Raw genomic sequence first — 66,253 nt, 5'->3', positions numbered from 1 at the left:
GTGTGTGTGTGTGTGTGTGTGTGTGTGTGTGTGTGTGTGTGTGTGTGTGTGTGTGTTTGTGTGTGTGTGTGTGTGTGTGTGTGTGTGTGTGTGTGTGTGTGTGTGTGGGGGGAGAGTGAAGGAGGGACGGGGTTAGAAGAGAGAGAACGAACCAGACAATACCCAAGTCAACAATAAAGAAATTGTGGGAGGATTCATTAATGAAACCCAAAATGTAAAGATAACAGCATCCAAACCAGGAAAAAATGCATTTTAAAAACTGAGAACCTGCCTATAACTTGCACAAGACCGAAAAAAACAGTAACCGAAAGATTCACCATTAAAACTCAACCTCACTTTGGAAGGCTTCAAACCCATATAGAAATAATCAAGAACAAGAACCATAAAAATGGTGGTTGTGAAGGCCATAGTGCCAAGAATCATGAAGAATGAGATGAGCCAGTGTTCACCTTTGACGATAATAAATGACTGATAGCAACAATGCTTTCAAAGCGAAAGGTGTAAGGCGAGTTGAAGCTTTTCGGTACCTGAACTATTGTAATTAAAATAAATCAAAAATAGTTTAAGAAGATAATGATTATTATTCAAACATAATAATTGATCACAAATCGTAATATACTCAATTAGTTGCACAATCAACACCTCCCACCCCACAACGAAAAACAAAAAACACACACACAAGAAATATCATCCTTTGCACCAACACATGCTGGTGCAAATGCGCATACATAGGATTGTTATTTACAGATGTGCAACGGATAGAGCATCAGTTAATAACTTGTCAACACTAGAACTTACCTGAAGTTCAGAGATCAAGTGTAAATCATCATTTGCACCAACAAAAACAAGCACAAAGACAACCTCATGCTCACACAGAGCATTGGTATGAGCAAACGTTCAAACCATAGAGCATCAGTTAATAACTTGTCAACAATTGAACTTACCTGAAGTTCAGAGATCAAGTGTAAACCATCATCTGCCCTAACAAACCATCACAAATACGCTCACAAAGAGGACTGTTATAAACAAATGTGCAAAAGGACGGAGCATAAGTTAATAACTTGTCAACAACTGAACTTACCTACAGTTCAAAGATCAAGTGTAAACTATCATCCGCACCAACACATACAGCAATCATGCTCACACAGAAGAATGTTGTGAACAGATAGATATACAGCAGAACCTTCAGAACATGAAAATACAACAGAACATTATCACTTTTCTATCCAAAATAGTTATATAAAAAATAATAACAAAATGGTCAACATATGTGGGCTCAAAGCATTAAAGTTCTAAAACTTAAGAGGGTTAGTTTCATTTGCGAACTAAAGATTGAAAAAGTTACAACATAAACAATCCGTTAGCCCGCATCTTCACAGATTTATTTAATAAGCATTAAGCTTATCATAGTATCAATGTTTCCTTGCAACTGTAACTTCTCAATATACCATGAATTCTAAATGTTGGGCTATTTAATCTTAATTGTGGGGAGAATCCCACAAGTCAGGGGTAGGCAGCAATTTTAAAGACTTTTGGTAGTGCTAGAATCGAGATTAATAGACGGAAAAGGTTTCGAAACAAGTTTGAGAGTGCAAACCAGAGTATTCCACTAGAACAATGAGACAGGTCACAATTAAGTGCTACAATAATCAGATATGTAGAAGAAGAACAAAAACCCTAAACAAACCCTAAAAATATAAAAATATTTCAATTATGGACTCAGGGATCCAGGCTCTCATTATCAAATACAACACCACCAAACTTGAGCTAATTTGATGATACAAAATGTCACAACTATTGTTTCACTTCTTCAGATGCATACCTTCAGGTTAATGACAGCTACTCTATTTCCTGGTGCTGAGTTCTTATTTTCCATAGCCCAAGTCATTGACTTTAGACAAGGAAGTACAACCTACAGAAAAACCCAGATCAATGCCATGATCTTGCACTCAGAAAAAAAGGATAAACAAGAACAGAAACAAAGCAAAGAACTCTTTTCCATACCACGTTCTCAGGAGTACCATCATTCCAATGAAGAGATACAGGGGCCATTCTTGGAAAATTCAAGTCAGAAACAGTTTGAGCAGGTGCACCAGCATCATTCAGATTAAATCACTTCATTACTTCATCTTGGCGTGGCCACAACAAAGAGGTCATATCGGACGTTGATGCGGAGTTCTTCCTGTCATCATAGCCAGTCACAGTAACCTGGGAGCTACGAGTCGCAACTTTAGCTACATTTTTCTTAACAACAGAAACCTTCTTCCCACCACCTCTAATAGCAGTCATTGCTGCAATAAAAGTTTCGGTAGTGGTTGCTCCATCCTCTGCGTATTTGATGGCTTCTCAACATAGGTTGTTGTACCATAAAGTTAGGGAGTCTTGGGCATGTAATTCACCAAGGCATGACTAAGCTACTTCACAAATTTCGTTGAAACCCACTTGTCTTGACCCTTTAACTATATCCTAAGCATTCCTTCTTTTCAAACCCTCTCTGCCACATAAAAATTCCTGACCACTGGTTGCCCATCAGGTTTAGAACAACTAGATTGACCAACTTTGGGGCTAAAACCCGAACGTCTGGTGTATTCATCATAGAAAGTCTTGGCAGCCTCTTCAGAATTAAATTCCACACCCACCTATGGATCGGAAATCCCATCCTCATCGTGAGACTCGGAATTTTCAGCATTATTCACTTCTCCACCTTCACTCAGTTCAAAAGGGGAGACGGGATTTGAACTCTGGCTTCTGATGGTATTCACTAATATCAAAACAACAAAAAATAATGCAGAAACCAAATATGTGGAATAACTCAAAGAAGACGAGCATGTTAGAGAGTGCTCATTTCTTTTACTTGTATGTATGCATTGTCTGGATGCTGTGCAAAGCTAGGGACAAATAATAAAATAAAACACACTGCAGTTTATCTACAGTACAGATGCACTTCCATTAGTCATCAAGAATACAAAATGAGAATGAAATGCGAAGAGCAACAAAGGATGCCCCTGATGGCTTTGTGAAACTTATGTGAAGATGACCATAAAGATAAGAGAAGCGTGCATATGCAAAAATAACCCAAACAAGATGGGCAGAAAGAACTTCTACATGAGGTCATTAGTAATTACAGCTTACAACAGAGAAGTTCGGATTTTAAAAACTTAACCTTTTCTCACTTTCTAATTGCAACAACTGTGACATTGTTTCTTTATCTAACTTGAATCCTGCTATGTCTACCTCCTTGCATACATCCCTACACTTTGCCAGCCTCCCAGAAACCATGTACATTTTAATCAAGTCCCGGTAGACATCATATGTCGGAGAGAAACCTGCTTCCTTAAGCTTGGAAATATATCTTACAGCCCTTGGAAGATCATTCAGAGCAACAAAAAGCTTTATTGCCACACGATAAGCTGGAAAATCAAAGGGACAGTTTGAAGCCTCCATTTCCCAAACCACAGCCAAGGCCTCCCTGTATTTCTTCTCTGAATAGCGGCTATGAATCAGAGTTGTGTACATAACAACACTTGGATCATGCCCAGATTGTCTAAACCAGTCATAAACACTCTCCACAACTTCAAATTTTCCAAGCCTAATGCACACTTTCATAATAGCAGTACAATCCTGCTGGGTTAAATTCAGGTCTTCTCTTTTCCCAAGCTCGTCCAGTAAGGTCCCTATAAGCCTGTGCTTATCCGGGTTCTTCCCAAGCTCCAGTATTAGCTTGGCATATACGCTCGTATTCAACTTTCTTCCACTATTCTTAGCTATGAATATAAGCTTCCAAGCAAGATGCAAGCTTCCCCCTTTGATGAACCCTCTTGCCATTGCCTCAATCACACCACGACTTGCCAAACTTGTGAATTTGTCCAAATTGAATGGCAGTTTAAGCTCATGGTATCTTGCCAGGACCTCAACAGCGGAAGCCAAAAGCCGGTCATCCGGGAAGAGGTGAGGCTGTTTCTGAGCCCAAGAGAAGGTCTGCAGAGCTCTGTCAGGGAGACCCATGTGACCCAATTCCCTAATTGTCATGGAGAGAGACCCTTTTCTAAGAAAGGGAACCCACTTGTTGAGAATTAGTCCCACATCTTCAACTACCCCAAGGCTTCTAATTTCCCTTGCTAAACCAACAAGCGCATTGGGATTCTTGTAGACTTGGTCACAAATGGGTGCCATCTTGACATGTTTCTTCGGCCTAGGAAGTCCCAAAGGTCGAAGCTTGTAAGGAAGTGGGAGGGGGAGAGGCCTTTGTCTATCCAACTTTCCAGGCTTTTGGGGTATCCTCCCTTGGAAAAGTGATGAAATAGCTTCAATCTCATCTGCCTCCCAAGCAATATCTTCGCCATCTTCTTCTGCTTCTGCTTCCTTAAATTCCGTTTGAGATGATGGTTCTGTGGTGTTCCTCAACAAGTGATTGATTCCAAAATCCGGAGGAAGTTTGGTGCGCTGCGGGTAGCGAAGGTTGCTGGGAAGTCTTCTCCTTGTACTAGAATTAGAACGCGCCATCAGAGACACCCTACCATTTCCATTCCCATTTCCTGCAAAACTTTCTTGGAACAAAATGGGATTTATACCCAAGAATGCGCAATCCATTTTCTTCAACCTGAGTACTTGATTACCGACCGAAAGAGAAGACGAGAGAGAGAGAGAGAGAGAGAGACAGAGACAGAGACAGAGACAGAGACAGAAGACGCTTGGAGAGATGAGAGATGAGAGATGAGGAAGAAGAGAGTGCGGCTAAGGGGTTGAGTTTTTCTGTGTTGCAGTGGCAGCCACTGGCTGTAAACAGTCACTTTTTAAGGGGGCACATATGTCTTTTCCATATATTTCCAAATTAAGTAAAGGAAAAAACCTGAACAGCAACAGGAGATGAGGCAGAGAATTTCGAGGAAGACGAGGAGTACGATGAGATGATCCGTATAATAGAATCTCAAGTTTTAAGAACCGGTGCGAGTGAGGAGGGAAGAGGGGATCGACAGTTAGTAAAAACCAACTTCCCACATCTAGTTGCGTGTGTTGCGTGTATATTTTTGGGTAAATTCAGAAGTTACTAATGCCCACTTTTAATGGAAATAAATTCTGAGATTAATTGTGATGTGAGATGTGAATGACGTGTCGTTTACACTATCGCTTGTATTTACTTCCTCAGGCAAAGTTCTGGATTCGAGTCCTAGCATACGTGTTGTGTGTGTAAATTTAATATGCTATCGCCCCTTTCAATAGAAAAGGTAAATTTTTTATGCTATTAATATACTTTGATTTTAAAATGGCCAAACAACACTAACTTTATTTTTATTTTTAATTCCACACACCCTATTTGAACAGATTTTACCCCTTTTTTTTTCACACTCAGTAGCCATAGAAAATAACAGCTAAAAGGATAGAGTAAAAAAAAATTATCATCATCTCGTTGATCAAATCTTATAGCCTCAGCCAAAATATTATGAGGGTACTCTCAATTTAGAGAGAGGTTTAGTTGGAATTCTATATTGAATTTAAGCGGAAAAGATATGGGCTTGGTTTTTTTCACGAGTGCTTTGTCTTCTGGCCTAACCCGCTGCAGCACTGTCTATTTATTTTTGTTCTGACCTTGCAGTGCAGCATAATTTTATCCACTGAGAATTTTTTTTTCCAAAACTGCATGTAAATGAATATTGTAGATAATGCCCGAGTACCTGAACAATTAAATGACATTAGCGATGTTAGAACTCACGAGCACCTGAAAAATCATATACTCCAACTACCATAGTGTGGCAAAACAAACAATTCATATCTTATGCTACAACGCAAGGGGAAAAAAAGACTAGTGAAGCTGGGAGCTCCATGAGAGAGAACTTGCCACACCAGCTTACAGCTATCAGAATTAACTCTACCAATTCCTATTGAATAAAATCTTGTATCTCGCACAAACATGTCAAATAGTGTTACTCTAATTCTGGCGTGTCGTAGATTTTTTGACCGCATACACCTATCAAATCTCTTTGATGCTTTGGATTTGGTACATGTACAAATATGTTGACAACAATCTTACACAAAGGGAAGGGCGGGCTATGCAAAGATGTATGTAGCAACTGCGAGCATCCTGAACTTTCTATGTGATCACCTTTCCCCATGGAAACCAGATGTAACGTGCACCCGGCGGTACAGTATAGGAAGTAAAAAACATCCGAGGCCCTTACTTCCGTAGCTTTTTTGAGACGGACTCTGATTGAATCTCAGCCTGCCAAATTTAAAACTTTTCCATGATTAAACAGTAAAAGAACCTAATTTAAAACTCAACATAAACATAGAGAAAGATGAACATGATATCCATGAATTTCCTACTTAAATTTTGCAAAACAACCACTCAAGGTTTTTTGGTTCTTTTTGATCAAGTACATTCATTTAAAAGAAAGAGGCAGGAGCCCAAGTATATGCGAGGTATACATCTACAAGTGTATTAAATCTATAAACTCTATCAACCTATCGCTTCTACCCACATTCCTGTTTTGTTCCCCCCAAAAAGGCGACTGCAAGTGTAGTTCTATGGCTGCACAACTTTGTACATTCCTTGTATAACAAAAAGAAAAAGAAAAAGAAAAAGAAAAAAAAAATACCAATCAGACAATCTGTCATCAAAGACAAGTACGTCTGTTTCTCTCCCACAAAGGAAGCCACAACAATCCAAGTTGCTCAACAAGACACAGATAAGGGCGTGGTTCCCAAATAACAACACCTAACAATGTTTAGGAGAGCTATATCACCAGGTGACTGAAGCCATGGTAATTGAGCTCTTCAATGGGATTAAAAAAAGATAAGAATTTCTGATTTCCCAAATTATGGGCCCAAGATACAAGATACATATCGATATCCAACTGTGTATTTCAAACATGGATATGCAATCCATTCAACTGGTATAGTCCACAGCTGTAAGGGAGACCCAGGTTTTCTTCTCAAAACAGAAAAAAATTAGATTAAAAAGTTAAAACTGTTTGTAACTTTTAGTTCTTATTTTAATGGATCATTCTATATATGTCTTCTCATATCACTCACATCTATCATATCTGCTCAGTATCCTCTCATTTCTCCTTCTCTATCCTTACCTCAAAGCAAATTCGAATACCAAAAACAAAAAATGTCAACAGAAAGGTCCTAAGCAACTTCTTTGCCAATGCCCTTAAGTGATACCACGCCTCTACTAATTATGATATCTTTGACTAACTAGTAACCCTATCTTCCACAAGCAGAATTCCTTCAGCTCTTGTTGGTCAAGATCCCAATCTCCTGTCTTACACACCCACCAAATTATTGAACACCTCTTTGATTCCATATGGTAAAATCCATCTAAAGCACCTTTTTTATTTTGGGGTTGATAAATGATTATGCAGCAAAATCTAGCACCCTCTCACAAGATCTCTACCACAGCCACTGATATAAGCCAAGGGTTCTGAAGATGAAACGGAGCTCTTCTTCTACACATACCCTTCTATCCCAAATGAGTGGCCAGTGGTCCAGTGCACAGAAACTGAAAAGCTAAAATACTAAAGAATACAGCTGAAATATGTCATCTTCTTTCTAAAAGGAAACAGAAATCCCCTTTCCTTTTTCCCATTCCCAATGACAAGTCCATTAATTCCATATTATCCACAAAAATGAAAATCACCTTCCACACCCTGGCACATGTCCTTAGTAGTATTTTATCCTACCAACAAGCTTTTCCTTTCCTTATCATCATCAGGGCCATACAACCCATCTAAATCTAACTTGTACCTCAAGTGAAAAAGGCAGAAGGATAGAATAGAAACCCTATTACCTCCCTTAGTTATGACTATTGCATCCCAATCCAAACTTTTTAGACAAGAAGGCATTTTTACAGTCATTAACTATAAAAACATTTTAGGGATATTCATATTCCCTTTTGTTTAATTTATTTTCTTTATTCTATAAAATTTTATGTTTCCTAGAAATGAGGATGAAATTATCAGCCCTGCAGATAGTATCAGGCTTTCAATTTACAGATATTTCAGGGGATATATTGATATCGTTTTAGGTATCGGGGAAAATTGACAAAAAATACAGATATTTGACTTTAAAACATGGAATTTTGAAGTAAAACTTTCATAGACGTTAAGGACATTATTAATAAAATTCAAAATATACTAAGTATAAAATATGCATATGATGAATTGTATGTGTATATAATGCGTGTTCATGAAAAGCCTGAAAATAAAACTTCGATTAGAATGATAAAATAAAATCCATTGACACAATAGATACATAACCCAAACAAAATAAATTCAATCAGACTTAACAAAACAAAGACAAACATGCAGCCTAACCCATTGATACATAACCCAACCCAACTCATTAATACATAACCAAACATTAGACAATCAGACTTAATGATAAAGGTGCCGAATGAGAGATAGAAAATGAGGTGAAAAAGAAAATTAAACAAACCAGAACCAGAGCAGTGTGTGAGAGAGAGAGAGAGAGAGAGAGAGAGACAGACAGACAGACAGACAGAGACAGACAGACAGACAGAGCCGAAAATGACTGAGAAGAGAAGTAGAGCTTGGTTTTTGGCATTGATTCAGTGACTGGGACCTTTGATTACTTTCAAAACTGAAGACAAAGTTCTAGGTTATTTGTCCGGTATCGGGAAATATTGAGGAAATCAGGGATATATCGCCGATAAGGGGGAAGAAATAGGATTATCCCCTTGTATCTGTATTGAAACCTAGAAAAAGGGATAATATCTGCCAATATATCGGGATATCAGCCGATTATTTCATCCCGTGCTAGATGAATCATGATTCATGACAACATAAAACTTCTGGTTCATCGAAATGTCATTCCCAAAATTCCACACTAGCAATGTGATTTGGAATTTTGGAGACCACCTGCCAGATGTTTATCAACTAAAAGGAATCACCCATAGAATTATTTATATGGTTGAATAGGTTTTCTCTTCAACTTTGGGCCAAAGGTGATTCGTGCATTCTTATGTTCTCTCCATTGTACATCCTAAATGTTTGGAAACAAGCTTTCAAGATAATTGCAAACAAATTTGTTTTTATATACTAGTAGTCATTTACCAAGGGAACATAACATTTCAGAACAATTTTTAAATCGATAAAACAGCATCGATGTAGTTGATAAACCAAAAACAAGACAATATCAAATAGTGAATTGGCTGAAAATGCTTACAGCACTTGAAAGCTGCTCGCGGATATAGGCCATTGATCTTAGCATGGCACCTAATGTATCCCTAGAAACTTGAAACTTGACCTCTGACTCCCCTGAAGTTGTCTCTGCGTCTTGAAGCTGAAAGAATAGGGTGAAAATGGCTTATCTTAAACGATCAAACAATAATAAGTAAACAAAACAGCAGAACATTCAGAACATTATCACTTTTCTAGAAGTGGCCTCTATAAAATTTTCATTCAATATCCAATATAGTTATAATAAAAATAATAACAATAATAGTCCACACATGTGGGCTTAAGGCTTTAAGTTCTAAGACATATATTAAGGGGGCTAGTTTCATTTGAGAACTAAAGATTTAATAAGTTACAACATAAACAATCTGTTAGCCCGCATCTTAACAGATTTATTTTATAAGCATTAAGCTTGTCATAGTATCAAAGTTTCCTTGTAACTGTAACCTCTCAATATATATTGAATTCTAAATGTTGGGCTATTTAATCTTAATTATGGGGAGAGTCCCACATGTGAGGGTGAGGGTTGGAATCAAACAGTTGTTGTTCCACATACCACTAGCTTAAGCCTTTAGGAACGATGGTCGGCAGCAAGTTTAAAGAATTTTGGTAGTGCTATAATCAGGATTAATAGAAGGAAAAGGTTTCGAAACAAGTACACTTCAAGGGTAAAAGGTGCAACATGTAACAAATCTTGTTGCAGTTCCAATTTCATCCTCAGGTAGAAATCTGTGGTTCTTGTATCTAAAAATTGCCTCTTGTTATAATCTAGTTTATGTTTCACTCATCTAACACCAATTTTTTTTTTTTTTTTTACAACCAATAAAATACATAATGAATTCATGTATCCCTCCAATATTGGGGATTACAATCCAAGTCGACGCAGTTGACAAAAGATGCAACCTTCAAATGCAAGAAACAGAGCCTCAAGAACACAACAAATATAAAAGCAGAATTCGTACTATGAGAAAACAGAAGTGCCCGGCCAAAGTAAGAAACAAAAACTTCCCAATCCACATTTAAAAGAAAGGAAGAAATGAAACCTAGAAGAAACCTAGGCCAAAGTCTAGCCTTATCCCAGAAGCAGTCCACAACTACGCAACCTTCCCTTACAATTTAGGATGTTTCCTTCCACAAAAAGTCACTAGCACGCTCCACCAAATCTTTTCCTTTTCCCCTTCACCAAAAGCATAATAACTCCCTACAAATAAAGGATTGAATGAAGTGGGAAGTACCCAACTTGAGCTAGAAACACGAAACAGATTATACCATGGTCTTAAAGGCAATGAATAATGAAGAGAGAGATGATGGAATCATTGTGAATCTCCTTTGCACATAGAGCACCAGTTAGGTTATGAACGAGATTTGGACTTCCAAGGGCATTGTCATGAGTATCCATTAAAAGGAAGATCTAGATAGCAAAACTTATTGAACAAAGTCTAGAGTATTTTGACTAATTAAACCATCATTCCACTTGCAGAAGACCCAGTTAGGAATGCGTTAAGTATATTCAACTAACAGCACAAGGGTGATTCCAAGTGAAAAACCCATGGCTCTACCCACAAGGTGGCCAAGGGAATTGAGAATGAACACAAACAACATGAGGATCCCGAAAAATGGTTCATCAAACAGTCAGGGCAAGTTTAAGAGATAATGGTTTGAAATTTTGACTCCCATACCTTCAGATTTATAACAGCGACCTTATTAGCTGGTGTTGAGAGCTGATCACTGATGTAGGCCATGGACCTTAACATTGGCTCCAGTGATACCCTTGAGAGCTGAAACTTAACCTCTGATTCAGTTGATATAGTCCTGCTATAATCTTGCAGCTGCAGTGGATATAAACAAAGTTTTAAAAAAAAAATGGAAGGGAAAAAAAAAGGCTCTTTGCTCGATTGTAAACTAAGTTTGAGAGTGCAAACCAGAGCATCCCACTAGCACAAGGCTACAGGTCACAATTAAGTTATACAATAATCAGATATCTAGAAAGAAAGAAAAAACTAAACAAACTCAAAACATATAAAAATATTTCATTTTCAGACTCAGGGATCCAGGCTATCATTATCAAATACACCACCACCAATTTGAGCTACTTGGATGATACAAAATGTCACAACATTGTTTCACTTCTTCATATGTGTACCTTCAGGTTAATGACAGCTACTCGATTTCCTGGTGCTGAATTCTTATTTTCCATGACCCAAGTCATTGACTTTAGACACGGAAGTACCACCTACAGAAAAACCCAGTAAATGCCACGACCTCGCACTCAGAAAAAAAAAGAAAAAAAAAAAAGAAGAAGATATAGAAGAACAGAAACAAAGCAAAGAATTCTATTCCATACCATGTTCTCAGGAGTACCATCATCCCGATGAAGAGATACAGGGGCCATTCGTGGCAAATTCAAGTCAGAAACGGTTTGAGCAGGTGCACCAGCATCATTCAGATTAAATCGCTTCATTACTTCATCTTGGCGTGGCCACAACAAAGGGGTCATATCGGACATTGATGTCGAGTTTTTCCTGTCATCGTAGCCAGTCACACTAACCTGAGAGTTAGGAGGCGCAACTTTAGCTACATTTTTCTTAACAACGGAAACCTTCTTCCCACCATCTCTAAGAGCAGTCATTGCTGCAATAAAAGTTTCTGTAGTGGTTGCCCCATCCTCTGCATATTTGATGGCTTCTCGACATAGGTTGTTGTACCGTAAAGTTAGGGAGTCTTGGCCATGTAACTCACCACTACGTTCATCTAGGGTAGTTCCACTCTTTGCATTTCTTGTCCATCGTTTCAAAATATAGTGAGAAGGCAATGTAAGCACATTTGTTACAGTAAAGACTGTCAGAACATGTCTACAGAGAATTCCTGAATACTCAAACATTTGACAACTACAATTAGCTCTCATCTCAGGATAGTTAAATGTAACGATGTACGCCTTGTGGTCATCTTCGAATTTTGCAACTCTGAATGTGCTAATAGCTCCGTCACCTTCAATCCTATTTGCTGTGTACACAAAAGTCTCAACTAGCTCTTCTTGAAATTTTGCAAAAATTTTTCTTGTATAAAGATTGGCTGCCTGTTTCTCCATGGGTGATGGTGTTCTCAATACTGGCGTTGTGCAAATTGTATCAAAATCTGCTTCTATTTCCCTTTCAAACGAGTTCTCTAAAGCTCTTTCATACTGCCTAAAGAACATTGGTAATGTGGTCTGTTGATTCACATAGCCATCAAAAAAACCATCATGCCCTTGATTAGGTTTAGGAGATATGGCAGCAGAAAAGGAATCCCGGAAATACACAGGCACCCATTGAGCACGAGCACTATATAATGATTGAAGCCAATCATTTCTCCTGAGGTCATACTTATCAAGGATAGAATCCCACGACAATTCAAACTCCTCGATAGTTTCAGTCAAATTAATACAATTATAAAGTTCCACCTCAAAATAGGGATGTGCTTGACATACATGCGCCAACCTTTCCTGGCCTTCTCTTAAGACATGTGACTTGCTAATGCAGTGGCGGACTTCTGGAAACACCTGAGAAACTGCTGTCTGTATGGCTCTATCTTGATCAGTCATAAACGAGACAGGATGGCAGTCATTCATTGCTGTAAGGAATGTCTTGAACAACCAAATAAAAGATGCTTCTGACTCGTCTAGAAGTAATGCACAACCAAACAAAACTGTCTGACCATGATGGTTAACTCCTGTAAATGGAGCAAATGGCACTCTATACTGATTTACTCGGTACGTGGTATCCAGCGTAACAGCATCACCAAAATGACAGTAAGCTGCTCTTGACCTTGCATCTGCCCAGAAAACGTTTGCCATGTGATTATCTTCATCAAGTTGTATAGCATAAAAGAAACCAGGGTTCTCAGCCTGCATTTTCTTGAAATACTCCAGCAAATTTTGAGCATCCTTCCCTAGTGTACTCCTTCGACTACAAGGCCTAAGTTGATTCATTGTTATAGCATTCTTGACTGGCCGATTTGATTCTGTAGATAAAGTATTCCTAACTACACGGCTTTTCTCTACAGGGGTACGGTTTCCATCCACGGAAACATACATAACACCACTGGGAACAATCCCTACTCCTTGATAAGTTTCAGCCACGTTCTTTGCAGCACCAGCAAAATGCCGGCGAGGCCGAAGGTAATGCACCTTACCAGGACTCACCAAAGCATGACTATGCTCCTTCACAAATTTAGTTGAAACCCACTTGTCTTGACCCTTTAACTCTATCCTAAGCATTGCATCACAACTATCAGCATGCCTTCTTTTCAAACCCTCTCTGCCACATACAAACTCCCGAGCAATGGTTGTCCCATCAGGTTTAGAACGACTAGATTGACCAACTTTAGAGCTAAAACCCAAGCGTCTGGCGTATTCATCATAGAAAGTCTTGGCAGCCTCTTCAGAATTAAATTCCATACCCACGTATGGCTCGGAAATCCCATCTTCATCGTGAGCCTCGGAATTTTCAGCATTATTCACTTCTCCACCTTCACTCCTTTCAGCATCACCATCATCTGCCATTCCACGATGCCCCATTCCTTCCACATCAATAACTTCAACATCCATACTAAACCCACTGTGTGATGCTAAAGAATAGAATACTTTTCTTTTGAGCTAATCAAATAACAGTGCACCATAACACTGAGAAAATGTATCAATCTGCAAACAATCCCAACCATAAAAACTAGTTCATAGTTGAGCCATAAGAAAAAAGAAATATACTCATATTATATCTGGGTAACTTTAATTACAGAATGTAACTTTTTCCATGAATTGCAGTCTAAAGAATGTAAATTTTGCAAAACCAAAATCGTCAAAGCAGCTGTGAATATATCAGAATTTCGGGCTGTCAATATGGATAGGAGGGTTGAAGTCTGTTATTTCCCCTATATTGTGGGTTTTGGCCAATATCGGTGAATATCGAAGAAATCCTAATATTGACCGGAACTATCCACGATAGTGTCGTCCAGAACGCAAAATTGACATGAAAAAGATGAAGGAGAAGAAACCCTTAACGTTTTTGGCGTTTTGGAATTCTAATTAACCAAACTGCAATCCAAAATATCAAAATTAAGCCCTAATTTCCCCAAATATTAACAGCAACTAATCGCAAGGAATCAAACCCAATCACTGAGGATACAAAGAACAAAAAGTCTCTGTCACCACTTACACTTCATTCAGCCCCTTTGTAGCTCTTTTTCAGCCCCGTGAAGCATTTGACACCACTTTCAATTCCTCCATCATTTTGTCGACAACCATTTCAGAGCACCACCCCCATTTAAATTAGAGGCCTTCAACTTTGAATTGGCACCCCAATAGAGCACAGCCCAGCACAGCAAAGAAATTCTTCTTCACCAGCAAACAATTTCTTGCACTTCAAGTCGACCTACAATCTGTGAGCCTCCTCCTTCTTTCTCTCCGTCTCCCTCTCTCTCCCTCACTATCTGTCTTCCTCTCTATCGCTCCCTCAGTCTCTGTTTCACTCTCTCCCCCTCTCCGTCTAACTCTCTCCCCTCTATGTTAGTGTTCGAACCTCTTCTTCGCCCACCACCCCCCGTTCGAATATGACTTCTAATTTCTATTCCTTTTTTTGTTCTCTTTTTTTAAGTTCCTACTGTTAATAACTTTTTTTAGCCTGTTATTGTTTGTTATAACAAGTTACATTGGTTAAGAGTTAAGACGTTGGGTAGTACCGTTACTTTTCTCATTAATTTTTTATGTGATGGTTAGTCACATGTTGTTATTAATCATGTCATGTTATAATACGTGTATTATAATATGTTATTCGCACATATTATAATACGTAAATTAGAAACACCACGTTGCGATATTAAGAATTCTCTGTTTGGAAGATTATATATGTTTATATCTATGTTGAGATTTGAGCAAAATGTTTTCAAACTTCGAGTTGAGCAGTAACATGTCCTACATGCATGCAAACTCTGACACCTTGACCCACATGCCAAGGTGTTGGAGTCTGCGTGCACGTAGGACATGTTATTGATGTATTTGTGTCCCGCACAAGTGTATGACAAGTTTATCCCCGGCTCTACTTGTGAGAATGGATTTCACAAAAGTGTGCGACCAACATTTTCCCCGGGTACAAGTGTGGTGTGGTTTTCAAGCATGTTTCTCAATTTAAAGAATGATAGCTATGTTGAACTCATGTTGATTCTATGGTTTTAGCTATGATGATTGATGACATGATTTTAGGATTCGGTGCCTATATTTAGCTTGTACGTTCAAGAATGTTTACCTTCAAAAGTAAATTATTGATTTAGCTATATTTTGTGACTTTGCTCGTCGTTCTCACTTTCGTTTTTAAAAGATTTTCGTTTGGACCTTAAACTCGATCGTTGTTGGAAAGCATTTTAAAGAGAAACGGCTTCCAACAAAAGGTTTTCCAAAACTTTCTTTTTGCTTCACTCACTAAATTTGACTCATTTTTCTCAGGGCTCTTTAGTTTTTAGTTTTTCCCAAACAGTAGATCTTGAGGTCAACTCAAACTATGTCGATTCATTCACTTCCACTCATTCTCAATTTACTCTTGCTATCATAGGATTTCATTCTTTTATGTTTCTAAACTTCCTATTAAGTTTTGTAACTAAATAGACTATGCAATGATAAGCTCATGTTTATGGTGACTTCTAATTTGTTTAAAAGGTTTGGCAGCCCTATGAGATTGTTGTTGGATTGTTCACATGTTGAAGATTTGAGATTATTCTTGTTGTTTTCTTATAGGTGGAAAATTTTGGGATAGTGTCAATTACATGTATTGATGGGAAAACTGGTTCAGTTGGATAGGGGTCCTGACTCGAGCCTGGCTAGACCTGCCCCGTGTTATCTAGTTATCCTCGAATGACCTGCACACTTCGAGCAGCTAAACCGTCAGAAGAGAGGAGGCTGGTGTGATACCAGTCTAACCATCTCCGATGATTAAGTTAATGGCTAGTTTGAAATGGAGAATGGATGTAGAGTTTCTAGGTAAGAATAGTTATTTATTTTGTCTCAATGCAGGTGAAGAGTATTTATAGAGGGAGAATGAGAGATCATCTCCTTAAATTTAGCCAGAAATGAGATCTTCAGCCTTTCCCAATGGTGGACTGGAGAGTGGTTATGGGCACAAGTCACTATACTGATTATCGGGGATCGCGTCGCAAGGCGACACCTGGTTTGGATGTGATGTGCATTAAATGATCCATTTCAGTCACAATGCTGGTATTAGGTGCGTGAAGTGACATGGTTTGACATGGATCTGGTTGTACTAGCGCTTCTGGCTTTCTGGTCGCATGACATCATAACGGACCCGGGGTAATCAATCTGGTTGGGTCGATACATGAGCACCCGAACTTTGGGCCACGCGACGCCTCCTGATAAACTAGGCTGGAAGGCCTACTAGCAGTACCTGGGATGACCAACCTAGTCGGGTCGAGTCGGTATACGAATGACCTAGCCTCTCTTGGGCACGTAATGCTTTATGATAGGCTCAGCTATATGACCTATTAACAGTAGCCCCCCTAACTCTCAACTCAATGAGCCGATCTTGGGTGGAGAGTTGTTTGAATTTCATTTTTTAGAAGAGCCGAGCCTTTTTAGATAAAGCTGACTATACTGAAGGGTCGGTAGGGTAGCCCCCCAAGTCCCAGCCGAGGAGGGCTCGTTTGGAAAAGATTTGTTGTGCCAAGTTTTGAATTTTGCGGTAGTTGAGTAGGTATGGCGTGGCAGTGACTAGTTGGCTGAGCATGTATCGTGTTAAATGCTCTCGACGTCAGCGACATGCGAGAGGTTGCATCGATGCAGGCTCTGTCGCTTCCAGTGAAGAGCACTGTCATGTTGCCACGTGTGGCCATCCAAGCGTGGGTAGCTAATGCATGGACGGTGAGGATGCCTAGTAGCTAGCATATAAATAAGAAGGCAGTCTTTTGTTTTGCCCTTTTTTGTCATTCTTCCCGTTTTGAAGCTTTGGTCGTGAGAGTTGCTCCGAATGATTTCTTGGTGCGTCTTCGTTGCAGAGGTAAACAAGCTTCGTGGTGTTTGTCGTGGTGTCGTTCTGGGTAAGGTCATCTGTCCTTGTTTTCATTTTCAGAAGCTTTTGTTTCTAGAAAATCAATCGATTTCTAGTTTGGTTCTCTTAATTTAAGTTTTGTTTATCTTGTTTTGTTGCTTGGTGTGCGTTTTGATTCTTAAATCCTGCCTTTTCCTTCTTTGATTGTGTTTAAAGAGTCTTGGTCAGTCTAGGCATGTCTAGTCGGTCAGATATGTCTGACTCGCAAGATATGACGAGCAATGGATCGGCCTTCAGAGACAATGCAGACGATTTAGACGTGGTGAATGAGATGTATAACGTAGCCAAGCAAATGGGCTAGGAAGGGGTGGGAGATTTGAGTACCGAGGGGCAAGAAGAGAGGTGGGAGGTGAGGATGTGGCCAATGTCGATCACGTTGAAGGGCTGGGAGATTTGAAGCCAGAGATGAGGTCACGGTCGCAATGGCGGGGTCGGGTGGCGTGGGAGAATTGAACTTAGGTACGAAGTTGGCTGGGAGAGAGGGAGAGTGGTCAGTTGATGAAGCTAGAGCGCAATGACGCAGCAAAAGCTAGAGTTTTGAGGGAGGAATATGCCATTCTGAGCAATGTTAGGTTTACTTCGTTGTTGGGTGATGAGAAGCCGAGCATGCCCCCCTTGGGTGGGTAAGCTTATGTGCGAACATGTTTAAGTAAGGAGTTCAGTTGCCTCTGACTCTCTTTCTTCAAGGATGGATTAGTCGACTTGATGTAGCCCCTCACCAAATGAATCCAAATGTATATAGGACCATGGTGAGTGTCCATGCATTGTGAAGGGTAGGTGCATGACTCAGAGTCGACCATAAACCAAATGTTGCACTTTATTTTGCTGAAGAAGAGCCCATACCAGGTTGGCTTATGCTACCTTAAAAGTGATGTTGGGAAGATGATTGAAAGTAACCCTTTATCCCAGAAGATATGTAAGCCGCACTGTTTCTACGCGTTGGGTGAATGGGAATTCGTTGAAGGAGTGGAGCCGACACTACCTAGGATACAGAGGCGCTTTAGGATGCTAGGTCCGGTTGTTATGTAGGGTCTTTATATATGTTTTCCCTCATTTACCAGTTCAGTTATCTTGCGTGTGAAGGGTTGTGTTGTTATTGTTTTGTTATTGTTTTTTTTTTTTCACAATGTTTTTCATTGAGCCTGAAGCCTTTTGCTACTTTTGTAGTTGAATTGGAGCGGGTGGAGCTCTTAGCAGCCGAGCATGAGGAAGTCGACCAGGTGCTTTCCCTAACTAATACCGAGAGAGCGACAGACGTGCTGCTTGCTAGAGAAAGTTTGATATGCTAAGCAGTTGAGTCGTGTATGTTGTATGATGAGTTCTACAAGCAATAAGGCCCAGTTGGAGTGATCCTGGTATGCAAGCTCGCTGATGAAGCTTGTCGGCTAGTGGCTCGCAGCTAGGTTGGGTGGGCGTGTCGCCTCATATGTCGGTAGCTTAGAGTCTGACCACCAGTGTAGCAATGACGCTCGCTTGGAAAGCCTAAAAAAGGCTAGCTGATGAACAATGGCTCGAGATAGGGGTGATGTCGCCAACCTCCTCATCGGCTTCGCTCGCGCCGGCCATGGTTCTCTCCTTATGTACGTTTTCTACCAGGCACTGATTGCGCTCTCGCCAGGCCCTCTTTTCCTCCAATATGATTCTGGCGTTGGCTGTAAGATCCCACATCAACCAACGGAGAGGGGGTGATGTGCCTTATATGTGCACACCCGCATCCATCTAGCACGAGGCCTTTTGGGAGCTCACTGGCTTCGGAGTTGTAGGAACTCCGAAGTTAAGCGAGTTGGGGGCTAGAGCAATCCCAGGATGGGTGACCCACTGGGAAGTTGCTCGTGAGCTCCCAGAAACAAAACCGTGAGGGCAGAGAGGGGGGCCCAAAGCGGACAATATCGTGCTACGGTGGAGTTGATCCCGGGATGTGACAATTTGGTATTAGAGCCACTTTGCTGTGTGGTGCGAGTGTGCCGACGAGGACGTCGGGCCCTTAAGGGGGGTGGATTGTAAGATCCCACATCAACCAACGGAGAGGGGGTGATGTGCCTTATATGTGCACACCCGCATTCATCTAGCACGAGGCCTTTTGGGAGCTCACTGGTTTCGGAGTCGTAGGAACTCCGAAGTTAAGCGAGTTGGGGGCTAGAGCAATCCCAGGATGGGTGACCCACTGGGAAGTTGCTTGTGAGCTCCCAGAAACAAAACCGTGAGGGCAGAGACGAGGGCCCAAAGCGGACAATATCGTGCTACGGTAGAGTTGATCCCGGGATGTGACATTGGCCATTCCCTGCCCTGGTGTTTTGGCCGGTGTTGGCTCAGACGAGACCTCCCTGGTTATCTTCCAAATCCTATCAGATTATCTAACTTTAATTGGTTTGACACCAACCCATGAAAGTGAACTATCCCAACATTGATAATCTTCAATCTACCCCCAAGTCATAATACTACCCTATATAACCAATCTTTAAATATGAAATCAAACTTCTCATATGTGATTGCCCAAAAGCCTCTTCCATGGTCCAAATAAATCATTTGTCCCAAATCCCTTTTCAGTTTGAATAAATTTGGAAACTCCTTTCACTTAATAAATTTTCAAAACCATGCTTTCAAACTTGTATCATTACTACTATGCAATGTTTTTTTTTTCTTTTAAAAATGGCATCACTTATCAACCCATCATCACTATCCACTTTAAAGAACCTTTCCCCACTCAAGCAATGCATGATTATGCTTAATAAATTTCCAAAACCATGCCCTATATGACAAAACATTAACTTTATTAGTTGTTTGCAATGTGTTTGATTTAAAGATGCTATAATGTTAAAGTTCTGCCAAGATCATGGTCAACAAACAATGCCTTACATGGCAAAAACCTCCTAATAAGCTTCACACCTTCGACATCTTACAATTGCAATATATTCTTTCTAAATTTCAAAATAGAAGATCTATAATCTATTACAACATATCAACCCAAGCAGAACATGTTGAGTAATACATCCGTGAACTCATCAGGTAACCCACACTAAATAAAGAAACTAAATAAATATAACAAAACAATAAACTAATAAAATGAAATCAACTAAATGCAAATACCTCATGTTAGTAATGTTATGAAAGTCGAAGTTGAAGTTCAAAACATATATTGGGGAGAACCCACAGAAGTTGTTATCTTTGTAAAATAAAACACCACAAAACCCCATAAATACAACTCGCTCAATCCAATGTCCAAATATTGTTCGTTCACTCGGTCGATTGTATTGTATGCACCAGATATTAGTTAGGGTGAGGCATGGTTTATTGATTTAAATTCAAATTCTCTTTTGAACTCATTCTTCGTCGACAAGTTCTAGACATCTATGTTTCTCATGATCAACCTATCTTTCAGGCACAAGAGACTAGGATGATTCAAACATTGTAGATATATACTGCAAATAAAATAATTTTCATTCATAAAAAAAAATGCATCAAAATTAACTAACTAGAAAAAGCGACTTACTGACCTCATGTCTTCAACAAGACATATACATTATGATTAATTTCTAATAGGTTTCTACCTTTAATTTTGTCAGTTTCTTGTGCAAAAGTTTGATTCATACAATTCTTCCATCGAACTACACAAAAATGTCATACAAATACGTGATTCTGATTTTAAACGAGTGATAGGGCTTTCATTGAAGGATCAGATTAGAAGATGGCTGTAACCATTTTTGGAGATCCATGATGAAAATGCAAATAAGGGTATAGTTAAGGGACTATTGCTACAATGAAGCCTATTATGTAATTTTTAAATTAATTAATTATTTGTCAGACTACGTGTCACAATACGAATGAGTCCATGTGTCATATTTATTGCAATGTCATAGGTTAACAGTCTTATTAACGGCTATGTAGGCATGAAATTGTAGTAAGACGAAAGTTTGGAAACAAAATTGAAAAAAAACTAAAAATTTCTTTAGGACCTTTACTCCGTTGGCAAGTCCAACTTTAAATTCGGCATAAAAAAAGGTTCAACTTTATTTTCATAAAAAAAATAAACCTAATTTGATAATGGTTGAACTTTAAATAATAAAATAACTTGAGTTATGCACCGACACACCCTTGAAATATTTGCTGTCGTAAAAAATATTTCTCTAAATAACAAAATTAAACATATTGTTTGGGCCCAAATTCGGCACGCCCAAATCCAAAAGACAGGCCCATGATAAAATTGTCTGCCCGGCCCAAAGACTTGAGAAAAACAAAAATAGGATACAGACAGATTGGGCTTCACACCAAAAATATTGAAAACAAAGCCTCAGCCCAAAGAAAGCCCAAATATGGAAACTTTCGAAAAGGACTTCAAAGATCAGCCCATAATTTTTGTTAGGTTCAAACCCAAGGGATCAAAGACACACCCACGTGATTGCCTCAACTTTAAAAAAGTCAGCAATTCCAACTAAAGTTTAAAATGTGAGAGGGACGTCTCTGAAACACTGCCAATTGAAGATCAAAAACCCATCTGTGTTCGAGATTTTGCTCCAAATCAATACACCATCTCCCAAGGAATTCACGGATCACGCTTTCTAAATTAGAACGGGAAACAGGGAACCATTCAGAAAATACAAAAGAAAAAGAGCCAAACCGCCATAAAAAAGCCCACACAAACGGTGGCGTTGGTTGAATTAGAAAGCTGCCACCCAGGAAACCAGGGAAGGGACTGCTTTAGGAGGTGACTGCTCAGAACCTATTTGCCTTGATTGATAAGAAACCCTTCTTACTTTACATTATAAGAGATCTTTTTGCCGCCCATTATTTAGGATTAAAAATTACCTCCTTAGGAGGGTCTCTTATAAAAACGAAAGAAGGCAAAGAAACAAAGGACACTCAATTCATCAATCAATCAAAAAAACAAACAAGAAAACAATCAAAAGCTCACTTGGATCCCAAGAGAAAAACAGCTTCAGATCAGAATTCCAAAGTTCAGACTTAGAAAATAAGTCTTCTGAAAACGAGATCCCTCTCGTTACAAATTTGGTTCAGCAAAAGCCAAGACAAACATAGTTTGAGTTTTCGCAAATATGAAAACCTCAACAAATTTTACAGCACAGTTCCAGCTTGCCAAATCCTCGAGAATAGCCACTTCTGTCCCTTCAAACTGAAGAAGCTGCAGTTCTGCCCGCTCAAAAGTCTCCCAAGGCTTGAAGTGGATTGAAGCTCTGCCAAAATTGAACTTTGGTATCGATTTACAGCTGAAGTCAAGCAGCTAAAGTTGTTGACAGCACAGTCTAGCACAGACATACCCAGTCCAGCCCGGATCAGAAGCTTCTACCCAGGCAGAAATGGGATTCCAGCCATCTTTTTATCTTTCTAGAGTTGATTTCTCCCTTCTTAATTTTGTAAAAGGCAGTTCTGCTTGAAACAGTCTACTTTATTATTATCTATTCTGGCCAGAACGACCATTTGATACTGAGATAAATTATGAAAGTCCTCACCAGTCTGAGGCAAGAAAAGAACTTACTTGGGAGATATTCCTCACCCAAATTCACAATCATTTGTTTTAGAAGTCAGTAACTTGAGGCGCAAGTTATCCACTCTAAAAATAAGTCTGCTAGAATTTACATTGCTAGCAGTGGCACGCTCACACACCAAAGAAAGCTGACTTGTCGACCAACAAGTGGTCTCCAAGCCAGTGGGGAACTTCGCCCTTCCACCTCAGGAGTAAACACGAAAACGGGTGAACACATATAATATTAAATTGTACATACACTCTTGGATATTATATTACTGTAATTTATGAAATCCAGGAATTCTGTGAGGACATAAAAATAAAAATAAAAATGGAAGTGTCAGTTTAAAAAAAACACACTTGTGTCAGAAATTTTCATTCATGCTTTACAAATTTCCTTGAAGGGGTCCAAAATTGAAAGAGTGCTGCTAAATGAACTCTAAAATTAACTGAGTACACTCTATAATCTAAATACACCATAATATTTAAATTAAAATGTAAAATTAACTAAGTACACCCTATCTAACTATCAAAAATACCCCTTGTACACCCTAATACACTCTATCACACAACACCAAACGCACAAAGAAATTCGAATGCAGATAAAATTTCATTCACTTGATGATGGTTCTTAACATCCTGGGTAATGCTTATCTTTGCATAAAGATCCAAAATTGCACTTCCCACAAAGACATTCGAATGCAAACCTTTCTTTGTTGCACATGCATAAAGTTGTTGCTTGCCTATGTTTAGGTCTCCAAGTGCAGTTGATGAGTGAACAGTGACAAATGTGAATTTTTTGGGTCTGATATTCGAAACAAGCATTCTTGAAAAGAGATAAATAGCTTCTTCATGATGGTGCTGCTAAGCAAAGCTGCCTATTATTGTTGTTCTGGATACCACACTTAGGCGTTTCGTCAAACAATTGGCGTGCATGGAAGAATTCATATGAAGTACCAAGTTGAAGGGTATGCGCATGAGCTTTCTGGGTTTCACGATCTAACAAATGTAAATTTTAATTTTCTTTCAACCTAAACCAAAAAAACCAAAATTAATACCTCTTTTGATGACTCCCTCGACATGTCTGAACCATCCATAAAACTTGTTTGCATTAATGAATTAATAAATAACAATGAAACAAATTGTTGGAGTTAATATTAAGGTTTTTGGAAGTTTGATTTTTTGCTTATGTTTGATTATGGTTGAATATGGTGAGTAGGGTGGGTGTACTCATTAAAATTATATTTGTTTCATAATTCAATATATCCTTTTTGGTCATTTTATATTAGGACAAATTAATAATTTAATAAATAGTTTGGTAGTATGGTGTACTTAGTTAATTTTAGAATTCGTTTAGCAGCAGTCAAATTGATATCTTATTTAAAAAAGAAACGTAACCAAAAAGTTCATTAAAAATATTAAAAAAACAGAATTTTGACGGTATAGGACTACCGTTAGAATAACCAAAAACCCAAAGTACAATCAAACCCCAGAAACCCCGAACGGCAGCAGAGTTTGAGAGTTTAGCAAGCAAAATCCAGACAAAGGAACAATGAAAAAGAATATCTCTCTGATTCTGATGGGTGTTGGAGGCGTTGGGCGTCAGCTCCTTCAACACATTGTCTCCTGTCGATCTCTTCACGCTAAACAGGTACATCCATTTCCTCCCACTCATTCTTTGAATTGCTTTTGTTCTTGGGCTTTGGCTATTTCAATTGGTTTTATTTTCTCATAGTTTGTGTGAAGTTGGTGTCTTATTGATTTGGATAATCTTCATTTGGGTCACAGGGAATTCACTTGAGAGTTGTGGGAGTATCTGATAGTAAATCCTTAGTTGTTGCATCGGATGCATTTACTATGGAGTTGGGTGATACATTTTTAATGGAAGTTTGCCGGGTCAAGTCGGATGGTGCTTCTTTGTCCACAATTAGTGGTTATGGTAAGGCTTTCAGATGAATGATAGCATTTTATTTCTTTGGAATTGTGCTTCTTATGCTTATTTTCTGTTTTACAAAGATGAATCCAAGGTATTCACAAATTCAGAATCAACCAAAAAGATTATAGATGTTGCTGCATTCTTGGGAAAATCAACAGGTTAGCGGCATGCATGAGCTTTCACATTTTATTTTATTTTTCAGCAGATTGTTACTAGCACTTTCCTAAAACTGCATGATCATGCCTTTAGCCTCAGTTGTTTGACCTTTTTCTTTATTATTTCCTTTGCAAAGGCTTGGCTCTTGTAGATTGCTCTGCCAGTTCTGAGACTATTCCCGTGCTAACCCAAGCAGTTGATTTGGATTGTTGCATTGTCATGGCAAATAAGAAACCTCTGACTTCGACAATGGTAGTAAACTTTTTCAGGAATTTTAATGTTCTATAGTTTGCAGCAATTACTTACCAGCTTTACCTCAAAAGAAATCTATAGAAAGGTTCATTCTAACTATTGTGTGAGGTAAAAGGACTTCCTTCTGCTGTTTTGTCATTCATTTTACTTGCCTACCATTAATTTCTAGTTGCTTGTTTTCCCCACTGCCCCAGTGACGCATTAAGTATTTCTCACCTACAGGAGGATTATGACAAATTAATTTCATACCCAAGGCGTATTCGCCACGAGTCAACTGTGAGTTCATTTCTTCTTAATGTAGTTATTGATATGCTTATAGTGTAATGTTTATCAAGATGTGGAAAGTATTGTGTATAAAGATGAAATGCTTATAGTGTAATGTTTATATATGGCTTTTTGTTGTTGAAACTTAATCCCCGAACCTAGTATTTGGTGTTACTCCTGTTTGGAAGAATTTCAACCTCAGAATTTTTGTTTTACTCATGACATAACCATAATTTCTCTCATGGAGATCATTGCACTGAATTGAGTCAATTTTGAATTCTCAGAAAAAGAACAACATAAAATAATTTTTTTTTGTTACTTGAGAGGAATGTGTGTGTGCGCCTCTGTGTGTGTGTTTAATTAACATGAGGAAAACTCAAGGTGCTTAGATCGCTGTAGCCCAAAAGAACACCAGATTACACAAATTAGCGCTAGAATCAGACTACAGTTACAAAACTGAAAAGGAGTTTATAAGGAGTGGGATGTTGTACTTGCAAACTATCTTAAGCCCCATATTTTTTTCCTCTCTCATAATTTTTATTTTCATTTTTGTTATCATCCTTGCATCCTCAATAATTGCTGCATATGTCCAGGATTATAGATATATATGTAATTCATATGCCATGCTCTGATAGAATTCATAGTTTGTGAGTCTGTATTTTGGATGTGTTTGGGAGAGAGTGAATGAGAGAAACGTTGCTCTCTCAAAAACAGAAGAAGAAATTGGAAGAGTGAAGGCTGCTGCTCATTCATTACCAGCTGCCAAGAATATAACCGTTGAGGAGAGAGAAGAGAGATTCTTCTCTAACTGCCTCAATACAAGATTTAATCCTAGCCCTTGAAATTATCATCCTATAAGATGATTACACTTGTCTCAATCTAATACCTCTCTTAAAGAGCCACTTGGACTCTAATCCAATGGTCCTTATTACAAGCAGCAGAAAAACGAAAAAAAATTTAAAAAAAAACTAAACACAGAAACATTTAAATGAGATGGGATTAGGCGGCAAACTCAGCTCAAAGGGTTACACATCAACACTCCCTTCTAACCCTTTGACTGATTTAACTCCAAGCAGATCTCTGGGATACACAAAACGATCCTTGGATAAAGCCTTGGTTAGGATATCTGCAATTTGATCTTCAGATTTGCAGTAGATTAGCTCAATCTCCTTTGCTTGGATAGCTTCTCGGATGAAATGAAATTTCCTGCTTATGTGCCTGGATTTCTGATGAAAGACAGGATTCTTTGCCATTGCTATGGCAGAGGTGTTGTCACACAGAATTGGTGTGCCTTCCACTTGCTCCTCTCCAAAATCCTCAAGTATAAACCTTAGCCATTTAGCTTGTGATGTTGCTTCAGCAGCACTCACATATTCTGCTTCAGCTGTAGACAGAGCTACTGTATTCTGTTTGATTGAGGCCCATGAAAACATGCCAGATCCCTAAGATTATGGTGGAGGATGTTGGGTGCTCTCGGAGTGGAGTGGGTGATTCCTAAAGGGTGTTTTGAGCTCCTTAGTATCAATCTGAGGATTTCAGGGAAGGGGAAGAGAGCTGGAATCCTTCGTGATTGTCTAGTTCATGCTATTTTCTGGAATATCTGGATGGAACGAAATCAATGAATTTTTCAGGGTCATATAGGAGTTAGGGTTGAGGAATTATGGGACAGAATTAAATTTTGGGCATCCCTTTGGGCTTCGGTTTCGGGGCAGTTCAAGGATTATCACTACTCTACCATCATGAGAGACATGATGGCAGCCTTAAGATGATTTTACTGAAGTTTTTTTGTGTTTTTTCGTGTTTTTTATACAGTTTGTTTTTCATTCTTAGTAGGTCAGACTCTTTTTTTGGTCTTCTTGTTTGATCGAGGATTTTTCCTCTTGATTATCAATACAATGTTTCTATTCAAAAAAAAAAAAAAAAAAACATGCCAGATCCCAGAGTAAACACATATCCTGAGGTACTTCTTCTGTCATCCTCACTGCCTGCCCAGTCACTATCACAGTAGCCTATTAAGGTAGCTGCCTTGCCCTTTTTAAACTCAACTCCATAATCCAGTGTGCCTTGAACATATCTCAACACCCTTTGGGCTGTTCCTATGTGTTTCTTAGTGGGATTGGGCATGAATCTGGCAAGCAAACTAGAGGCAAACATTATGTCTGGTCTAGTAGCTGTCAGATATAGCAGACTGCCTACAATCTGCCTATATTCACTCTCATCTGCCATTTCACTTCCATCTTCTTTGCACAGCCTTTCATTTGCAACCAAGGGGGTTGCCACAGACTTACAGCCTTTTAAACCAAACTTCTCAATCACTTTCATTGCATACTTCTTCTGATGAAGAAATATGTATTTCTCAGTCTGTACAACTCCCATGCCAAGAAAATGATAGAGCAGCCCGAGATCAGTCATCTCATAATGCCTCATCATGTCATTTTTGAATTCTTCAAGCATTTTTACACAACTTCCAGTATAGACAATGTCATCCACATAAAGAGAGACAATGAGAATACCTGAGCCTTCATCAGTTTTAATGTAAAGTGTAGCTTCACTTGGACTTTTCTGAAATCCTGCCTTGTTGAAGTAGGAATCTATCTCATCATACCATGCCCTTGGGGCTTGTTTTAATCCATACAAGGCCTTGTTCAGCTTATACACTTTGATTTCTTCATTCTTTTTCACAAAACCCTGTGGCTGCTCCACATATACTTCTTCTTTTAGAACTCCATTCAGAAATGCAGACTTGACATCCAGTTGGTATAAATGCCATTCCTTCTGTGCAGCCAGGGCTATCAAAGTCCTAATGGTATCTAACCTTGCCACTGGGGCAAAAGTCTCATTGTAATCGATTCCAGGTTTTTGTGAGTAGCCTTTAGCTACTAATCGAGCCTTATTCTTCTGTACAGTGCCATCTAGATTAAGCTTGGTCTTATAGACCCATTTGACACCAATGACTGGTTTGTTAAAGGGTCTTTCCACAAGCTGCCAAGTGTTATTCTTCTCAATCATTTCTAACTCAGCTTCCATTGCCTTTCTCCAAGACTCATCTAGATCAGCTTCTTCAAAATTCTCAGGCTCCATAATGCACATATTACACTGAGCCATAATGTCATTAATGCTCTTCCATTTCTTTGGTGTATGATCAATAGCTTGAGAACTTCCTTCAATGCTTTCATCCTGCAGAGTAGTATCTACATCTGCTTGTGTTTGTGTATCCAAGCTTTGACTTGGTTCTTCTAGTGTTATGACTTCTTCATGTATTTGCAATGGTGCATCCAAGTCTGGATTTAGAGCATAGTCTTGATTTCCAGTAGGCACAAGCACTGTCATTTCTCCTTCTCTAGCATTCTCCCATTTCCATAAGCCTTTCTCATCAAATTTCACATCCCTTGACAGAATAATCTTCCTATTGCTTGGATCAAACAGTCTATATCCCTTTTCACAAAGACCATAGCCTACAAAAATACACTTGTGACTGTTTTCTTCAAGCTTATGCCTTAATGCAGAAGGAATAAGCACATGACAAGGGGATCCAAATATCTTTAAATGCGCAACCCCTGGTTTTCTGCCAGTATAGGCCTCAAATGGTGTTACCTTATTGAGAGCCTTGGTAGGACATCTATTCAGCAAATAGACTGCAGTATTTACAGCCTCTGCCCAAAACTCATAAGGGATACCTTTCTCATGCAGCATTGACTTAGCCATTTCAACCACTGTTCTATTCTTCCTCTCAGCTACTCCATTCTGCTGAGGGGAGTAAGCCACTGTTAATTGCCTTTGAATGCCAGATTCTTCACAGAAACTGTTAAACTCTCCTGACAAGAATTCTCCACCCCTGTCACTTCTCAAACTCTTTATCTTGAACCCACTTTGCAGCTCAGTCATAGCTTTGAATTTCATGAAACACTCCAATGCACTTGATTTGTTTCTAATGAAATACACCCAAGACATCCTAGTGTGATCATCTGTAAACAGGAGAAAATACCTGTTTCCAGAGAGAGATTCTGTTTTCATTGGTCCACAGATGTCTGTGTGAACCAATTCCAAAGGATTTGAAGCTCTCCAAGTGGATTCCAAAGGGAAAGAATCCCTATGTTGCTTTCCTTGCATACATCCATCACACACCACTGACATTTGCTCCAAGTGAGGTAATCCATGAACCATCCCTTGATTCTCAAGCAGCTTCATACTTCTTTCATTTAAATGCCCAAATCTCTTATGCCATGTCTGCAAGCAATGTGTGACACTTGCTTTTAGAACCAACTCACTGGCAGGCATCATTGTCAATGGAAAGCATCTGTTGTTTGTCATTTGCACCTTCACAATCAGATTCTCTACTGACTGATCATCATAGATTCTCACCATACTCTCTCCAAACACAAGATGGTAGCCATGTTCCATCATTTGCCCAACACTGAGCAAATTTTCTTCAAGACCAGGTACAAGCATTACTTCATGAATGTGCTTCTTACCAAACTTGGTTTTTATCACCAAAGTTCCTTTTCCAGTAACTGAAACCACTTCTCCAGTCCCCATCTTCACCTTAGAAGTCAAATCCCTTTGAACATTTACTAAAAGTCCCTCATCTAATGTCATGTGATTACTACACCCACTGTCTATGTACCAAGAGTGATTGACCTGTACATCTGTTGCAGCATTACAGACATAGAATAGAGTACCAGTTTCTTCCATCTCATTTGCATAATTCACCCTATGTGCATTCCTATTTCCATTGCAATCTCGGACCATATGTCCAAATTTTCCACATCCATGACATTTAGGCTTGCCTTCATACCAGCATTTGCCATAATGTAACTTGTCACAATGCTTACAAGCTGCTATGTTTCCATCATTAGGCTTCCAATGTTTTTGAAAACTTTGATTTCCAGGAGCACTTTTCTGAAAACTTTGATTTTCAGAAAAACTCTCATTCTTAGGCTTCTTTTCTTCAACATTCAGACTAGCAAAAGCCCTTTCTGAAGAGTTCTCAGTGTGCCTATCCAATCTGAGCTCAAAACTTTTCAAGGAGGCAACCACTTCTTGAACTTCCAGAGTTTCAAGATCCTTAGAGTGCTCTATCACAGAGCATATAGGGTCATATGACTTAGGCAGGCTAAACAATAATTTCTGCACAGTTCTCTCCCTAGATAACTCCTCACCATAACTCTTCATTTGATTCAACATATCAAACAATCTAACCAGATAAACAGATAAAGATTCACTATCCTTCATGCGAGTATATTCAAATTCCCTACGCAACCCTTGCAATTTGACATTTCGTACCTGTTTGTCTCCTCTGAATTCCAGTTTCAGAATATCCCAAGCTCCCTTCGAGGTCTCCTCATTCACAATCCTTGGAAATAGCTGATCTGAAACTGCACTTTGGATCAATCCAAGTGCACGAGCATCCTTCATCAGAATCTGAGCCACCATGGACTTCTCAGTATCTGCAACCTCTTCTTTTTCCCTCTTCGTGTCTGAGTTATTTAACCCATTTTCGACCAGATCCCACAGACCATGCGATTTCAGAATAGTCTTCATTCGAATACTCCAGAATTCGTAGTTTTCTCCATTGAAAACTGGTGTTCGAAGCTCAGCTGCTCCAGATCCTGCCATATGAGACACCTGGATGCAAGAACTCACTCCTTCGATCTCCAAATCAGCTCAACGATAGCTCAGAACGAGCTCGATTTTCTGTTCACAGATCACGCCCAGCTCAAAACAAACGAACCTCGCTCTGAGGCCATGATAGAATTCATAGTTTGTGAGTCTGTATTTTGGATGTGTTTGGGAGAGAGTGAATGAGAGAAACGTTGCTCTCTCAAAAACAGAAGAAGAAATTGGAAGAGTGAAGGCTGCTGCTCATTCATTACCAGCTGCCAAGAATATAACCGTTGAGGAGAGAGAAGAGAGATTCTTCTCTAACTGCCTCAATACAAGATTTAATCCTAGCCCTTGAAATTATCATCCTATAAGATGATTACACTTGTCTCAATCTAATACCTCTCTTAAAGAGCCACTTGGACTCTAATCCAATGGTCCTTATTACAAGCAGCAGAAAAACGAAAAAAAATTTAAAAAAAAACTAAACACAGAAACATTTAAATGAGATGGGATTAGGCGGCAAACTCAGCTCAAAGGGTTACACATCAACATGCTCAAGTGGAATAGAATTCTAAATAATTGGTATTATAGTGTTGTTGGTTGAATCTACTGTTACTTGCTTTCAATCTTTCTTCCATAATATGTGCTAGCCCATTACATACATTCTTTAAATAGTTTCTGCAATTTCCACTGAATGATTTTTGTTTTGGTAGGTTGGTGCTGGCCTTCCTGTCATAGCATCCTTAAATCGCATACTTTCTTCTGGAGATCCTGTCCACCGCATTATTGGGAGTTTGAGCGGTATCAGAATTTTTAAGGCATCCAATCACTAGTAGTGTTTGTTTATGTTTTCCTGTGGCTTTCTAGCATTTTCACTGCAATCCACCTGCATGTTCCCAAGTTTGGTAGTGATATATATTTCTTCTTATCTATGTGTAATAGGGACATTGGGTTATGTAATGAGCGAGGTTGAAGATGGAAAGCCACTAAGCCAAGTTGTTCAATCTGCTAAAAACCTGGGTTACACTGAACCAGGTTTTGCATAATTTCAGCTTTGAAATAAAACACATCTTGATTATTAAGCTTATATTAGTTATTTTATTTTATTTTAATTTTTTCTTCCATTGGTTATAACTTATAAGTAGCACCAAGAAGTTAGGCCTTGAACTTCATGAGTGTCTGTCAGTGTCGTTACTTTTGACTTTATTTTGTAATTTCAGATCCACGTGATGACCTTAGTGGGATGGATGTCGCAAGAAAGGTCTGGATATGGTTTGCTCTTTTGTGTTTAAATTCGTTAAGCATTTAATTCTATTGTAAACTTAAACAACTAAACTAAAACATAAAAGAAAACTTGAACCATCAGATAGTGTTAAAATATGTTGTTTACTTAAAATATTTCATCCGAGGAGAGTAATTAATTTAATATTGAAGTTCATGCAATACCTCATATATTTCTAATATAATTTTAAACAGGCTTTGATACTTGCAAGGCTTCTTGGTCGGCGGATTAATTTGGATGACATTAAGGTTGGTACTATATGCCATTTATCAAATGTTTAAATTTGTAGATATATATGATTTATCACAGTCGTTGATACATACATATTGACCATATACTTGCTTAACTACAACCTTTCTAAGATTAAGTTTTTTTAATTTTTAATTTTATGGCTATTTTGTTGTTTAGATTGAGAGTTTGTATCCTGAAGAAATGGCACCTAGTGTAATGTCTATTGAAGACTTTCTGGGAACTGGGATATTATCGCTCGATAAAGATATCCAAGAGAGAGTCTCTAAGGCTTCTTTGAATGGGAATGTGCTACGTTATGTCTGTGTGATTGACGCCTCAAGGTACTCTTTCTATATTTCTGTTCAAAATTCGATATGCTAAACCAAGCACCCTCTCAAGCATGTATGCATGTGTTTGCATTATGTTTTTATGTTGTTTGTCAGTGTGCATGTATTCATATGTGCAAATTCAATTCTTACATATGATATAAGTATTCAGTTTTCCATAAATCTAGGATCTGAAATCAAGGTATTCTTCTTAACTGAATGTTTTCATCATTGAAAGTCTGATGTTTCTGTTTAAGTTTATTATGCACAAGGATTCACTTAATGGTTAGTTTGGATAAAATAGGAATATGTAAGTGAAGGTTGAAGCGATAGATTGGATTTGCTAATTGAGCATCTATTTTGTATTTCTTTAGATCACATAGAAATATAAATTTATATGGTAACGGGCTAGTAAAATCTACTTGATAACTCTATCAACTAATTCACTACCAGTCTACCTCCAATGGCTGAATATAGTTATACTTGTCTTTCCAAGTTGATTGCAGTCTTGTTCTGTTATCTTTTTCCCTTTGTATTAAGTTGAACATTTTCATTAGAGCAAGTATAAAGTTGTCCAGAGCCCCCGATCAACCAAAACCTCCATGATAACACAATCTGCATAGTTTTTGCCTGATGAAGTTTCTTTCTAGTAATGCACAGTATTAGTGTATACTCAATATCTACATATACAATGAACCCCAGTTCTTTCAGGAGATAACAAGAACGTGCTACATCAAAGAGACTTGGCTTTTGCTTTTGATTGAGTAACATGTTCTTTTCTACTTCTCTGCATCTCAAAATATTTGATGGCATGTTGACACAAAAGTTCTAGGTAGAAGTTTTATTATAGTTGCAAGAGCCCAGTGTGCAATCAATATGTGCCTCAATTCTAGGATAACTACAAATTGGAATAACTAACATGCTACTCGGGCCCCTAAAAAGATACTTGAATATTCTAGTAAGTATCATCATGCCGGTTCTTGATATTCCAATCTATTTTGCCCTTGGAGTTTTACTGACTGATCGCAGTGTTTAGTGGGTTAGAGTCAGGTGAACCAGCTTTTCTAACACGCATAAGTAGTTAATGCTCACAATTCTTCCCAAGGGTGAGTGTCTTGGCTGAGATCCTTGATTTGAGGACGCAGTTTTAAAGTTGCATATGTGCAAAATTCTCTGAGAATATTTCCTGTAGGTAAATGTGGTGCCGAGAATAAATTTAGGAAGGATCTGATGTCTTATACCTTGTCTTTGGAAAGTTATGGTGTATGATGGTCATTGCCATCTATCTGCTGCGTTTACACTGAGTGCCACTTGATATTTCCTTTTCTTTTATTAGTCTTTCTTTTATCTGTGTTTCTTTATTTTTAAATGTCAATTCTTTTATTTAATTTTTCAGATGTCTTCTTATTTTATCTATTTTAAATTGAATTTATTTTTCTTCAGTTACCCCAAAGCATGATAAATGTTGTTGGCATTTTTGCTTTGAGTATGTAGAAGTTCTATATGGACTGTCAATGCGGAAGTTAGATACTTTTACCATTTACCTTTTCACTGATTATCATCTTCATCGTCACTATATTGGAGATTTTAAAAATGAGGTTACAAAAAGACCTGAACTATCTTTAGTTTTAATACTGCTTAGTGAAAACTAATGCTTTCATATCTAATATTAGGAACTAAAGCAAGTTAGAGAAAGATAGGCGGATTCCTTAGATATTCAATTTCTCATTTCTCTTGATTTCTTGATTATTTTTCTTTCTAGCATTAGAAGACAAATGGTGATGGTTACCCTCATACAATCTTGGAGTAATAATCAAATATGTTGTGAGTGACAAAAGTAGCTTAAATCAGTAAAAAAAGTAGTACTTAAGAAAAAGTTTCGTTTTGCGTATCTTCTCTGGTCAGGCTAGTGATCACTGCTGGACTTCATTACCCCAAACGTGTTGAGTGTGAGTGCATGCGTGGGTGTGGTTGTGTGTGCTCATTTTTATTAATCAGTTAACACAAAAACAGGTGACAACAGTATGAGTATGCTGGTATTCGATTATATTCTTATTCTTGACTTCCAAATTAGGTTGGTAAGTTGTGTTAAAATATGAAGGGGCTTGTTGAGGAGGGTTTGCTTAGTTTACAATCAACCCATAGTAGTATTCCATGGAAAAATGAGAGGCTCCAGCGTGAACCCAATTTTTTTTCAGGGCAGTGCTAGACTTGGGGTCAGTTCAATCTGTGTGTAATGTTTGTATAAAAAAACAAAAAAAAAACGGGGGTCATAGAGGAAATTGAGCAAGCCAGTGTATGAATATTTTAATTTGTTTTATGAGTTTCAAACTTAAATGGGTATAGATGAAATTGATCAGGCCAATGCATGCAACATAGTTGGTAATTATGTATCTTTTTAATACAAGGAAGTTGTAAAAAAAATGTAATTATTTTATAGAGATTTTTAGTATATCAGTTTGTGAATTTCACTGAAAAACTCTCGTATTTTTAATCATTTCATAAACAGAATTTACGCTGCCCTATTTTGCTTTATTTTATTTTATTATTGAACTTTTCTTTAGTTGCACTTTACAGCAGCAGGATCTTTTGCTTTATCAAGAATAAATGACAAAAGTACTCCGAATTGTTTATTCATCTTTGGAGATGGCTTAGAAACCAATAGTTCATCATCTTTCATTGAATCAAATTTCTGTTCTAGTTCTCCATCTGAGAGCTATCAGAAGATTAAAACACATAATATAAGGTAAGAAACAGAAAATGTAAAAGGAGGGTTTATACAACTCATCTGAAAATTCTATTGGACTTCTTGTCTTCTTGATAATTTTAAGTGGAAAGTAGGCATTATTTGTACTTTTCCCTTCTTTATGATCATGATCTTGATAATCAATCTTTCAAATTTAGCATCTTGAATATTTTATAAACTCTGAGTTCTATATTTTCTCAGTTTACTAGTTTATGAATTAAATTTTGCATAAGCATATATGTTTTTGTGTATATGGTCTGCACATGCAACAGTGTAAAAAATTGGTATCACATTTCTTGGTAGGTGTCAAGTTGGCATTCAAGAGCTTCCAAAGGATTCTCCTTTAGGAAGACTGAGAGGAAGTGACAATGTGGTACGCCTTCTGAATTTCTTCACAAATCTAATTTTCACTGTTAAATTGAGATACAATGTTTTTACCATAATACATGAAAAGAACACTATAAAGTGGACTTGTCATAAGCCATATACAATATAAGCCTTACACTACGCAATTCATTAATTATAACTCAGGTCTTGTATTAGAATTTTTTTGTGTGAAACTTCTTCGTCAATTTTTGCTTCAAAGATATAAGGAGGGGGACAAAATTATGGATCTCCATTACAAAATGAACAAGGGGGGGTTTGATCGTTTATGAAATGGACCTTCAATTTATGATCAAATTTACTTAAAAATAATTGGCGTACATTTCAGAGTTCATAACTAATAATAATTTGCCTATATTGGATATTTCTTTAATAACATAGATGAAGTTTGACCATTCTTAATTTCATATGCGATTGCAGTTGGAGATTTACACGCGATGTTATAATGACCAACCGCTGGTCATTCAAGGAGCTGGAGCTGGCAATGATACTACAGCAGCTGGTGTCCTTGCTGATATCATTGACATTCAGGATTTATTTCCGTGAACGCTTATTTTCCGTACCTTACATGGAATGCAATTACATTGCCTAGGTATCTTAGCGTAGGCGATAGAAAATCCAGTGGTTACTTACATGATAGATTGTAGTCACTGTTGTACATCTGGTGAGAGAACCTTGCAGAACTTAATGAGCAAAATGCAATATTTTAGATTTGAATTGACAGATACCTTTTGTCCATATAGGAACTTAAGGATGAGAAATCCAGGTGGCATCGACCTGATCTGAAGATTTTAATTTCACTTTGTTTTGCATTGAAGATCTTAATTTCAAGGAAACATCCGAACTGATCAAACCTCTACTACTGCTAATTTTGTTTCAAGGAAACAAATGCAACAAATCATGATTTTGTTTCTGGGAAAATCTGGGGTCTGTTTAGTATTTTTCTTTTTGCCTTAGTAAAGAGAAATAGGAGATATGAAGATAAAAGATGAAAGAAATGAGGATAAGGAGGAAAGAAAATGTAGACAAATTTAAAACCTAAATGCCCGTGTGGTGATGGCTTTAAATTTGGTTTTCAATTTCTTCTTTATTTATTTATTGATATTCTTAAGAGCAGTCTGGACCTGCAGCTCCCTCTTCCACAGTTATTCTTCCTGTTTGCCAATTGGGATGTGTATTAACAAAGCCTAGATGCACACGGTCGATGCACATTTTAGGATGCTTGTTGGCCAGGAAGGATTCTAGTGAGTGTAGGCATTGAGGCTGGCCTTAGAACTCTGTCTCTGTCTGTCTGTCTGTCTCTCATCTTCTTCTACATGAAAGGTTTGCCACCATTGGAAATTAAAACTCAATCAAAACTTTAGAGAAGCTAAAACATACCTAGCAGGTCCCAGCATAGAATTCAATCTTTGTGCCATAATTTTGGTGATCAACTTAACTTTTCTTTTTTGTGTCCGTCTCTTGGAAAATTTGTTTATGCAGGACATGACCACATATACACAAACTTGTGTAATGGTGTTATTAGTTCTACATTGTAATTTCGAGCATTTTTAATTTCGAGTATTTTATCAAACAAAAGACTTATATGACATCAAAATCCTTGATTTTTTTGAAAAAAAAAAACAACAAAAAACTCAACACCCAGAAAAGATTAAAAGAGAGCCAACAAACTTCATTATTCCTTCTTAATATAAAAGGTCCCTCCAACCAACCAAATTAATAAGTGGATTTTGCAACTGGATTATGCGTTACAGTGCCAACTTTTTCTCATATGAGTGGAAAAAAAGCGAGGAAAAATTATATATAGTATATTCCTTGCCTTGAAATTTTAAATTTAAGTTCTAGATTAAGCTTGTAATGAAGTAAATAATTTTAGCTTCAGTTTTTATCATTTGGTAGAAAGAAAATATGACATACCATATGTGGTCATTGTTTGACTTAAGGGGGGGCATTCAAATAAAAAAACTGAAAAAATGAGCCGAATTGGGCTAAAAAAATTGGGTTGACCAAAAATTGACCAAAAATCAAATAGGCTTATGGGCAAACCAAATTGCCTTGCACTAGATAATTTTTTCGTCAAAATTGGACTGGATGAATAATACCAATTGTGGTTCTAGTTTGAAGTAAAAATTGGACCGAATCAAACTGTGCCACCCCTAGGTTGTTAACTTAGTGGCATTCGTAAGCTTGTTTTAATTATATTCACTTCAATTTAGTGACACTTTGCAACAGGAAGATCACCTACAAAATCAAGGCATCCTTTTATATTTAAAAAAATTAAGCACATCTCACTGCTTAAAAGTGGGTATAAGTTTTTATTTATTTATTACTTTTGTTGTCAAAATAATTTTTTTATTTCATTATTTTCAAAAACTTTTAAGCTACATTGAAAACAGAAAAATCCTCCGAAACGATGCGAAAATTTTTTGGGATGAGACCTGGCTGGCTGGCCATTGTTTTTGGAAGCCATGCCCTCTCAAACCCACCCGGCTGGCCATCGAGATACTCGTGTTTGTTGAATTTTCCCAAGGTTGATCAGTGTGCCCCAGCCTTCTGCACTTATAGCAGAATCTTCGAAGGCCTTTGTATAAGAATCGGACCCAAGGTTGATTGCCAAAAATCCATGGGGAGAGGCTTACCCATATTAATCTCAACCCTCATCCTAAGAAAACCACGCGTGCCTGCTTGAGCTGGGTCCTCCACTACCAGCTCCTTCGTTATTCTGCTTGCAATGGGTTTCGCATTACTTCTCGTCACCTGACCTAGAGGAATTTCCTGGGCCTGAATCCAAAACATCATCGTGAACAAACTCCATGAGTTTCTTTGCCACAACTTCTGTGTGCAGAGTAATGTCCTCACATCATCTGAGTGCACAATATTTTGCCATTCTCTTTGGAGGGCATGTTTTACTCCACTCATAAGGGGCTCTTCGTCATCTATCATCATCTATGACTGACACCTCTTCGAGTTCCCGGAAAGGTCAATGAATGCTCACATTGGGAAGAAAGGGCAGTTCACCAAACCGTCGGCCAATGATGAGAGTTAAAAAAAAAAAAAAGACAAGTTAAGCAACAAGAAATACAAGATAAGGTAATAATGGAAACATACATTTCACTGAATTTCTGATGCTCACATTATACTAGCTAGTTTTCTCAATAGTGGCTTCGAAATGTTTGGTGATTTTAAAACTCTAGTCGCACCATAACGCACTTGGAGCGAGATTGGTGAGTGAGGTGTTTGGGAAAAAGGGGTAAAGATGGCATGGTTCATCACAGCCTGGTTCATGTAACAAGGAAAAAGACCAAGTCAATGGATCTTCTGGACTTGAACTTATGTGCACTTGGTGGGGGCTGGGGTAATGGGTTATGTTATGTCATGGTCGGATTTTTCGTCATTGTCGTACCTTTTAGAGGTGGGTGTCCTATATTTCGTAGTAATTCATCACAAAGATCCCTCGACAATGGCTCATGCGTCTTTGAATATAACATTACCCCTAAGGATATATCTCGAATTCAGCCACATCTTCAACTACCTTCAAAATCTCATATCCTTGTTAACATGCTTTTGAGTACCGAATAGTACGAAGACTGCTAAATATATTATATTTCTTTAATATACATGTTCAGACATACATAGAGCCATCTTCCTTGAGTACATGACTTCTGAACTCATCCAATCCGTTGCAGTAGCAATCCTAGCAAGAACAAGAACGGCTCAAGGCTTATGCTCTCTCTCAAAATCTATTTTCAGCTCTCTCTTTATGTGAGAATAGGGTTAAAGAACATGTCCGATAAGAGCAGGGCCTTAAGCTTATATAGGGCTAGGTTAAGTCGTCTCTACTCATCACCGAGGACCGACTTGACTAATCTTCCAAGCCCACTTAATCGGTTCACGCAAAAAAAGAAATAAATAGGACCCCTTAATAGGCTTCAAAACCTTTCCTTATTTCACAAGGTTTTGGGCCTCAAGGTATAACTTAATTTAAACTCTTATCAAAAAATGATATAACTTAGCATCTAGTGCACTAATCTAAATAGGAAAACAAACATTCTCCCACTAGATCAAGCACTAGAGCACTAAGCTTCTGTATTCCGAAAGGTTTGATAATCTTTATTGGCCATGAGTTTAAAACAGTTAAGTCATTCCTTTCAAGCTACAGTGAAAAGTGATTAAAAAAAATGAACTATAGACAAGCACTGCTCTCTTTATTAAAACAGGTCATCTATAATCACATAATGCAATCTCAAAACACATGAAGCACCTACAAGGCAAACCTTAATATGTACTGATCCTTAATGTGAATCTTTATGCTTTTCAGTACAAGTGCCCCTTTACGACTTAGCAAGAGTCAATCCGCAATGTTATTAAAACAATAGTATCTCAAAAAAGACCACAAACTCACATGCATAAACAAAATTGCATAATAAGTTTAAACAACTAAATAGTCAAAATGGTAGAATTTATTCAATAATAAATAAAAAATGTCAACCAAATTAACATTCTTAAATGCAAATCCCTCAATCCAGAAAACAGCAAAATAAACAAACTAGTAAAATATCATAATGGGAACAAGACTCCCACTAGATTGCAGCATCAAAGTTAGGAAATAATCTTATGCTCTCAACATGTCTCAGAAAAGCTTCTGAAGGCAAAAACTTTGTGAACGGATATGTAATCATATCTTGAGTTCTGATATGATCAAACCTGACTAGTTTGTCCGCTACATTCTCCCTCACTATTAAATATTTTCTGTCAATATGTTGAATTCCAGACGACATCTTGTTGTTCATGTAGTGAAAAACAGTCGCAGTGTTGTCATTATATATCTGTATTGGTCTAGAAATCGAGTCCACCACCTTAATATCTTTAATAAAATTCCTTAGCCATACCGCATGAGAAGTGGCTTCATAGCAAGCTATGTATTCTGAAAACATGGTTGAACTCGAAACACCAGATTGTTTAGCATTCTTCCAAGCAATAACTGCTCCTGCCATCTTGAAAAGAAAACCTGAAGTAGAGATGTAATCATCCTCTGCTTTTCCAAGATTCGCATTAGCATAACTAATGAGCTCTAAATTCTCCATGCGTCTGTAAATCAGCATATAAGCCTTTGTTCTTTGTAGGTACCTTAGAATCTTCTTTCCAGCTATCCAATGTTGCATTCCCGGATTTGACTGAATCTCCCCATCTTGCTAATGCACAAGGTTAGGTCAAGCCTTGTACACACTTGTGCATACATAATGCTTCCAACTAAAGAAGCGTACGACTTGTTCCTCATCTTCTCTTCTTCTTATTTATTCTTGGGGCAATGCTCCTTCTTTAAATCTCTTTTTGATAATAGAACTTTCTATCAAGAACACATACTCATGTCAAAATTCTTGAGTATCCTCTCAATGTATGTTTTCTATGATCGGCCTAGGAGGCCTCGAGCTCGGTCTCTCTGAATTTCAATGCCCAACACAAAAGCAGCTTCTCCCAAATCCTTCATCTCAAAATTATTTGAAAGTAGCTCCTTGGTGTCCTTCAGTAAATTGTGGTCATTTGTAGCCAAAAGTATATCGTCGACATACAGAAAATGAAAAAAATAAATTGACTCCCACACTTCTTTAGATAAATGCATTGATCGGCTATGTTCTCTACAAAACCATAAGATGAAACAGTTTGGTGAAATTTGAAATACCACCTCCTGCTTGCTTGCTTTAGTCCATAAATTGCCTTGCTAAGTTTGCAAACCATATGCTCTTTTCCCTCCTTTGCAAAAGAAAAGCATGAATACTTTCCAGGAAACCAATTCTCAATTTGTTAAGAGAAAAACAGTTTTCTGTTTAGCTATATTCACAAAACTAACAAATAATATATATGCAAGCCTCGTTAATTAAGTATCACACCTTTGTGGCAAGAGATTACTCATACCTTACACAAAATTACATGTTATCTTGTGCCATCACAAACAAATTACATGACAGATTCTATTTGTCGAAGAAACTTATCAAGCAATTTTGGTATGATGCAAATTTTTTTGGTTATTTCTTTAGGGTTCAATTATTTAGGTTTGGTCTTGTTATGAAAAGTTTGTTGATTCTCAGAACAAAGACAAACATCTATCTAGCTCAGAAAAATAACCAAACAAAACACAGTTCAAAAAGGAAAACCCTAAATTGCAGTGAATAGAAAAATATGCTGTGAGTAGTGTTTTAAGGGTTTCTGGTGTCCCTTTTTGACACAAAATACCGTTCTAAATAGAGAATGACCTAATTAACACAACTCACGGCTTTGTTGTGACATATAAGCATTTTTAGGGTTTTAAGGCCATCTAGTAGGTCAAAAATATGTTTAAAGTTTTGAAAATATGAAAAACCAAATCAATACATGCTTTTCCAGATTTTTTAATATTCTTGATATTTTAGAAAAACATGTTTAATCCATCTTAAAAATTTAAACATAACAAAAAAAAACTCAATACAACATAAACAGATATGAAATTATAGTAGGCATGCTTGAACAACGATTTCAGTGTGTGTGAATAACCATGTGTTTTGATACCAACTGTTAGATTTCTTTAATGTACATGTTCATGATCTTTCACACAAACTGAAATATGTAGAAACATAAAGACATACCCGAAGCCATCTTCCTTGAGTACATGACCTCTGAACTCATCCAATCCGTAGCAGCAGCAATCCTAGTAAGAACAGGAACGGCTCAAGACCTCTGCTCTCTCTTAGAATCTGTTTCGGCTATCTCTTTATGATGAGAATAAGGTTAGAGAACGTGACTGATAAGAGCAGTGCCTTAAGCTTATAGGGCTAGGTCAAGTCGTCTCTACTCATCACCGAGGGTCGACTTGACTAATCTTCCTAGCCCACTTAATCGGTTCACGCAAAAAAGGAAATAAATAGGACCTCTTAATAGGCTTCAAAACCCTTCCTTATTTCACAAGGTTTTGGACCTTAAGGTATAACTTAATTTAAACTCTTATCAAAACCTGATATAACTTAGTATCTAGTGCATCTATCTAAATAGAAAAACATAACAAAATCGAGTAACGACAACTTGAAAATATCATCCTCATCTGTGCAAGCCTTGAATACTTGTTCTTGTTCTAAGAGGGTGGTAAATGTATTCTCCCGAAAATACTTTTTCTTCGAACGACAGTTCTCTTTTGTTACATTGGGAAGAAAGAGCAGCTTCCTAAACCATAGGCTTGTGATGAGACCAAAAATTTCGTGAACTGTATCAAATGTCCACTAACGAGGAAACAGATTCCCTTAATGATATTGCACAAACCTTCCTTAGCAATAGGCCATGAGCAATTTTGGGGCTCCACGAGAGCGAGAGAGAGAGAGAGAGAGATTTTAGAATGAGAAAAAGAAAGTGAAAAAAATGTGTTAATTGGCAAATAAGGAGTATTTATATACCGCATTTAAGTAAGAATTTCAAAAATTAGGCATTTGTGCGAAAATTATGCAGTTATTAAATATATTTAAAATACGAAATTCTCGGAGAAAGGAGTTCATTCATTAATACTCATGATTCAGATATTGCATTTCAAATAATACAGTTATCAAACATGAGAATGCAATTTGATATGTATTCCTAAGCTCTTAAATCTTAAACTAAAACAGGAGCTGATGTAGGCGAAAATTTCCCAATTTTGGCTCTCGGTCTTAACATAAATTGATGAGGTGGCATATAACACGTGATTTGGCATCTAAATTTGGTGGAAATTATTACAAAGTCCGCAGCAATTACATGCTAAAATACAGCGACTCCAATTCCGTTGTTTACGCTTTAACTTCCTCAATCAATACTTCACTTTTTGGAGGTTTCCTCAGACACCCATTGACTCGAGAAGAAGAACATTCGCTCCCCCATTCACCTTTACTCTCAATTTCTATACTTCTACAGTTCTCTCTCTAAAGCGAGTCAGTGAGTCAATCAAAGACGCAACAAAATCAGGAAATGGTTAGAGCAGCTAGCTAAAGCCAAAGCCAACGCCGAAGCTTGGTGAAGAAAAAGCAAAGAAAAAGCAAAGTAGAAAGCAAGAATGATGGAGTGGCAGCAGCAGCAGCAGCAGCAGATTCAGAATCAACAGCAAATAATCCACCATTTGCAAAACCCAGAAGATGGGATTGGAAATGGGAATGGAGGGTTGTACGTGAAGGTGATGACGGACGAGCAAATGGAGCTGCTGAGGCGACAGATCGCTGTCTACGCCACCATTTGTGAGCAGCTTGTTGAGATGCACAAGGCCGTCACTGCTCAACAGGATCTTACTGGTCTCTCTCTCTCTCTCTCTCTCTCTCTCTCTCTCTCTCTCTCATTTGAATTTGTTTCTTTTTGCTTTTTGTTGGTACAGCACAATTGAGTTTGTTTCTTAATTGCTATTGCCATCTTTGATCGATCATTAATGGTCCTGTTGGCGTAATTTTATTTCATTAGATTTGATGATATTTTTTCTGTGCCAATTTGGGGTTTATGCTTTTTGCTTTACTGTTTCATTTTCTTCTTCTTTTTGGGAATTCGGTGAAGCATATGACGATTATGTACTTAGTTTTCTGTTCTTTAGATTTTATCAAGTAAAAGAAAGGCTATTATTTAGATGCCTTTATACAAACCCCATTTTGTTTTCCATTCTTTTTCTTTGTACTTTTAAGTTGTCCAATTTGTATCTGAGGTTATGATTTCTGTGATAATGGTGGAAATGGGTGTACTTGTTCTCTCTGATTTCTGGGTTCTCTATGTACTAATGGTCCGGCAGTTCCTGCGCATTTGCTCCATTTGCTTCCACTCTCTTCTCTTCTTCTTCATCTTCCCAGTCCTTAGCATATATGGGTTCGTATGGTTCATAACTTCATAGAGCAATTTCCATTGTTTCTTCTAATCTTGAGTGTTGTGCGCAAGAATCACCGTTTCCTGCCCTGTTGTTTGATTATGACATAAAGCACTTAATTTGGACTGCTGGGTCTATTTATGACATGAAAGTATAAGGGAAAGTGAACCTATCATGTTTACAAATATTCAAACTTATGTCAATCTGTGAAGGGTTTTGTCAAAGAAATTATTGTATTTGGTCTGGACTTCCATTGCCTTCAATCATCAGTCTTTCTGATTCAAGAATGAGGATGGGGAATTCTTGTTACTATCCATTCATGGCATCCAGTGACCAGAAGATAACTGCCCTAGAATCAATGTTCAAGCCCAGTTTCTTTGTTTATGAACTTTTCATTTCAAATTTGAAGGGATTCCGTGGTAGTTTGAACATATTTGTTCTTTAAAAGAGCTTACTGTTACTCTTCTAATTCTAAGTCCTTCTCTTTCATTTGATCGTATTCACCTAATTTGGACTACTGTATTGGTGGTTCTAATTATGGCATCTAAAGCGAAAGTGAAAGCCAAACTCTATTGTTTACAAATATTCAAAATTGTGTCAACTTTGTGAAGTTGTTTTTGCAGAAATGAATTATTTTATTTGGTATGGGCATCCACTTCCCATAATCATCGATTTTTCTGGTTCAGGAATGAGACTAGGGAATTTTTATTGTGATCCATTCATGGCATCTGGTGGCCACAAGATAACTGCAAGGCAGCGCTGGACCCCAACACCTGTGCAACTTCAAATGCTTGAGCGGATTTTCGAGGAAGGCACTGGAACTCCATGCAAGCAGAAGATCAAAGAGATAACCATGGAACTCACACAACATGGCCAGATATCTGAAACAAATGTCTACAACTGGTTCCAGAACAGAAGAGCTCGTTCAAAAAGAAAGCAATCTGTGCCAGCACAAAACAATGGAGAATCAGAAGCAGAGCCAGAAGTTGAATCTCCCAGGGATGAAAAGACAAAACCAGAGGACATCATGTCCCTTGACAACTCTGCACCGAGGGCGGAAAATATGTACCTTCAAAGTCCCGAGTTAGGTACTGAATTTCTTTTCTTGGATACACTGTCTGATAGAAAGGATAAGATCTTCTAGCAGTTTTGCTCTTGTGAGTGTAACACAATGGAATCACGTGCCTGCGTCACACTTACAATCAGATACAGTACTACATACACACAGGCACGTAACTACTAACATGCTAACCTGTGCTAAAGTCCAGGCAGCTTGTTTTTTTATAGTCTAAATTAATATTCTAGCCTAGGTCACCTAAATAAAATATTATTAATTAATTCCGTTAGGACTAGGTTAACCACTTAAATAAAATATTATTAACTAATCCTATTAGGATTAGGCTGACCAACAAATAAATAAAAAGAATAAAATTAGCAAAAACATACTACTTGATTGATAGATTGATTCATTTAGTGCCAACTCTTCCTGTGTCTACAACAACAATAGAATGATCATTTTCATGTATGAGACTTATTAAAAATCAACTTCGGAATAAGATAGATGATGAGTTTCTTGCTAATTGTTTGTATGCTACTTCATATTGAAAGAGAATTTGCTGATAATATAGATAATGAATCAATAATTAGTGATTTTAATGCTGCGAAGACTTGAATAGTGCAACTTATATAAGTGTTATTTGAGGGGTAAGACTCATTATGTCTCCCATGTATTTTTTTGTTATCAATGAAATTTACTCGTACCGTTGAGTTTTCAATAAGTTTGTATATAAGGTAAATTTAGCCCACTTCATTTTGAAATCCTGGGTCTGTCCCTGCATACACAAGCATGCTTATGACATCTTTGAACAAATATTGTTCTTATTTCTTAAATGGTTGTTTTTTCTCTGCAGGATTTGGAAATTTTGATTGGTAATATGGACGTTCCACTGATCTAAAGGCATTACCATCGTGTTGAAGATTTGAAGTAGTTGGATGATGTAGTTAATTTTCCCTATTTTTGTGCTTGAATATAATCGTATCATATTGAGTTTAATGGACAGTATTTTATAGTAGAGAAGGCTTTTGTGGATGAAACATATGAAACACACGTTACTTAGCAAACATTTACATGTATACATAAAAAAGATATATTTTCGCTAATATTCTTTGGGGCGTAAGATTTTTATTGTTATTTTTCCTTTTTCTGGGTTCAATAGGTCCCTCGTTTAATTGAAATGATTTTGAAACATATGATAACGTTTCATCTATCATATTCAATCAACAGCATGTCCGCAATGGAAAAAGCTTGGTTCCTTAAAGCTCAACAGGAGCTCCTCATAACAATGTGATTTTGACACTCGTTAACTTCATTTAACTATTTATTTTTGTGAAATTCTTTTAACTTTCTTTGTTTTGGTATTTACTAAGTGTCAAAATCCCATTCGCTTTGAGGAGGAATTTCTCCTTAGTTTTAAGGAGCCAACCCTTAAACTAATAGAAAGAAAAACAAAATCCTTATTGCTGTCTTAAATTCCTAGTCGAAATACCTGAAGGGGCAAATGCAACTGCGCAAGCTAGTATGTTATTAGGAAACTCAGAAACTTTTCCTGTAGTTTTTTCACACCAAGCCCAAGGCATGAGCATCTACATGGAAAAGCATAAAACAAAAATTGCTATGTTCAAAACAAGTACAAATCATGACTAGAATTTTATTACGCATCATTCAAACCTCTTAACTTTCAAACAAAAAATTACGAAAATTTGAGGGTTAACAGGAACAACTATGTTGATTAATTCCGGTAAAAATGGCAAATGATTAGCTCATTCTTCAGCGATGGACATGACTAAAGATAACAATCTTACTTGTAATGTAACATTAATCAACTTAAAAGGCTATAGAAGATTGGTATTGCACAGCAGGTAACTGGTCACTGATTTCACTTTCAAAACCACAAATGAGAAGCATACTGCAAAATCAACAGGTTCCTCAACAAATATGAACACATCTGCCCTGGCATTATGCACACTCAGACTTGAAGCCAATACTGGACCAACCGGTTTTCTTCCTCCCACATGGAATAGGCATCACCATCTGCTCGTGGAGCAGTCTTTTTTCCATCAATATATCCCACCGTACCACTACCAGTGACTGTCAATTGAGCACTTCCGGACCAAGAGGCAAAGTTTGCGCCATCCAACTTGTCGGTGATAGGCAAAGAGTAATCATGAGTGGGTCTCATGACCCTGGAAGATCTAGAGCCATGGCATCACTCTTAGTGTCTTTCTTATCACCCATTGCTTATGCATGAACACAGCAAGAGAATAAACACAACATTGCAGAGAATAAACAGCAAGTTCAAGGACACGGTGAGGTAAAAGAAAACCCTAAAAAAATTAGGGCAAGACAAAGTCAGAGGCAAGGCAAGAGCACAGTTCTCAAGACACAGGGCACTTTGAGGTCTCAAGACACAGGACACTTTGAGGTCTCTTTCTGTATGCAACAATCAAACTTCAACTTCAATATCTGATATATCACTCGTCTAAATCCTTTACTTTGAGCCATAGAATGAATAGTTTCCTCATTATGGTCAAAACTCTGTAATACAGTAACCATATTCTTGGTTACCCTTCCTGCAAGAAGGTTAATCAATCTGTTAATACTCGATGTTTGCCCAATGAAAAAGAATCAGAAAAAAAAATAAATAAATAAAAGTGGGAACAATACAGCAAATACTGATATCATTGAAAAAGGAATTTAACTCCACTAATGAGTTTTCTTTAGCCACTTTGACACCCGCTGTCTGATAACGTTCATCTGCTCGTAATAAACATTAATAAATAAACCCGATGAGGAAAACAAAATCAAACAAGTTGCGTTTATAGAACCTTTTGCATTGTGAGCTACTGAAAAACTTGAAAAAGAAATCTTAGATTAATTTAATAACAAAACAATATATTTTGGATTGAAATTTGTAAATGCTCAAAATAAGAGCATTCTTACTGTATAAAGCAGGCAATATAAGAAATAATTTAAAAGGGTCACAGACGTTCTTACTAGAACAGCCAGAAGGATTCCTGGAAATTTTCCTCATGAGGCAAGATGAAGAAGCTCTCAGTCCTCATGGGGGTTAAGTGAAGTCGCCTATCATTCATTCGTAGATTTTTGGAAACATAGTTCCCTCTTTCAGGCATTTTGTCAAACGCCTCTTAGGGAACAAAAGCAAGAACCACAGGGGCAGACACCTAAAATCTGTGGGACGCAAATTAAACCAGGGAGTCAATAGACCCCTTTTTCCCCTTGGTGGATCTGCCAGTGAGAAGAGACTCTTCCAGTGGGTAAGTCCATAACTTGCTGTACGAGGGAAAACAAAGGGCACAGAATGCATCTTTACATGCCACCGCTGAGATGTCAATTCAGAAATGCCATCCCTTAGAACGCCAAAATCTCTGTGCATTGTCATAGCGACGAGCATGTTTAATCTTTAAAAATAGCTTATAAGCCCTCTCTACTTTATTTGAAGCAAGTAGTTTGTTGTTTAGTTTGCTATAAACAAGCCTACTTGGGCAAAAGCCTTTCTGCAAAGACTCTTCCATGACAAGTACAGCATTTTCAAGGTGCCCTATGTTGCAAAGTCCGTTAATTACATAATCATAAACTTCCTTATCTGAAGCATATCCACATTCCTGCATATCTTCCCAAATGTTTAGCAACATTCCACATTTACCAAACCTAGAAAGTCGCATAAGCAATAGCTTATAAGCACTCAGTGATATTCTGCATCCAACCTTTCTTGCTTTCTTGTAGATCATCATAGCAGCATAGGGTGGACCATAGCTACACAAGGGTTCAATAAAGGAGGTTATTGTCCCTGTAGTGGGAACAAGTCCTCGACCTAACATCTCATCAAACATTTCGAGTGCACCAGCTACTTTTCGGGCTTTAAGGAAAGCAGCAATCAATTTGGTATAAGTATCAATATTTGGATCACAGCTATTACTCGACATACCCTTATAGTATCTCACACATTCGTCAAAATTTCTAACAGAGATAAAGTTAGAAATCATAGCATTATAAACTCTGGTGTCTGGCATGCAACCTTTCCCCTTCATGCTATCAAAAATCTCAACAGCATCATCAATACGACCAGCTCTCCCTAAACCCTCAAGAATGAAACTGAAAGTTGAACTATCAGCACTAAATCCATCTGCTACCATTGCTTCCAAAATCCTCTCGATTTCACTAACTCTGCCATGTCTTGACCACCCTCCAATAATAATATTATATGTATTACCATTGAATTGTATCTTCCCCTTGACTGAATTCAGAAACGAATTTGCAGCACCAACATGGGATCTCTGACAAAGACATTGCAAAAGCAAATTCAAAGACTCAGTATCACACTCCAAACCAATTTCTTCCAAGTTTCGGAACATTTGGATTGCCTTAGACACATGTTGAGCCCTCACGAAACTATCCATTACAATCGATATGGTCTCTAAATTGGGACTTATACCCTGGGCCCTCATGTGATGCAAAATTTGCATCATATGTGTAAAGAACTTTCTTCTGCCTAATGCTTTGAGGATTATATGGTAAGTTTCGATATATTTAGCTATGGTGGGCTTCCTAATCGCCCAATTAAAAAATACAAGCATTGCTTCTGCACCTAAACCCCCTCTATTCACTACTTGTGCAACAACATCAACACTCAAATCCACACCACCATTGTCTAAAGCATGCTCAATTGCAGCCGTACCCCTCAATTTCTGAAGAAAAACCCCACGTAATTTCTCGTCGGGCAATAAAAATCCATCAACGGTCCTAATTTCTATCTGCTTATCCGAATTACTGGGTTCAAATAGGGTTGCAGTTGAACTATTACTACGGGAAATTGGCAGCAGATTAGAGAGTCGATCAAGTACAAAACTTTCGTCAAGAGTAGATTGGCTCTTGATCCGATGTTCATCGTGCAATGAGTTTGATTGAGCGTAAAGGGTTGAAAAGAGAGAGGATGAAATTGGTGAATGAACAAGGTAAGACAACGGGTACCTGGGCGCCCTGCTGAGAGATCGCAGCGAATGCAAAGCACCATGAAACGCCATGAAAGTGAAACGTTGTCAGCAGATACAAATGGTTAGCGAACCAACAGACCAACCATGTAATAAGACGGTGACAGAGTGACGAGGAGAGCGGTGATTGGGGATGCGAGATGAAAAACTGGCAAAAATTCACTTTTATTTTATAAAAACATTTGCCCCCTAAGAACTCGTATTTTATTTCTCTTAAAAAAACTCAGATTTTATTGACCAAGAAAAAAAAAACTCATATTTTTCTATAGTTTGATACGTGTACATAAATTTTTGTTTAATGGGTCAAACTGTGATTTTCACAAGTGATATAAATAAGGAACTTATGGATAGATTGTGTTTTTCTTTTTTGGATGAACTCAAGGATAGATGATCCACTATCAAATTACCACATGTTAGAAAGAATATCTACTATGTTTGACTTAAAACAATTAAAACATTGCATGATTATCATACCATATAATGTGTCATACCAAACTATAACATAATCAAGACAATCACCTACATTGCTAAGAGCCTTGATTATGTGATACCTTGATATGCAGTTCTATGAATCAAATAACACCAAGAACAAGTTAGAATAGAATGTATGGACAGAAAACTTGATCTTGCTGTCTATTGATGCTTCATATTAGGAATTTTCAGGTCTCCATCTATAATTGAAATGAGTTTGAAAATTTGAGGGTAAATAATAAAATATTAAACCTTCGAAAAGCATACATATTGCTTTAATACTCAAGTTTTTAACCAGCTATCAACTAAGTACGACAACAAAAAAACCTAGCGTTCAAACCAGCTGATCTCTAATTCAGGACTCATTTTTGTGGCGTTTGATTGACCATCAACTTTCAAAGAAGTCAGGTGAAAATTACAAAAGAGTTCAGATACTTTTCAACCAAAAATATCGAAGATTCGCCTTACAGCTACGAGAAGAAGCAAATTGAAGAGGAAAGAGTGAGTTTGCTATGAAATGAGGGAAAACTAGCTCCTTTCTTTTACTACAGAAAAATGCAGCTACAGAAACTTGTCAGCAGTTTCACTTTCATAACTGCAAAATCGAGCGGCGTAATACAAAATCAACTGCTGCCAGTTTAGTCATAACAAAACTCTATAGTTAATGCAGTATACAATAGTTTCTCTCTTTTCTTTTTCTTTTTTTCTTCTTTTGATTGAATGTTGCCTGAGTAATAAACAAACAACACCTTGTCTCAGCTTCATATTCACACTGTAAATCATGTGAGGCAGCACTTCTACATTGGCATCTCCTGGGTGATATGTGCAACAAAATCAGATACGAAGACAATTTCTGTCGTTAACCCTCTGCTTCAGGAAGTAAGCGTCTTTTGGGTAGTTTAAGCTGCCACCATTAGAAAAAGAGATATTTAGTGATATACCCATTCTTAGCACTAATATTATAAATAAACCTTACACCATTGAATTTCTATAAACAAACCCGAAAAAAACCCCAACAATGACAGCTGGCCTTATTGAATTTAATATTGATTATTAAATTACTTTGATGCCCTATTGAGTGTTTTGGGTATTTTTATGAGATTTTGGGGTTTGGCTTGTTTTAAGAAATTGATGGCAGTTTTGTAATTTATAAGAAGTTAAAAGCCTCTTTGTTATGTTGTAAATGGGCTTTGGGTGTGTTTCTAAAGTCCATTTCATATGAGGTTTTTTTATAATTTGGGCCCCTATATTGGATATAATAGTGAATCTCCCTTAGAAAAATTAATCATCACATCTGGCCTGAAAGAATGCATCAAATCATCAGATTGGAAAATGTTCCTTATTTGCTGACCTTTGATTTTGTAGTCCTCCAGCCTCCTGTGTTCTGCTCGATTGGGGAGTATGAGAATTTATCAAAGGAATTTAGAATAGAAGCTTTATCCAAGCTTGGATCAACAACAGGCAAGATATCCTACAAACCAACATACGAGGAGTGCTAATCAGACGATCTTGGACATTTAAAACGTAACTGCATGCATCCTGCGTCTCCCTTGCCCTTGTCAGTTGATTCAAATTATTACTTCTTCATTTTAGCATTATTACCAAATCTACCATACTAACATGACCCATTATATTGTAAGACCATTTTTAAACTTACTTTCTCTTCTGAAGCCTTGTCACTAGATGCTTCAAGATTTTGAATATGCAACTGATCTAAGTAAAACAGCATCTGCAGTTTGATTAGAAAACCAACAAAACAATGAGTCAGGGGAGAAAAAAAGACACCAAATAATCCCGGCTATTAATAATAACCATATACCACGCTTTACTACTAACAGATTGCAAAGATGTAAGCACAGTGGAAATCCTATTTACATTGAAATGTGATACTCAACAATAACTTCTATAAAAAAGACTGCAAGATTCAGGCACAATGGGAAAACGCTTTTTGTAGTGTAGCAGCATGCAATCCTGTAACCTGTAAAATTTAAAAAGAACCTACCTTGTTTAGTAAATGAACATTTGATGCGTTAGCCGCCATGACCTGTACTCCAAGGCAATTACTGTGGCTAATGCAGAAGGGGCAGAAGATGGTACTGAAAACACAACCATCCTCTTCACACCATATACCCTGCCGAGGAGCACCTTCAGAAGTTCTGTTGCAGAGTCGCTGATCAACTGATGAAATGTCAGTTATGATAACAGGCATGCCTATGGATGTGTTCCCAGTGTGAGACTTCAATACTTCTTTATGAAGAGATTCTAAGTGAAATTTCGATGACAAAGTTATTGAGCATGATAGATATAGATGATTCTCAGGAAGGCCCAATGGAGTTTTGCAGAGTAAGCAAGAAATTTGTAGTCTTTTGTCCATTACACAACCAACGGACATGGATGAAGCAACCAAATTACTAGTTGTGAGCACATGAGGAACATTGGATTTGTGTCCTGAACAATTAGTCTCAACACTGAATTCAATTTGGCGATTTGTGTCTATAGTTGCCATTGATCTTACGGAACTAGTAGAATCAGGACTTCTGGAATCAGATGCATCACACTGTCCATAAACAAAGTTAGCCAGTGGTGAATACACGGACTTTCTCCTTTTCTGGGTATGAGAATTTACACTCAAACTCAAAGATGAGTCTATTTCTAGCATCGAGCTCTGTATGCTCAAATTCACATTCTTTTCAGGAGTAGCTGCAAAGCCACACTGGGCTTTTGGAGAAGCTTTGCTACTATTGGTTAAGGATGCTGACTGAAATGACAAATGATCTGTAAAGTCAGAAGAGGCCTCAATTGTGCTTGAAGTTGAACCAGAATTCTCATCTTTATTCAAGTACCCTGGACTGTATGTGGAAATGATACCATCCATATTAGGGGTTTCCTGGACAATGGAAATGTCAGGATCTGCATCAGAGAATGCCGTAAACAAAGATGGCTTTGGGTACCTGAAAAGAAATGGCTTTTATTATGAGAGAGATTAAACTGTTTAATAATTTCTTTGTCAGCGGGAAGATATATCATAACATATCTAATTATCTAGCATCAACTATATACAAGTTGTCTTAATCAAATCCATCTAGATCATTATCCACATCTAACTCACTATTATGGATGCCACAAAGAAGACATGAATATATGACTTCCATGGTTCTGTTTACGCCCAGAAATGGACAAGGTTAAGTGTATAGGAAATGTTTCACCCTAAGAAGACATTAAACTGAACCTTCCAAATCCACTTGACTAAGAAGAATCCAGGCCAAGCTTTAGCCTCAACACACATATAGATCTCAGCCTGAGTTCAACATGAGCCATATAATTTGTGATCATGAAGCTCATGGGTTGAGATTTGTTAAAACACAAAGGCCTTCGGATTAAAACTTCCTTTATAATGACTATCAATGTAGGGGACAAAGACCAAATATCAAGATGACAGTGACAATGGAGTGGGAAATTTTCCTAGAGCGAGAAAATTGAATGCAGAATTAGTGCTATAAGACAATTTTGGCTTTTTTCTTTGCCTAGTGAAGAGAGGCCCTTAAACCATACAAACATAGCTAGGTTCTAGCTGCCCCGATCAAGTAGTTAGGGAAACTCAAACTCGGTTGGAAACTTTCAAATCAAGCAACTACAAACAATTACCACACAACCAGAATCCAGGCCAACACCTAAAAGGCATTCTAGATTGATAAAAAATAAACAGAGACTCTAGAAAACTTCACAATCAATCAAAATAACTCTAGAAGTTATCAACGGATTCGCACAATATTGCTTAGTTTTTAGTAAGGGATACTCATTTAGAATAGGAACTTCCTATGCTCTGAAAGCAGACTTATTCGTGTCCTTAACTAGCTAATTTTAGGCCATCAACTCTACTTGAGCAATCATGAATTTTAATGTAGAGAAACTAGTGCAACATTTACCTTGAATCTTTCTGAAGATGACATTCTAGATCAATAATTTCCTTGCTAAGGTCCGCATCCTCATTTATGCGCACAAATTTCTGAACTTCCAAAGCATCTTGAGATTTCAGCAGGGCATCATGCTTCATCTCAGAATTCTCTGGCTGTTCGCAGGTATCAAATTTCTTCAATTTCTTTTCTTTCATTTTTGTAAATCCTTCACTTTGACCCATAGAATGAATATTTTCATCTTTATTCTCAAAATTCTGTGATACGTTAACCATGTTATTGCTTACCCTTTCCTGTATGAAGATTAACCAATTTGTTAATACTTCATATTGTTCATCCAACTAAAAGCAATAAGAAAAGTAGTATTATAGAAAAGAAAAATAGTGGGAACATGCAGCTAACCTTGACATCACTGAAAAAGGATTTTAATTCCTCCATTGACTTGTCAAAGTTCTCATACCGTCTGATGGATTTCTTTAGCCACTTTGACACATATGCTGTATTTCTTTCTTCCCGATAGCGTTCATCTGCTTGGAATAATCATTAAATTGATAAAGAAAAATATTAAAAGGTAGATATGGAAACAGAAAAATATTAATAAACTACACCCAAAAATAAAAAATAAAATTTTCAAAAAATCTGTTTAAAGAACCTTCAACATTGTGAGCACCTGGGAAAAAAAATTGAAAAGAAAAAACCGTGGAATAATTTAATAGCAAAAAGTACAAAAGATGAGGCTGAAGTTAGCCAAATGTGAGCTTCAAACCCAGCTTGCATAAAGATAACATTTAGCTGACACTGAGTTTAAACCCGGAATGCAAAATATTTGCAGGTGATTATATCTTCTGTTAATAAAATCATCAATGATTTCAAGATATAAGAATTTATGGTCAAGAAGCCTACCTAATAAGATGACAGCTCCGTAGTCAAACCTATGGCGAATACAACGTCCTGCACAAAGTAGAAAGCCAGTTAGTACAGAATTTGGAAAAAAAAAAATTCAGACGGTGCACAGAAAACTCCAAACAAAAATGGAAAAAAAAATTGAAACCTAAAGGTAGGGGTATACCTGCAGCTTGATTTACAGCCCGGAAGGCTTGGTGGCAGTACCACTCATTCCCACTCAGAAGGCTTTTGGATGATTTATGTGTATCATTATATTTCTTCTTTAAGGCAACTTGAATATCATTTCTAAAAAGAAGTTGAGAATAATCAGCCAATTGTTACTCATATAAGGCATTTCTGCTCCAAAACATGAATAATAAAAAGAAAGCTTCTTACATGTTGGGAAATGGAATGCCGACAATTATCTGAGATAGTTAAGACAAATAGACAATTATATAAAAGAAGTGACAACTGTATTACTCTATTAGCCATACCAAATAACCAGAAATTATGATGTCTAAACTCATCCATCTCCTCTCCTCCCAAACAAAATAAACAATAACAATCACATGAAGAAAAGACAAAAAACTTCAATGAGAGCGAAAAGGATACCACCGCTCGAGCATTGTCATCTGTGAAGTCAATTCCTTCTGAAACCTGCAAGCAGAAATATAACAATTGAGCATGTGCAAACTGAACAAATACGACCTATCAATATCTATTTGCATGACCACAATTATGTGCACCTTTCCTCGGCACACAGCAAGAAAAGCAGCTCCATCAGTGTTATTTTTGCCTGCACACTGGACTCCAGCAAAGTGATTTTTGATTGATGTCTTGTTGGCACTTTTCTTTCTCCGAAAATCTGGTTTATTACCCTGACGAACTGAATCGTAATAACCCCTCAAAACAGAATCGAATTCCTCCTGGTCTCCTCCTCTTGGCTCTGCACTAACAAACAAAAGCTAAGCAATCACAATCCAACAGAGAGTAACAATAAAGAAATATCAACAAAAGGATCAATGTAAAATGAGCTCCACTCTTACATCCATGCAAAAATACTAACCATGAGACAAATAAAGTATAAAAACACAATCTTAAAGAGAATTTCTAAAGGAATAATTGGTCAAGCAGGCTAAGGAGTGAGTAAGGGAACAGAAAAGGCCTCACCAACAAAAAGGTTCTTTTTTTCATTTAACTGAGACCATTGTCCTGTTCCACGCCAACGCTTGCATAGTTTTCCCATCAGCTTATAACTTGGGAAGAACACAAGACAGCCGCCTGGAACAATCTTAAAAATTTCCTCCAAGGATTTTCCAAGTGCATCCTTCACAATAACAGACAACAAAAATATTATTTTACAAAGGGGAAAAGCACGAATTGAAATTCAATTACAGAATCAATTCCAAATTTTGCCAAATTACCTGGAAGGCATATTCATCTGCTGTCTTATAACTTGCATTCAATGATAAGGTACCCGGGCCAGTAGAAATAACAGCAGGCCAAACCTGCAGTGAAAAGGCTGAAAACTTATAATTGCCAGAGCTATGCAATCAGCAAGAATCAACTATTAGTAAGGAACAAAAATGGCATTACTATACTTGTGATTCAACATCAATTACATGTGGAGCTTCCAGCGTTGTTCCAAACTGAAGTCCAAGCTCAGATGAGAAGGAATTCATTGGTGACAGAGTCCTAATTTCGAAGATGATTGGTCAGACGTAGTATTGCTGTAAAAACTATTCTACCTAGGGGCATGCATTGCAACAGAAGCAAGGATGTAGGAAACCAAACAAAAGCAGATATATGTGGTCAGTCACAAGTATAAACAGGCAAGCACATTCATTTGGAGAAATTGTAATAAACATACAGTGATACAAATCATGTGAGCTACACTAACCCTGATGTTAAAATGACGGACAACGAAAGATCAGCAATATCTTTAAACACAACAGCAGGGTTCAAGCACCACAAACTTAAGGTATGTGTCCAGTCCCCAGAAGATCCTGGTACAATATCAGAATCCATTTATCAAACTGCAGCTCACAAAGAGAGATGATTGATAGCATAACAAAAGGAATTATAAAATCCACTGATACCATTACGAGACCGACCCAATCATTACCCTCTTCTTATGTATCATTGTTACCTTTCTGTTTCATTATAAACGCAATTTAAAAATATATATGAAAACGAAATTTGAACCATGTCTCTGCTTTACCAACTACATGATTAATTTGTATGAGAAATAAACTAGTAGACAGAGAAGATTTCTATTAAAAAATGACCAGGAATGTGTCAGTGTCCTCAAAGATAAACAGATAACAGCTCTATTAACTGCTTACCAGCCTCTCTTTTAACATATCGTTGTAAAGCAAGCTGATAATCAACCATATGACACCCTTTTCTTGAAAAAAAGTAAGTGAGTGAAGAGACCAATCCTGTGTGACATTATCAAAGAAAGTCAACTGATATATAAAGTCAGGGTACACTTGGGACATTTAAACTTAAAAAATTTTAAGGCTTTACCTTCCAATGTCACAACAGCCATGCCACTTAAATGTGGTGTATCTGACTCTGTATCTGTTGCAGCTTTGAATGCCTGACAAAGAAACACACTTTACACATAGAAAAAAGCAATATGGAACATCAGAAACTCATAACGGAAATACCTTTGTGGCACATTCAAGTAAGATTGGGAAGTACTGCTGTGATACATTAGCTTCTTGGAGCTCTCTCAAAGCCTTATCACCAGTCCAACTGCGACATGCAGTACCAACACCCCACCCAAATAAAAAGTTAAAGTTAAAATTAAAATTAAAGAAATTAAAAACAATTTCAGTCTAAATTACTCAAAATGCTAGATTGCCAAACCTGAAGAACATTAAAACTTTTCACCTTATCAATCGTTGTTTAAAAATGAACTGTATTTGATAATTAACAGAACAGGTGAGAAATTAGGTGACTCTGTTACTTCTTTTTTATTACAAACTAGCAAATTTAACTTTACCACAGTATAGCGTGAACCATTATTTTATTTTAACAGTTACTTGAAAATATTCGTTGATGATATATTAAAGATCAATAGTAATTGATAAACATGTCAACCAAAATTCTTACCAAGAGACAAAGTGCTGAAATTCACGTTTTTCCAACTTATTTTTCTTTCGCTCAATCCAACTTATGAGGCCCTATAGATATGTAGCAGTAATGAATGACCAAAGAATCACAACAGTCAGTTACTTGAAACGATTGTGAGCAGGATGCATGAAAGCAAACCTGTATCATTTCGTATAAAGGTTGGTATACCAAAACATCCACTGGGCAAAGCTGCTCCAGTTCCATCTGCAATTCTTTTAGAACGTATCACCACTATATAAGCAACAGAAAGTGACATGGAAAAAAAAAATACATATTACTAGTTTAGTATCCTACTGTGCAAAATGTCTTCTTCAATATCGACACTCCCAGCATCACGAGCAACATCCTCTATATTGCTGAAACCAAGTTATTTTGAGAAGACCTTTTGAGAAAGTAATAAAGGATACATTTTTTAGCACCTAATGGCTTGCATCTAATAGAAGGGAAAAAATGAACAAAAGACCATTACTAAGGAAAACATGTAATTTTCTCTTTTCGGAGCTTTAATTGAGAATTGCAGCTCTAAACATGCAGTAATATCACCTATGTTGCAAACATGACATCAAAGGCAAACACAAGATATTCTTTGTTAAAACCAGTTCAGGAAATTTAAATTTTAAGCAAATAAAATAGGGAAAGACCTCCTTTTACTTTGTATCCCATAGGAAAAGAATCCATATAATGAAGCACCAAGTGGAAAAAACCTTTGATATTTCAATGGAGAATTTTGCAACCTAATAATAAAAAATATTTTCATTTATAGAGGTGATAGATGTTCTGCAGGGAAATGCATAATATTAATAATAGAATTCCTCATTTCTACTATCTAGTACAACAGGACATTGGAAAATGTTGAGTCTTCATTTGCCTCATGAATATGCTTGTGAAGATATGCAGGGAAAGTCAAACAAAATCTATCTTGGAAGTTGAAAGTATGTAGGAAAACAAAGAGAAGCTCAATCAGTCTAAAACTGAAATTGAGATTGCTTATATATTTGTTTTAATAACATTTTCTCAGAAACTGAGTGAATAAGGTGAAAAATAAAATAAAATAATATATCCATGAAGTGGTACAACATACTGGGCTTCGTCGAGAACAACAATGGATCCCTTAATATCTACTTCCATTGCTCCCCGAATGACTGGATTAATGATGTAGTTATATGGGCAAAAAACCAATTCTGCATCGTCTGACAAAGAACGAGCTGCATAATATGGACAGCCTGAAAAGTAAAGAGGATCTTAGTGAGATGTAACCATAGAAGTATACACATGACACATGCTACACATATAACAACAAAGTAGACCTTTCACAACTTTTCCAACTTTTACAAGATCTTCAATATCGTGGGCCTCATGGCAGCCTCCTTTCTTAAGGGATGCATGGCCTTTGACTTTTTGTACATTTCTGTTTGCAAGAGAAATTTCAAAATGATTATGCTCCTAATTACATTGTTCAAAAGGAGTATGCTTCTAATTACATCGGCAGTGTGAGAAAATACAAATAAGATAAGGGAAGTATACAATAATTTAAATAAAAATAATAACTTACTTAAATTCCAGGCATCCGACCTCTCGATTCTTCAAAAGATGCTTACTGGGAAATTCCAATAACAGATTTTAGACAGAAAAATAAGAGGAGAAAGGAAAATGAATAAATCAAAGATCTGTTAACAGTGCACCATTCTTCGTCAATATTCTCTTTCCCATGCACTTGTGCATTTGTGCAGTAATGCCTCCTTGAAGCCTGGATCAAATAAAATGGTGAAACCCAAACATGCAAATAAGAAAGATGTTGTCTATCATTACTGTAAGTTTAGACTGCACCAACCTTGATGGTAGAAAATTAGTCATGATTAAGAGTATACACGCAAAGCAACATTATTTAAGTATTTTTTAAATGAAAAGAAAGTTATGGAGGAGCTTAATACTTTTTTTCTGATATATGGACTGCATTTTGGGGAGGAGGTAAAGAGACTTTGGAATTTTGTTACCAAAACATTCATATTGAGAAATGTTAGTATCCTTCATGTGACCATATTCAGATTCTACAAAGAGAGATGCATGCAAACTTCAACATTCAAATAAGCCTGTCAAAGCAGATAACAAAAAAAAAAAAAAAAAAAAAGGCAACAGGTTTCAAGGGGGCGGAAGCACTTTCCAGCTTCCATCAAACTTTTCTCTTTCTTCAGTTAAACAAAGTGTAAACTCGGAGTGCTGAAACCGGTCATTGGAAATCTTAATGTTCATTAATGCCAAATCTTTATAGAGAGATGAGATCAACATTAATTATGAACATAAAAGGAATGGACTAAACTTACCAACACTGCCATAGGCACCCGGTAGGAAGTTTTCCGATATTCACGTATGACTTGAGAAATTTGTGAATGCGTCCTCCTAAAATAGACAGTAGAAAAGAGAAGAGAGTTATGTTAGTTTAATGAATTTGACACTCAATAGCGCTTCAAAGCTCGTGTTTATTCAATTCTACTGTTGGACTTGGACTTGTAAAATACTAAATAAATCAAAGGGTGTCAATCCATGTAACTTTACATGTAAAAAAAAGTCCTGAAGCATCTAGTTTAGTACGCCATATGCTGAGATGTAGAATATTTATAAGTTTCTAACATCTTTCATGTTGTCTCTCCAAAGGCTGACTCAATGAAAAGGAAGCAGGTTCCAAAAGCTAGTTCAAAAATAAAAATAAATAAGGAAACAACTTACGATGCATAGTATATGGTAGGCGTTGTCTGCTTCTTTTGATCCTTATTATTTGCCACAAATTGGGATGGCTTGGGCTTTTCTGATAGTTGAACACCTATAAATAAAAAAAGGTAATTACATATTTAATTCCACAATATCAATTAATCAAACAAATATAGCAATTAAAACTGAGTGGACTCTTTGAAATTGACACAGGACTCTAACCGATGATCAAAAATCAGCAACCACAATCTTGAAAATCCAACAACAACAACAAAAATTAGGGTTTTGCGCAATAGTACACACTTGCAGGTTCCTCTTCGGGAACAAAGCCACCGCCGTGAGCCGTCGGATCGGTCATGGCCTTCGGGTCGGGTTTGGAATGCGAGAGATTTGCGTACTTATGCTTAGACTTATAGTTCTGTTGCCAAGCGAGAGTAGAGCACAGAAGAGAAAGCGATTTGCCTGTCCCTGTCGGAGACTCGAGCAATGCGTGGCAATGGCCGTCTCTGTGAGCTCGATCTAGAGTGGAGATGACCCTGCTCATGAATGCCAGCTGGGCCCCGTACGGATGGTACGGGAACTCCACCTGGAGACCTCCGATTTGGTACCCATTTTTGGAGCCTTTAGGGGTACGGTTAGGGTTTTTTGCCGGAGTCGCAGACACCATTTTTGGGTGCTCTGTTGCGGAAATTCGAGTTGTGGAGAAGGATTTTTTATGAGGGTTGTTTTGGCGGGAAAATTGGGAGCGCAACCTTTTTGTCTCAAGGGTGTGTCCAATTGCCACCCAAACTTTTTATTTTGGCAACATTCCATCCAAACTTTTTATTTTGGCAACATTCCATCCAAACTTTTTATTTTGACAGCATTCCATCCAAAACTTTGAATTTGGTGCGAATGTGCCACCTAGCTGCCTTTTTGTCAATGTCTTACATATTGATTAAGAAACAAATTTAAAAAACTATAAATAAAAAAGGAAAAGCTAAAAAAAACAAAAAAAACTGATCCCTTCCCAGGGGCGGAGCTAGAATTGTAAAGTTAAGGAGGCCAAAGTAAAAAATACAAGTATATGAATACCTAAGTATTCAATGATTACATGTTTAGAGCAAAACATTTCTATTTTAGTCATGTCTAATTTGTTTTAGAGGGAACTTTAACTTAAATTATAAATAGTTTATTACAAATTCTATATGTTATATATAATATAATAGAGAAAGAGATAAAAATTTGGGGGGGCCAGGGCCACTCCAGGTCTAGGAGTGGCTCCGACACTGTCCCTTCTGACTCTCTCTCTCTATATCTTTTTTTTTTTAAGAATGAGAATTTATTTATAAAATCACCGACGTACAAAGAGCAACATGATACAGTAGGCTCATTAAAATCTTCTTAGGATAACCTCATGGGACAAACCCTCTGGGAGAAAAGAGTACAACACATGTCATAGACTAACAAGAAAGTTCAATTCAAGTCACTTTGGACCATTACAATAAAAGAACAAGTCAAAAATGAAAACTAACACAAAGACCTCCGACGAGAACCACAACTACAGACCAACACAGTAAACTCACATGAGAGACCGCAAAAACTCAAAATAGTAAAACCTACAGGAGAGGACCGCAGAACATCCCAACGATCAAAAGAAGCATTCTATGAGTAAAATCATAGTCCTTTGACACCCACACAAATTGTAAGTCATACCATAATAGAAAACATGAGAAAACACAGAGAAGAAACACAGAAACAACAGTAAAAAGACCCCTGAGAAGCACTCCATTTCAACTCAGAACTTGACAAAGAAAACCTCATATGACCAAGCATAGTTCTTCAATCGGTACAGAGTAGAGAAGAGCACCACATCCTAACAACTACCACTAGCATCGTTGTTGCCATCGTAGTTAAAACAAAGACAAAACATCAGCCACCAGGTATCACAATTTTTCCAATGAGAGATATAATCCAACGTCACTACTGTCACCGCCCCTAAGACAAAGACAACACTAGTCACGTAGAACACTGCAAAAACAACCAAATAAAACAAATAGGCCTAGATCCAAACAGATCTAGACTATCTGGGAAGGGGAAGAGGATGAGGAGATTGGATAAAATGAAGGGAAAAGATGGGAGTGTCAGAGTGTCTGACACACGGACATGGCTTGGACACGGTTCAACGGTCAAGACACGTTTTGGACATGTTCAAGACACGTTTTGGACATGTTCAAGACACGTTTTGGACACGTTCAAGACACTTTTGGACAAGGTCAACTAAAGTCAAGACACGACAGGGACCATTTTGAAAATTTTAAAACAAAAACTGGGGTCACAACATAATTATTGAAACATTTGTTGCATATTTGAAATAGTTTTAAAAGTTGGCTTTTCTTCTCTCCCAGCCAGCCACATCTTTCATTAAAAAACAAAACCAACTTTTCTTCTCTCCCTTTCCACATATTATATATTCTCATCTTATTTTAAATTACTTGAAGTCGAAACATCAATAAATGCTTACGAACTGTTGTAGGTAGGCGAAGATTTTATTTATTTTATTTATTTTTTTCTCAGTTTTATCAGATTTCTGGCGTCAATTTTTTGTTTAAATATGTTTTTTTTTCTTTCTTTGTTCCTTTGTAGCAAAGCTAATATTGTTTGTTCCTTTTTTTTTTTAATGCTAAGTTGATTCATATTTTATGAGGTGGGAGATCGTTTTATGTGTGAATAAATATGTGTATAGTGTTTTATTTTGTTTAGGGAAAGATGAGTAATGCTAATTCAAATGAGATCTCCTCCCATGCTTTATCATATTTTGTGATGCATTAATTATTATGTATAACTGATGAATATGAGTACTTTGTTTTGTTTTATTGTATTATGACACTGAAGTATCGAGTATGAATTTTTTTAAATATAATTTTATTAGAATTTATTATTATTTTAATTGTCGTGTCCTAGCCGTGTCCGTGTCCTAATTTTTTGAGATTTTCTATGTTCCGTGTCCTTACAACATAGCTCCATATATCCCATACTCTTATACACTCCCTCCCCAATGCCCATGATGCTGCCTTTCTCCACTGCAACAATCAAACCATGACAACCACATGGCTGCTGCTGCACACATGGATTTGAAAATGAAAGCTTGTGTTTGAACGGAAGATTTATTGGGTTTGTTGAATTCAAAGCAATCAGTAGCACTTTGAATGGATTTTTTGAATCACATTAAATTACAACTCTGAGTTCTTAGTTAATAAGGCCATCTCCAACTGAAAGACCTAAATTCAAAATATAGCCCCAAACCTCTCCCAACCATAAAAACGAAGGGCCAAAATTTGGGAAAAACCCAAATTTGGACCCAAATACCAGACCATTTATTGCCCAGACCCAAATTTTTTCGTAGAGGGCACTTTCATGTCAAACAGCCCCCATGTGCAAAGATTCCTCCGTGGGCCCCACCTTTTTTTTTTGCTGCTGCCATCTTGTCTTCCACAAGCGCCACTTGTCAAAGCCCCATTGAGTTGCCGTTGGATTTGAAATTATTTGCTGTTTGTTTTTTTATATTATATATATAACTTAAATCAATGATGGTGATTAAATCTAAACTATTTTAACAGTAAAAAAAGATCCAACGGCTGAAATTTAAATTCAACGGTCAAAATAATATTTTAAATTAATCTAGATCATATCCAACCCCAAAACTCACTCCAAACTCTATAAATACCCATCTATTTCTCAAATAATCTACCAAAAATATTTTATCTATTTCTCAATTTATTTTTCCTTTGTCAATCTCATCAATCTCCTTTCATTCTTGTTGAAGATGTCCACAAAATCTCCTTCCATTCTTCTTTTAGAAAGATGTTGTGTGTTTTCTTTTGGAACAAAATTATATTTGTGGAAATTTAGTTTTTTTAGGTCAAATTGTTCAAAAAATTTAATTATGAAGTTATTTAAAAAGATTGAATGAAGAAAAGTTATCCATAAAAAAAATAATTAGACTTAAACCATTCCTAAACAATTTAATAAAGTTGCGGACCTAAAATTTGAGTCCGTAGGGTTGGGAGAAAAAACAATTTGAGTCCGAGCAAAACCCAAATAATCACTTTTTGGAGGGGGAAATTTAGGTTTAGCCCCTCATGGGTTGGAGAATGCCTAAAGAAGGAAGGAGTTGGGGTATCAGAGGCTCCTAAAGTTGGGGAATGGAGACGATTGCGAGGTTGGGGAATGTGAGAGTGACCGTAGATGAGACAATTATATTAGACTGCAATCCTCACCCATGTTTGATAAATTCCTATCACAAATAATGAA

General features: G+C 37.3%; 7 protein-coding genes across 13 annotated transcripts; 2 read left to right on the top strand and 5 right to left on the bottom strand.

Annotated features, from left to right (window-relative positions):
* LOC109949110 (protein FAR1-RELATED SEQUENCE 3-like) lies at positions 126-2,112 on the bottom strand. The gene is made up of 3 exons (XM_020563480.1): positions 2,005-2,112; positions 1,823-1,912; positions 126-1,183 (listed from the first exon to the last, which is right to left on the bottom strand). The coding sequence occupies exons 1-3, from the start codon at positions 2,050-2,052 to the stop codon at positions 1,082-1,084; spliced, it is 240 nt and encodes a 79-aa protein (XP_020419069.1). The 5' UTR covers positions 2,053-2,112; the 3' UTR covers positions 126-1,081.
* On the bottom strand, positions 2,927-4,918 carry LOC18778113 (pentatricopeptide repeat-containing protein At2g01860). Its single transcript, XM_007209917.2, has one exon. It carries the CDS (start codon positions 4,588-4,590, stop codon positions 3,151-3,153), a length of 1,440 nt encoding a protein of 479 aa, XP_007209979.1. The 5' UTR covers positions 4,591-4,918; the 3' UTR covers positions 2,927-3,150.
* On the bottom strand, positions 5,718-14,884 carry LOC18776510 (protein FAR1-RELATED SEQUENCE 3). The gene is made up of 6 exons (XM_007211247.2): positions 14,387-14,884; positions 11,542-13,875; positions 11,341-11,430; positions 10,877-11,026; positions 9,187-9,303; positions 5,718-6,217 (listed from the first exon to the last, which is right to left on the bottom strand). The coding sequence occupies exons 2-6, from the start codon at positions 13,780-13,782 to the stop codon at positions 6,173-6,175; spliced, it is 2,643 nt and encodes an 880-aa protein (XP_007211309.2). The 5' UTR covers positions 13,783-13,875; positions 14,387-14,884; the 3' UTR covers positions 5,718-6,172.
* On the top strand, positions 24,210-36,758 carry LOC18776436 (bifunctional aspartokinase/homoserine dehydrogenase). Its single transcript, XM_007209684.2, has 12 exons — positions 24,210-24,411; positions 24,549-24,699; positions 24,777-24,854; positions 24,989-25,104; positions 25,327-25,380; positions 31,686-31,773; positions 31,915-32,007; positions 32,193-32,233; positions 32,449-32,502; positions 32,663-32,826; positions 35,861-35,930; positions 36,362-36,758. The coding sequence occupies exons 1-12, from the start codon at positions 24,313-24,315 to the stop codon at positions 36,485-36,487; spliced, it is 1,134 nt and encodes a 377-aa protein (XP_007209746.2). The 5' UTR covers positions 24,210-24,312; the 3' UTR covers positions 36,488-36,758.
* Positions 43,728-46,965, top strand: LOC18777489 (WUSCHEL-related homeobox 8). Of its 2 annotated transcripts, XM_007209524.2 has the most exons (3): positions 43,734-44,220; positions 45,461-45,862; positions 46,685-46,965. In XM_007209524.2, the coding sequence occupies exons 1-3, from the start codon at positions 43,989-43,991 to the stop codon at positions 46,705-46,707; spliced, it is 657 nt and encodes a 218-aa protein (XP_007209586.1). In that variant the 5' UTR covers positions 43,734-43,988; the 3' UTR covers positions 46,708-46,965. The 2 variants fall into 2 exon arrangements, with proteins under 2 accessions (XP_020420142.1, XP_007209586.1); XM_020564553.1 differs by lacking the exon at positions 46,685-46,965 and having other exon boundaries at positions 43,728-44,220; positions 45,461-46,004.
* LOC18777240 (putative pentatricopeptide repeat-containing protein At5g43820) lies at positions 47,461-51,017 on the bottom strand. 5 transcript variants are annotated; one of them, XM_020564625.1, is made up of 3 exons: positions 48,829-51,017; positions 48,534-48,588; positions 47,461-48,404 (listed from the first exon to the last, which is right to left on the bottom strand). In XM_020564625.1, the coding sequence occupies exon 1, from the start codon at positions 50,874-50,876 to the stop codon at positions 49,188-49,190; it is 1,689 nt and encodes a 562-aa protein (XP_020420214.1). In that variant the 5' UTR covers positions 50,877-51,017; the 3' UTR covers positions 47,461-48,404; positions 48,534-48,588; positions 48,829-49,187. The 5 variants fall into 5 exon arrangements, with proteins under 5 accessions (XP_020420214.1, XP_020420212.1, XP_020420213.1 ...); XM_020564623.1 differs by having other exon boundaries at positions 48,499-51,017; XM_020564624.1 differs by having other exon boundaries at positions 48,534-51,017.
* Positions 51,547-64,326, bottom strand: LOC18776833 (Fanconi anemia group J protein homolog). 2 transcript variants are annotated; one of them, XM_020564821.1, is made up of 28 exons: positions 62,264-64,326; positions 61,979-62,072; positions 61,576-61,651; positions 60,937-61,001; positions 60,807-60,851; positions 60,562-60,662; positions 60,336-60,477; positions 59,549-59,610; positions 59,393-59,466; positions 59,234-59,304; positions 58,786-58,873; positions 58,643-58,715; positions 58,459-58,554; positions 58,014-58,119; positions 57,715-57,808; positions 57,538-57,621; positions 57,284-57,440; positions 56,860-57,059; positions 56,726-56,770; positions 56,510-56,538; positions 56,298-56,419; positions 56,132-56,179; positions 55,631-55,755; positions 55,241-55,521; positions 53,317-54,265; positions 52,972-53,043; positions 52,666-52,785; positions 51,547-52,218 (listed from the first exon to the last, which is right to left on the bottom strand). In XM_020564821.1, the coding sequence occupies exons 1-28, from the start codon at positions 62,625-62,627 to the stop codon at positions 52,174-52,176; spliced, it is 3,828 nt and encodes a 1,275-aa protein (XP_020420410.1). In that variant the 5' UTR covers positions 62,628-64,326; the 3' UTR covers positions 51,547-52,173. The 2 variants fall into 2 exon arrangements, with proteins under 2 accessions (XP_020420410.1, XP_020420411.1); XM_020564822.1 differs by having other exon boundaries at positions 57,736-57,808.

This window comes from Prunus persica, chromosome G5 (assembly GCF_000346465.2).
Source record: "Prunus persica cultivar Lovell chromosome G5, Prunus_persica_NCBIv2, whole genome shotgun sequence".
NCBI lineage: Eukaryota > Viridiplantae > Streptophyta > Magnoliopsida > Rosales > Rosaceae > Prunus > Prunus persica.
This window is presented reverse-complemented; position numbering and strand designations above follow the sequence as displayed.

Excerpts from the sequence above, each read along its gene's own strand:
- LOC18776436 (XM_007209684.2), top strand. The coding sequence starts at position 24,313 with ATGAAAAAGAATATCTCTCTGATTCTGATGGGTGTTGGAGGCGTTGGG. Across the intron at positions 24,412-24,548 it reads GATCTCTTCACGCTAAACAG|GGAATTCACTTGAGAGTTGT; the intron begins GTACATCCATTT and ends TTTGGGTCACAG. Across the intron at positions 32,503-32,662 it reads TTAATTTGGATGACATTAAG|ATTGAGAGTTTGTATCCTGA; the intron begins GTTGGTACTATA and ends TTTGTTGTTTAG.
- LOC18777489 (XM_020564553.1), top strand. The coding sequence starts at position 43,989 with ATGATGGAGTGGCAGCAGCAGCAGCAGCAGCAGATTCAGAATCAACAG. Across the intron at positions 44,221-45,460 it reads TGCTCAACAGGATCTTACTG|GAATGAGACTAGGGAATTTT; the intron begins GTCTCTCTCTCT and ends TTTCTGGTTCAG.
- LOC18776510 (XM_007211247.2), bottom strand. The coding sequence starts at position 13,782 with ATGGATGTTGAAGTTATTGATGTGGAAGGAATGGGGCATCGTGGAATG. Across the intron at positions 11,431-11,541 it reads ATGGTACTCCTGAGAACATG|GTGGTACTTCCGTGTCTAAA; the intron begins GTATGGAATAGA and ends GTTTTTCTGTAG. Across the intron at positions 11,027-11,340 it reads TAGCTGTCATTAACCTGAAG|CTGCAAGATTATAGCAGGAC; the intron begins GTACACATATGA and ends TATCCACTGCAG.
- LOC18776833 (XM_020564821.1), bottom strand. The coding sequence starts at position 62,627 with ATGGTGTCTGCGACTCCGGCAAAAAACCCTAACCGTACCCCTAAAGGC. Across the intron at positions 60,663-60,806 it reads GTCGGATGCCTGGAATTTAA|AAATGTACAAAAAGTCAAAG; the intron begins GTAAGTTATTAT and ends TCTTGCAAACAG. Across the intron at positions 59,611-60,335 it reads GTTGTTCTCGACGAAGCCCA|CAATATAGAGGATGTTGCTC; the intron begins GTATGTTGTACC and ends ACTTGGTTTCAG.
- LOC109949110 (XM_020563480.1), bottom strand. The coding sequence starts at position 2,052 with ATGGCCCCTGTATCTCTTCATTGGAATGATGGTACTCCTGAGAACGTG. Across the intron at positions 1,913-2,004 it reads ATGGTACTCCTGAGAACGTG|GTTGTACTTCCTTGTCTAAA; the intron begins GTATGGAAAAGA and ends GTTTTTCTGTAG. Across the intron at positions 1,184-1,822 it reads TAGCTGTCATTAACCTGAAG|GTTCTGCTGTATATCTATCT; the intron begins GTATGCATCTGA and ends CATGTTCTGAAG.
- LOC18777240 (XM_020564623.1), bottom strand. The coding sequence starts at position 50,876 with ATGGCGTTTCATGGTGCTTTGCATTCGCTGCGATCTCTCAGCAGGGCG.
- LOC18778113 (XM_007209917.2), bottom strand. The coding sequence starts at position 4,590 with ATGGATTGCGCATTCTTGGGTATAAATCCCATTTTGTTCCAAGAAAGT.